The sequence below is a fragment of the Chenopodium quinoa genome, unplaced genomic scaffold, assembly GCF_001683475.1.
Source record: "Chenopodium quinoa cultivar QQ74 unplaced genomic scaffold, ASM168347v1, whole genome shotgun sequence".
NCBI lineage: Eukaryota > Viridiplantae > Streptophyta > Magnoliopsida > Caryophyllales > Amaranthaceae > Chenopodium > Chenopodium quinoa.
Genome location: NW_018743574.1, coordinates 693,693 through 754,339, shown reverse-complemented (window position 1 = coordinate 754,339; position 60,647 = coordinate 693,693). Strand labels below are relative to the sequence as shown.

The 60,647-nt window shown below is 37.5% G+C and overlaps 2 protein-coding genes across 2 annotated transcripts; both read left to right on the top strand.

The window, feature by feature from the left end:
* The first annotated feature begins 13,640 nt into the window (after positions 1 to 13,640).
* On the top strand, positions 13,641 to 29,439 carry LOC110681837 (DExH-box ATP-dependent RNA helicase DExH6-like). The gene is made up of 14 exons (XM_021857969.1): positions 13,641 to 14,239; positions 17,326 to 17,416; positions 17,566 to 17,878; positions 18,012 to 18,086; positions 18,659 to 18,703; positions 21,582 to 21,672; positions 21,787 to 21,845; positions 23,679 to 23,822; positions 25,450 to 25,502; positions 25,834 to 25,867; positions 25,994 to 26,083; positions 26,216 to 27,220; positions 27,517 to 28,608; positions 28,686 to 29,439. The coding sequence occupies exons 1-14, from the start codon at positions 14,107 to 14,109 to the stop codon at positions 29,010 to 29,012; spliced, it is 3,552 nt and encodes a 1,183-aa protein (XP_021713661.1). The 5' UTR covers positions 13,641 to 14,106; the 3' UTR covers positions 29,013 to 29,439.
* Positions 29,440 to 55,236: 25,797 nt separating this feature from the next.
* LOC110681836 (CBL-interacting protein kinase 2-like) lies at positions 55,237 to 58,697 on the top strand. Its single transcript, XM_021857968.1, has 2 exons — positions 55,237 to 55,444; positions 56,692 to 58,697. Exon 2 carries the CDS (start codon positions 57,040 to 57,042, stop codon positions 58,321 to 58,323), a length of 1,284 nt encoding a protein of 427 aa, XP_021713660.1. The 5' UTR covers positions 55,237 to 55,444; positions 56,692 to 57,039; the 3' UTR covers positions 58,324 to 58,697.
* The last annotated feature ends 1,950 nt before the right edge of the window (positions 58,698 to 60,647 follow it).

Below are 60,647 nucleotides of genomic sequence, written 5' to 3'. Positions count from 1 at the left end.
TTGCATTATAATTTTGAGTACATAGGAGGTTATGACTTATTACTCGGCTCGACTCTGCTTCAATTTGCTCTGCTCTGTTCAAAAGCTTAAAAGAATAGGGCCTAACTTTCTATTAATATAAGCTAATTATTATCGATCACACATTATTCTTGTTATATTAACAATCAAATCTAGCTTCGTTATCCCGTTCAAAAATAAAATAAAATAAAATAAATCTAAACTCTATACATAGTATTCCCTCGGGGTTTTTTTTTAAAAATTTTTTTTTTATTTTTTATTATTTGCATCATTTTGGAATTCATGGAGTTTTAGGAGAGTAATATAACATCGTGAGTGGTAAATAAATAATTATACTAAAAGTAAGATGGAGACAATGAAAGAGAAAATTTCTTTCTTCTTTTTTGGTGTTCCACTCGATTGATCCTTTGGGCTAATCCGGATTCAAGGATTAATTCTCGGTGGTTGGGTTCTAGTCCCCTTTCAATTGTTACTGCGGGGGATCGAACATGGGTCATCCTTACCAAGTATAATCTCAATCAACACTAACCAACAATCGATTGGTGAAGGAGAAAATATGTTAAAGGTGATAATATTTTTTATTATTAAAGTGGGGACCATGAAAAAGAGAAATGATGTGAGATCTATATTAGGAGAGAATAATAATAAAATATAAAGCTACCCACACTAGGTGAAAAAAGGCATTTGCCAGCGGTTCAAACCCGGTCTAAGGCACCGGTTTGAACCGCTGCCTATGTGAGGGGTGCCAAAAACTTGGTTTTTGGCACCGGTTCAAAACCGGTGCCATAGGGTGGAATAGGCACCGGTTAACCGGTGCCATAGGGTAAAATAGGCACCGGTTAACCGGTGCCTAAAACTGCTCTCCCGCCATTTTTTTTTTGTGGTAGATATTTTAGGCACCGATTGCTGCCTAACCGGTGCCTATTCACCAATTTTTTTTTTTCGTTTTTTTTTCCCATCGTGCAATAATATTTACAAAAAAAAACCTGTTTCCAGCAATAATAATAACCTGTAATTCCAGCAATTATATTAAATATAATAATTAATAATATTATTATTATAATAACTAATAATAATAATATTATTAATTATTACAATAAGATACAAAAATAATATTAAAAACAAGAATTCAATTATATATATAGATATAAATATTCCCAAACGCAATACAAAAAAAAAATTGCTTACATATACAAATAATAGTAAGTACATATATAATGAATAATAAGTTATATAATTCAAAAGTTAACATAAATAATTTACAATTACAATGCCATTTACATGTTGAAGGTGATAAAAGACACCAACATGTCACGAACTTCATTAAGCTCCTTGATTGTCAACGGACCATCCTTTTGGACCTTGCAAAACTTGAAATACAAAAACATTATTTTAAAAATAATTAATTAGGCAAACAATAATATGTATTTTATCAAATATTACCTATATGATTTCTATATAGCCCATTTCCTACATTACTTATCAAATGAACTATTTCTTTCTCATAACATGTCAATATTGGATAGTTGTATGTGTGTAAGCCCTAAAATTGTATAGGAGAGCCTTTTATTAAGGTTTATGACGCTTTTTACTCAAAATGGCCCAAATATGGCCTATATGACCTTACTTTGCCCATTTCCTACATTTCTTATTAAATGAACTTTATTTATCTCATAACATGTCAATATTATCTAGTTATAGGTGTATAAGGAAAGAAATCACATCAAAAGAGCATATTAACACAAAATGGCCCTAATATGGCCCATATGACTTCTATTCAGCCCATTTTCTACCTTTCTTGTGAAATAGCCTTTTTGTTTCTCATAACATGTCATTGTTGGATAATATTAGGTGTCTAAGGCTAGAAATCACATCAATATAGCATTTCAAGAAGTTTAACAACGCATTTTACTCAACATGGCCCAAATAGGGCTTATATGAATTCTATGTAGCCCATTTTATACGTTACTTATCAAATGAACTATTTCTTTCTCATAACATGTCAATGTTGGGTAGTTGTACGTGTGTAACCCTAAAATTGTATAGGAGAGCATTTTATTAAGGTTTATGACGCTTTTTACTCAAAATGGCCCGAATATGGCCTATATGACCTTACTTTGCCCATTTCCTACATTTCTTATTAAATGAACTTTATTTATCTCATAACATGTCAATATTATCTAGTTATATGTGTATAAGGAAAGAAATCACATCAAAAGAGCATATTAACACAAAATGGCCCTAATATGGCCCATATGACTTCTATTCAGCCCATTTTCTACATTTCTTGTGAAATAGCTTTTTTGTTTCTCATAACATGCCATTGTTGGGTAATATTAGGTGTCTAAGGCGTGAAATCACATCAATATAGCATTTCAATAAGTTTTAGGACTTACCTCATCAAGTTGTTGAGTGTCCGTACAATGAGTCACAATGTCAAGCATGAATCTCATCACATACAAAGCACAATCAAGTCCATTCTCTTGTTGTGCGCATTATCATATGACAAACAAATCACATCAGTGAAACATGCAAAGGAAATGAGCAAATATTTACTACCATAGATTTTCAAGATAATCACAATATCATGTAAATTACCAACGGTGTCTTCCATGTTGGACCCTTTGGAGCACGACAATGTAGCTTCTTCATAACACTGTAGTATAAAAAAGTACTTTCAAATTTGATTAGTCGTATGATTACTAAATTAGTTATTATTAGCAATAATCATCACTAGGTTGCTATATATATTTACTTTTGCAATATAGACTTCACGAGCCACTTCTTCGATGATCGAGCTGAATCAAGGTGATAAATTGTGTTAGTGGAATTACAAATCACCATGAGGCTCCAATGCTCCCTACATAAGTTCACAATAGACAAGGTAATTAATATTTAGGAGTCAACATATAATGAGCCCAAATCGATTGAATTTGACATGGTTAGACTTACTCTCTATAACATGGGGCGAATATGAACTTGTCTCCCGCACGCGCTGATTCCCTTATACTCTGTTCAACATAGTACAACACATCATAGGGGTTGCCTATGATTTTAGTAGTGGATAACTGCTCGGGGCATAACCACCCAACTTTACAAGGAGAATCAGTGTCAGTTAAGTGCTCCTGTAGTGCTCTGCGTGCATGAACATTGAATAATTTATCAGATGTAGGATAATCACCATCAATTTGAATAACTTGAAAAAAGTATAGATTATGTAGGCATTGAAGTACCTCATGAATGTTTGAATGAGGGAAATGTTAAGCTTTGCACCACGTAGAAATTCCTTCACATCTTCTTTGTTGATCCATGCAATTGCATCCTCATCATAGTGGAACATTGCCTTAGGAAGTGCAACTTCCATGGGATCGACCAAATGACAAGCACGGTTGTGAAGAAAGGTCATGTCAGTAGAGAGCGATTGAAGAACAATGTCTTCAACAAGTAGAGTAGGTGGCATGGGTGAACCTTTCGAGGAGTGCAACTTCGACGCTTGTTCACTCTTGGACCGTTGTTCACTTAGCTTCTTCTTAGGTTGATCAATTCTTTTAGGCTTCTCCACCCTCTTTCTCTTTGAAGTTTTTCTTCCATTGGAAATCTGAAATAGTTTGAGAAATAATAAGTTTCAACTCACAATCACTTATACATATGTAATTATGATATGAATTGAGAATGTATAAGTTTAGTAGTTGAGAAATGAATAAAATAGTCAAGTGATTATGAGTTTATAAGTTATAAATATGTGATTATGAGTTGTTTCAAATGAAAAACACTTATAAATATGTGATTATGAGTTGTTTTGAGATGCAAGGAGTTTATAAGTTGAGAAATGAATAAAATAGGCAAGTGAGTAGCGATTTTGGCTCAAAATGGCTTTATTTTGATGAATTGGACCCAAAAACTTAGAACTTAGCGATTTTTATGTAATTTCAAATGACAAACACTTATAAATATGTGATTATGAGTTGTTTTGAGATGCAAGGAGTTTATAAGTTGAGAAATGAATAAAATAGGCAAGTGAGTAGCCATTTCGGCTCAAAATGGCTTTATTTTGATGAATTGGACCCAAAAACTTAGAACTTAGCGATTTTTAGGTAATTTCAAATGACAAACACTTATAAATATGTGATTATGAGTTGTTTTGAGATGCAAGGAGTTTATAAGTTGAGAAATGAATAAAATAGGTAAGTGAGTAGCCATTTCGGCTCAAAATGGCTTTATTTTGATGAATTGGACCCAAAAACTTATAACTTGGCGATTTTTATGTAATTTCAAATGACAAACACTTATAAATATGTGATTATGAGTTGTTTTGAGATGCAAAGAGTTTATAAGTTGAAAAATGAAGAAAATAGGCAAGTGAGTAGCCATTTCGGCTCAAAATGGCTTTATTTTGATGAAATGATGAAAATTGCTTAATTTTTTTTTAAAAAAAAATATGCAACGGCAGCCGCACCAGGACACCCGATGGAGCCGCCCCCGCTGCCGGAACAGCAAAGGCAGCCCGTGCCGAGGCTATAGCAGCCCCGACAGGTGGCTGCCAAGGCTGTAGCAGCCACGGCAGGTGGCTGCCAGCAGCCTGCCTGGGCTGCTGCTGCCTCGACAGGTGGCTTCCATAGCTGTAGCAGCACAGGTAGGTGCTGCCGAGGCTGCAGCAGCCATGGCAGCCGCCTGTCGAGGCTGCAGCAGCCAGGTAGGCTGCTGCCGAGGCTGCAGCAGTCTGGCAGCCACTTGCCGTGGCTGCTACAGCCTTGGCAGCCACCTGTCAGGGCTGTTGTGGCCTCGGCGCGGGGTGCCTTCGCTGTTCCGGCAGCGGGGGCGGCTCCCTCGGGTGTCCCAGTGCGGCGGAAGTTGCATATTTTAAAAAAAAAAATTAGAACTTGGCGATTTTTATGTAATTTCAAATGACAAACACTTATAAATATGTGATTATGAGTTGTTTTGAGATGCAATGAGTTTATAAGTTGAGAAATGAAGAAAATAGGCAAGTAAGTAGCTATTTCGGCTCGAATTGGCTTTATTTTGATGAAATGCGCCAAAAACATTGAGAACTAAATAATTTACCTCCTTATTAATCAACTTCACCCATGCACGTGGCCAATCAACGAAGCTACCTACATCTTGCCAAAGCGTTGTTATCTCAACCTCCTCTATCGGTACGGGTAGTGGGATGTCTTCGAACCCCGCAACCACTGAATCGATCCCAACCGAGTAATGATGTGGCCCCGCCGTAGCACTCGTCGTCGGTTGGGCACTACCATACGCCACCAAACTCAACGCGGTACTATTTGCATGCCCCGGGGCTAGAAGTGCACACCGGGTGTCTTCCTACACAAGTATATATATAAAAAGAAGATAGTTAAATAGGACTTTTACAACAGCATAGATATAACAAAATTCATTAAGGTAGAGGGTTACAAATCACTTGTAACTCTGGAAATTCATGCGGTTTGGATTTTCAAGCTCCCTCGAGTCCGCATGTGTAGGAGTAGGAACCTGCAACAGTACATCAATCATTGCACCTCAAATCTCAATTAACTCGGTATTTTAAAACTTTTAATAACCCAATTGATTTTACCTCAGGTGGCACATCTTCACCACGTATCTCATCTCCTCCATGTCTGTCACCTTCTCCTTGTCCTTTTGGTTTAGAACATGAGTCGACCGGGGTACTAGTGAGGAACGGCAAAGTCGGTAAGTTCATCAGCTTCGCCCAAGCATTCAATTCACCAACTAACTCGTTGCGTACTTGTTCCTTAATTGATGCCACCTTGGCATCCAACTCCCCCGGTGAGTTAACACTGGCTCGAGATCTACCCGATTTTGTGTATTCAGGACCCATCACCTTATTCCATCCAAGCAATGACCCTCCCGAACCTACTACTCGTCCTGGATGGTATGGCCTTCCCAAAGCCATGGTGAAAGGGTCATTCTCCACACTTGGTTCAAATTTGCCCTCCACCATCTCTTGAGTGTGCTCAAGCTATAGCATAAGGAAAAATGAGGTCAGTAAAACAGTTAATGGTTTGTACAGTGATTAGATGCAAAAGTGACTTAATTTCAACAATTCATAGGTAACTTACAAGCTTATCCACCAGTTTTTTGGCTTCCGGACCCTTGATGGACCATTTTCCGGTTTTCTTATCAAACGAATGGAGAGGACAAAAGAAATCATCGGCACGACTCACCAATGTAGTGATCGTGGAACTAGAGGGTTCCTTCGATGCCACTAGAAGCGCTTTAGGGTATAAACCCGAAGCGGCCCACTCAGGTCTCTTTTCACCAAAAGTCTTAGGACCCATACGATGGACGTATTCCTTCTTTTCTGCATTCGCTTGATTTTGCTCTCGAAGTTCCTACAAAACAAAAAATGTTAGTCTCATTAATACAAAAAGTGTCAAGCTATTATTCAATTGAGATCAGATTTACACAAACTTACAATGGCTTTCTTTTGACTCTTCATTCTAACGAACTCTTCCCAATCATCTTTTGACACGGTCGGCCATATTTGCCACGGGAGACGGTCATCCTCTTTGGCATTCTTCTTCTTTGTTTGCACCTTCTTCTTCTTGTGGATCCACCGATTAGTCAACTTGGTCTTAAAGCCTCTGAATCTTTCCGCTAATAAAGAGACAAACACCCTTTTCTTCTCGGGATCATTAGGAATAGAAAACTGCCTCTGCAAGCACAAATTAAAACCGATTATTAGTTTCTATTTAGTAACAACCATAAGGTTAAGGTATCTTAAATTGTCTAAATGTGCCAAAAACACACTTACCCTTGTATCATCCCAAAATGCTTGAATCAAACTCGGAGGTACTTGCCGCATTACAAGTGTAATGGGGATTTTCCACGAACATATGCCAACTTGATTAGCAGTCGACGCCATTTGGGCCCGGGTTGGCCTTTGTTGTCATACTCCAAGACCATGGGACCGTCCGGTTTCTTAAAGCTTCTCGTCGGACCCCTTCTTTTTCTTTCAGTCGGTGCCTTTTCCCCCCCTCCACCACCTGTGTTGTTTTAATCTTGTCCTTAGCCTTGACTTTCAGTAGTCGGGTTCTCACCAACAATCTCACGTGTTGTATTTACAATGGCCGGTGCACGTTCAGCTAAAATTCATAATCGTCAAGCCTACGCTCGAACTCATCTTGAGCCTGATCCTCTGGCTCACCCAAGTCATCCTCCTTATTCACATCATAAGGCACATCACTATCATCGGAGTCGTCATCCTCGTACTAGTCCTCATACTCACCATCGTCAATGTCCTCTACCAAAGGAGGATCATGATCTTCCGCCATGAGATATAAGCACCTGTCAAAGCAATCATAAAACAATATTAGTGTATAGTAAAGTATATGCATGATAGTTATTATGGTTATGTAGAAGCTATTTAAGCCATTTTCACCTACTTATTATGGTCCTATAACCTTGTATATGCATGATAATGAGTACAAAATGCCAATTTCAATCTACATATGGAAAATAGGTTGTTAGAATGAATAAATGTTAGTTCATACACAAAACAAAGGAGTTGGGTTAAGTAGAAGCTATTTATGTCAGTTTCACCTACTTATGGTCCTATAACCTTGTATATGCATGATAATGAGTACACTTAGGCAATTTCAAACTACAAACATGTTAAATATATTGAATGTAGGTTGTTAGAATGAATAAATGTTAGTTCATACACAAAACAAAAGAATTGGGTTAAGTAGAAGCTATTTAAGCCAATTTCACCTACTTATGGTCCTATAACCTTGTATATGCATGATAATGAGTACACTTAGGCAATTTCAAACTACAAATAGATCATTTTCGCCTACTTATGCTCCTATATACATGATAACTAAACTATATTTGCAATGAAACCATTACTAACTTTTAATCAAACTACCCCATTCTAAAATTCCTTCGTTGTGGTCTGATCGCATATAACCTGCTTCGTTGTCTATGTCATTTAGTACAACAGGTCTAGGAACAGTGAAAGGTGCTGAATCATCAAACGCATCATATTCTTCCTCATCCTCAACATCTCCAATGCCTAGGATTCTTCTTTTGCCAGCTAGCACTATAGACCATTTTGAATCCATTGGGTCAGTTACGTAGAACACTTGCTTAGCTTGAGATGCAAGGATAAATGGTTCCGCACTATCATTCAAGTGGCCAAGATCTACAAGAGTAAAGTCCTCATGTTTGACGTTACGCCTGATATTATCAACCCACTTACACTTGAAAAGAGCAACCGTGAAGTCACAATAATCAAGCTCCCATATTTCTTGAATTCGACCATAGTATGACAACTCTGCATCGACAGGTGATTTATCCTTAGAACTTGCAAACTCCCTTGACGATGCCACAAGAGTTACACCACTGTTTTGGGTGGAGGAAGATTTCAAATCACGAGCCTCGGTCAAAAAAGTGTACCCATTGATGTCATATCCCTCAAATGAACGAACATCATCCCTAGGACCGTACGCAAGCCACCCGTACTGTATCGGTCACATTAGTATCATTCAATCCAATCATTACTCGTTCACGAAACCAATCAACAAATTTCTTATTATGCAACTGCATAAGTGCCCTTTCACCTTTGGATGGAAATTCGGCACGCAAACAAGCCATGTGCTTGTCTAAATATGGGTGCACATCTGAAACATGGTGCAACACATAAAGGTGTGCTTGTAAGAACTGATCTCGGTCTGGTGACATTCGTTTCGACCCAATTATTGTGCCATGACCATCAAGTCTACCTTCATGTCGAGAAGTAGGAAGACCAATAGGTTGAGCAAGGGCTATGTAGTCCGCCACAAAGTTACCTATCTCCTCACCCACTGTCCCTTGCATTATACTTCCTTCAGGGTGAGCTCGGTTCCGTACTTTATCTTGTAATGTACCCATGTGTCTTTCAAAAGGGTAGCACCACCTCATGAACACTGGACCGCACAACTTAATCTCACGCACCAAATGAAGAACCAGATGAACCATTATGTCAAAAAATGAGGGTGAGAAATACATCTCAAATTTGCACAAAGTCACAACCACATCTGCTTGCAAAGCATCTAGTGTACAAGGATCAAGAACTTTGCTACAAATTGTATTGAAAAACGAACAAAGGCTTGTAATCGCTTCCCTCACGTGTTTCGGTAGAATACCACGGATTGCAATCGGTAGGAATACTTGCATCATAATGTGACAATCATGGGATTTCATACTTGTCAGCTTCAATTCTCCATTTAAGGTTACAAATCTTTTCATGTTAGATGAGTACCCTGATGGAACCTTAATGCCGTACAAACATGCACAAAACATACGTTTCTCTACCCTTGACAATGTATAGCAAGCCGGGGGTAAATAATTCTTTTCATCCTTCCCTTTACCCTTAACTTTCTTCTTTGACGCATCTTTGGCCTTTCCCTTTCCCTTGCTCTTCTCCTTCCCTTTTTTCGAAACATTTTCATCTTCTATTCTCGGATCCTTCCCCTTTCTAACCTTTTCTTGAGGCCACAATTCTGGACGAATCCCCATCTCTTTCAAATCTAACCGTGCACCCTTTCCGTCCTTTGTTTTGCCTGGGATATTCATAAGCGTCCCCAAAAGAGCATCACACATTATTCTTTATATGAATCACATCAAGACAATGCCTAACGTCATGTTCTCTCCATTACGGAAGCTTCCAAAAGATTGATTCTTTCTTAAACAGAGCAGCTGAGACCATAGTTTTTTCTGATTTTCCAAAAACACCGTTCGTATCCCTTTCACCCGAGCACTAACCTCAGCACCAGTCAATGGTCAAGGCGCAGTATCCTCTTCCACGGTTCCATCGAGCCTTTTTCTACCTACGGTACGGGTGATCACGCCTAAGGAACCTTCGAGTCCGTAGGTAGACATCTTTGTGAGAATGAGTCAGGTATACGCTTGATGTGTCATCAATACATATGGGGCATGCTTTTTTCCCTTTGACCTTGTACCCACACAAGTTGCCATATGCAGGGAAGTCATTCATGGTCCACATAAGGGCTGCACGCAATGTGAACATCTCGTTCTGATGAGCATCGAAAACGGAAACCCCTTCGTCCCACATCTTTCTCAAGTCGTCAATAAGCGGCGCAAGGTAAACATCTATGTCGTTTCCAGGTTGATTAGGACCAGTTATTAGCAATGAAAGCATTACATACTTACATTTCATGCACAGCCAAGGAGGCAAATTATAAATCACTAAAAGTACCGGCCATGTGCTATGTTGGGTACTAAGAGTGCCAAATGGATTCATCCCGTCCGTGCACAACCCAAGCCTTAAATTTCTGACTTCATTACCAAATTCCTCAAACTTCAAATCAATGTTCTTCCACTGTGGAGAGTCAGCTGGATGCTTCAGCATTCTGTTTTTCTTTCTTCCCTCTGCATGCCACCTCAAGTTTTTAGCGTCTTTTGGTATTGAGAACAGACACTTAAACCTTGGAATAATGGGAAGATACCACAACACCTTAGCAGGAGGTCCCTCCGTGCCAGGATTGCAACTTATGCGCTTGTACCGCGACCGCTTGCATCGTGGACACTCCTGCAGTTTTTCATACTTATTTCGATACAAAATACAGTCATTAGGACATGCATGTATCTTCTTATACGCTAAACCAAAGGGACACATGAGCTTCTTTGCGTAATAATAAGACTTAGGAATTTCATTCCCATCAGGCAACATATCACTTAATGCGGTCAACAAAGAAGTAAAACTGATGTCCGTCCACCCATGCTTCGACTTAATGTTGAAAAGTGTTAGCACGGCCGATAGTTTGGAGTATTTTTTGCACCCGGGATACAAAGGCTTTTTGGAAGCCTCCGATAATAATTCAAACACTTCACCTTCAACACCTTGCAACATCTCATCCACTTGTTCATCCTCGACCTCATCCGCCTGATCTTCATTGGCTCCATCCTCACCATTATCAACAATATACTCATCATTCTCGTATTCCTCGTCCACATGAATCTCAGTGCTTCTAACACGCACATCATTCCGATCAAGATCCCCACTGTACTCTCCACTTTCTCCGTGCCAAATCCACACATGGTATAATTTCCTAAACCCACGACATAATACATGATCTCTAATGATTTCAACACTATCGACCACATTCACACAATTACAATCAACATAAGGACAATAAAGGCCTTTGCCTCCCAGTTTGCGTTGATAAGCTAAAGCCCTCTCGCAAAACTCTTGAACCCCATTCCAAAATTCCAATGTATCGCGTCTACCATACATCCAACCATGATCCTTCTCCATTTAGTAAATTGTCTATAAACATATATAGCAACATATAATTTATAATGTGTAAGTGCTACATATTTTATGTAAATCAAATTCAAGTACAAAACGTGAATATATCATTCATATAGTGAAAAAATGCATGTTTCCAAAGGGTTCTTATCACTCCAACCTAACCCATCCTTGAATGTCTACTCTCACTAGTGAATGTATGTCAACTTTCCAATTTTAAGGAAAATCCGGCAGCATTTCCCCTTAGTTCTCCAAGTACACGATGTAGATAATTAATTACCCACATATGAACCCAGAGAACATAGTGAGAAAATGGTAAGCCAAGATGTTCCTTAAAATCGAAAAGAAAACATACATTCACCACCTAAGTGAGAGTACACATTCAAGAATAGTCCCAACCGGGGACTATTCAAGACTTTCTCCTAATGAGAAAGCCTTGAACGGGTATCTAGGCATATGATGATGCAATTCAAGTATTCTATATATTGTTGTATTTATTTGCAATTAAACAATACACAAGTTGCAATTTCATGAATCACCTTTTATTAAATGGATAAATAGAAAGAAATATAGCTAATAAGTAAAGTTTATAAGTCATACCAGTATAGCAACTACCCACTTGAGCTCAATATGTAGTCCTCAAGCTAATTAAACTCGTGCTTCAATTCACATATGAATCTATATATTAAAAAAACAAAAATTAGCAACGTCACTAATTCTCTAATATATTCACAAATCTCTAATGTATTCACAATTCTCTAATTTATTCACAACTAATTAAGTGGCAATATCACTATTTCTCTAATTTATGCACAATTCTCTAATTTAATCACAATTCTCTAAATTATTCACAAATTTATAATGTAATCACAATTCTCTAATTTATTCACAATTTTCTAATTTATTCACAACTAATTAGAAGCAAGGTCACTAATATACACATTAAAACATACAAAAACTCAACTAAGGAACAAGGTAATGCAAAATTATTAATATATTCACAATTACCCATTAAAACAACCTAAAATTACACATTAAAACATACAAAAACTCAACTAATTAAGTAACATTTTTACTAATCTCTATTATATTCATAATTACTCATTAAATCAACCTCAAAATAACCCATTAAAACATACAAAATTTTAAACTAAGGAACAAGGTAATGCAAAATTAATCTATTGTATAATATGTATTCAAAATTTTCTTAACAATAATTGTTCAAAATGCTTGTTACCATCATATAGACTTCCCACATTGAATATCACACAAGTAAAGCAAATCTATTCAAGTTACAATGTAGCACAATTTTAATCTAAAATAAAATGAACCCATTAATTTTCTTCACATTTCATACAATCTAAGCAGATAGATAACAAATCTACCAATTTGCTCTACTTGAAAAGATGAACTTACCCTAAATTAGTTGGAGGTGGAAGAAGCTAAGGGGATGAGAGAATGAGGAAGACCCTCGCTGGTGGAGGTTGACAGGAGGTGGAGGCGGTGCGCGCTGGTGGAGGTGGAAGCGGTGCGCGCTGCTGCTGTTGTTATTTGTTTCGAACAGAGAAGGGCGGTGGAGGCCGACCGTGAAAGACAGAGAAGGGCAGGCAGGGAGAATGGAGGTGGAGGTGGAGGCGGTGCGCGCTGGTGAAGGTGGCGGCTGTGGTGGAGGGAAAAGGTGGAGGCACTTCAAATACTCTGAAAGAGAACGAAAGAAGGGATGAACGAATGAAGGGAAGGAAAGAGAAAGAGAGGAAGAAAAAGACGCGACATTTTTTTTTTTGAATTTGGCACCGGTTCAGGCTGAACCGATGCCTTTTCTCTTTTGGTAAAATCCCGCCCAATTCTAGACCGGTTTTGGGCACCGGTTTAGCCTGAACCGGTGCCATATGGGGGGTGCCTAATGCTTTTTCTCTACTAGTGCCAATGTAAAAGTGATGCATTTAAAAAAAAACATTTATAAAAAGAAAATAATGCAAATAAAAAAACGGAGGAATTATTATGTAATTTGTTGTACTTTCTCCGTTTTTAAATACTTGCTCCATTTCTCCATACACGGAGTTTTAGGAGAAATTGGAGAAAGTAATAAAATATGGAGGTAGTGGAGAGTTGAGAGAATAAAAAATTGTAAAAAGCAAAAGTAGTGGAACAATAGGAGGAGAGAGAGTATTATGTTGGGTCCATTAAGTGTGAAAAATGATTTAAATATTGTAAAAGCTTTCCAAAAAAGAAAATGAAGTAAGTACTACCTCCATTACAGGTTATTTGCAAAGATTAAACATTTCCCTCTCTACTTAATGTCAAATCGTTGCACGTAATCTGTAACGGAAGTAGTATTAAAAAACGACTAGAAAAGAAAAGTAGAGTAATTACTTAAAAATGGAGGAGTACAACTTAACTTGTAAGAAGATACGAAGTATATCATGACTTCAAGAGAATATACTATGGAGACATGGAGTACAACACTCAATTGCTTAACCTCTCTAGATTCTACGAAGAAAAAAACAAAACAAAGATAATGAAATAAAAAGCTTTTTTTTTTATAAAAAAAAAAAAAAATTAAAAAAAGAAAAGGTAAACTGAAAAATAAAAAGGGTTAGGGTTTACAAATTACAACAGCCAAAACCGGTGGGAGCATTGTATTTGTTCATCTTCAGCAACCCCGGTTTTAAAGAGCGCGCCACCACTCCCTCGTCCACCTCCGCCATTACCGCCGCCACCCCTGCACCTTCCCTACGCTGCTCAATCCTACTGCAACCGCCGTCAAATCTTCCGCAATTTTCTCTCTCATAAGATTCAAAGAGAAAAAAATGACGAAATCATCCAAAAAGAGGCAGAAGTACGGCTCATTATTCGCACCGGAGCATACTGCCGGCGTCGATGAAATCGTCCGCATTAAAATTCACAATATTCTCGAACAGTTTCGTTCTTCTCATGATCAAGGTCCTTTTTTTACCCTTTTAATTTTGGCATATTTTATCTATTTTGTTATACCCATTAATGTTAATTAGTTGCTTCATTATATCTGTTGTATATTATGTTGTTTTATATATTATGGTTTTATAAATGGATGCTGAAATGTAGATGTTGATTTGTCTGTTTAATTGTAGACTTTGAAGCTAGTGGTTGAAATGGGGTTGTTGTAATTAACGGTTTAATTAGCATGTTCATGTTGAAATGTTGTTAGCTAGGAGAAAATGAAATTGAGAACTGAGAAGTATGCTCATTTCTACATTTGATCCTAATAAGCGACTTTTTCGATTTTCATGCTTGATTTTGGTCGTTATGTTGATTAAGTATATACCTGGAGGTAGGGAAAATTTACAATTTATGAGTGTACAATGAATGCTACTATATTAATTTACAGTGTTTATTGACACATTTTGAGAGACTCTGATGTCCAGAACTTGTTCTCGAAAGGAAAAAGTGATGCTCTATTATTACCTATGCAATACAGGAATTGAATTAAGAGGTTGCCAGGCTATGGTAACTTTGAAACTTCTACATAAGAAAAAGAAAGCTAGCCTGATTTTTTCTTTCCTTGGAGTTTGTGGGTTATACAATTATTATTCTGTGTTTGCCATACTAGATTGTAGGGTTTTGTTACATCAACATTTTTTATCTTATTTGCTCTTTACCCTTGTTTAAAATCTGAGTGGAAGTACATATGAGTTGATTTGGGACGTGAGGTTTGAACCTCTGTTATGTCACTCTTGAAAGTAATGTTATCAGTTATTCATTCAAGTTTGATGAACACTTAAACAGAAAACACCACCGCAGCTTTACTTTCACCTCTATTTAGGGCTCTATGCTCATGCAAACCCAATTTCTACAATATCATTTTTTACTTTCTTCATCTAAGTCATCTTTGGCCTATATTGGACTCTTTATGATCTGCATAATCCTAAATTTTAGCTTCCTGATATTCATAAACTCCAACTTTCATCCGATTATCTGCATATTAAATTATTTCTTAAGGTGTTCTTACACATCCTTCTCACTAGACCTGGTTATTGGGTGGGTCGGGTCAGGGTCGGTTGCGAGTCAGGGTCAAAGAGGGTCACGTTTTATAGGGTCAATATAGGGTCGGGCCAATGCGGATCGCGGGTTGATAATGGGCGGGCCAACAAAATATCAATTAAAATAAATATTGGACAAAGCCATTATTAAATACATATGAATACAAATTAATCTGTACAATTATTTTTACATTATGTATTTTCTTTATCAACTAAATTGGAAAAACATGTTGGCCCTATATTGACCCTACCCAATAAGGGCCCTATCCATTAATAGCCCTGTCCATTAAAAGCCCTATAAGCTTGGCCCTGACCTTATTATCATTGGACTACCCTGTCTAATAACCACCTCTACTTCTCACAATACACATCTTTGCTAGAGATATGCTATAGCTGCACACTTTGGTCAATATTCCTTATCCTATGTTAAATCGGCTCCAGGTATTTACAACACTCACTTATGGGAAACTCCTTACCATTTAATTTCACTCATGCCAAGAGTAATGTAGTTAGTTGTTCTTCTAGTTAGCATTAAGTTAAGTCATTAACCCCTCTCTAAAACAAGATACAAAAACACCTAATTTGCATACTTGACGTTGACAATTCGAATGTGAAACAAAGAGTTAGAAAGGTGGGTAAGGTAAGGAAGAGGGAGTAAAAATTGGGTTTGTGTAAGAAAAAAATGGATAATATTTGGGGTAAAGGGGGGAAGATTATTAAAGGTACTTACTTAAATCAAAAGTAGTAGTGAGTAGAACACAAAAAAACTGATAAAAAAATTGGGTTAAAAAAAGGAAAGTGGGTAGGGGAAAAAAAAGTTAGTATAACTATCCCTCCCATTACTAACCCCATCTTTTTTCTTTCTCTTTTATCTTTACTTACCACACTCCACCACTATCACCATGGGGATTGGGGAATAAGGAAGAGGTAGCCAAAACGTACAGATGGAGGGAGAGTGAAGCCGTGAATGAGTGATAATATAGGAGGAGTAAAGTGGGTAGGGAATAAAATAGGAAATAAACTTTATTAAGCTACCTAAAATAGAAACATGTCAACTAAAAAAAATCCTCAAAAAGGAATATGTGTCAACTAATTTGGAGTGGAGGAAGTAAATTTTTTTATGAAGGATTTTGTTAATAGCTTGTGTATTTTTACAATTCCTTGAAGAGTTACAGTTTTGAAATTTAGATGCTACCTTTGATTCACAATAGACGCAACATTTTGATTTTTTTTATTTGTCAAAAGATAAATTTGACCTTTAACTTGTATATATATATCAATTATTAAAATGTTATGGAGAAATTACTAGTATATTTTGAAAATATACATTGGAACCAATCCAACGATGATTTACTTATCATTATTAAATTTTTATAAATATTAAAAAAGTAGTAAAAGTTAATTAGTGAATAGTGTAAAAGTCAAAATAATGGATATATTGTGAAACGGAGGTAGTAGTGTCAATTATAAATATTGGTGGTTGTAATTTTGTATTGGCATTAGCATATATGTTATACTAATATTTGTGGATTATTTACAAATAAAATAGTGTTTTACTTGCAAATGTTAATTGATCATGAACTTGTCAAATAATTGACTAGATTAGAATAATCCGGACTTGTTTGGACTCTGGACCAAAATTATTTAGATCTGTGTTTTGGCTCACCAAATTGGAAATTACAGTCTTACTGGTTTTGGTCCAATATTGGACAGGTTCTGAGCCCTAATTATCATTAGTCATTATTGTGAATAATGTTGTGGATCATCATGTACATAACATGATCATGGATGTTCGCTTTGTTTGACTTCTTTGAGGACTATGAGGAGTGACTGTCACTCTGATCGCTTGACTTAATTGTGGTTTGTGGTCACTAACTCACTACAAAGAAAACTGTAGTTTAGTTTATCTTGCTTTTACCATAAAATTTCCATACACTTGCTTTTCCCTGTGATATGATATCTCGAGGCATTTCATAGACTAATGATAATTTTTTTGTTATCGTTATGCAGTATATACTTTTGAACCTAACATGACTAACCATGAACGTGCTGTGGTTCATCAAGAGTCCAAAAAAATGGGCATGATTTCAAAAAGTTCTGGGTGAGTTCTTTTTGAACTCTGGAACTTGTTAAATCTGAGAGGAAAAATGCTCTTTACTATGAGGATAGTCTGAATGTTTCTTAAATGCATTTTTCGCACTTATGGCTTTTGCCACTGCTCTTTTCTTATATGGTTATGATTCTTCACAGGAAAGGGAAACAGCGGCGTGTTGCAGTATTCAAAAGCAAGCCAAAGTTAGAAAGCTCGGAGCAAAGGGAAAATCCTGTGATCACATTCTCAGATGAATCTAAAAGGGTTTTGAATGACCTTTTTATTCGTTATCCACCCGGTGAGGATGAAGTTGGAAAAGAATATTCTAATGGGCCTACTGATAATAATAATCCTAGGCCACGGGGTAAAAGAGAGAATATATTCTGTAAGCCTTTAATGAACAAGGATGAAATAGAAAAGCAGGCGGAGTTGCTCACGAGCAAGATACAGCAAAAACATCACTTGCAAGAGGTTCTTACATCTTGAAATTGGAGTTCTTACTTTTTGTTTATTAATCTCATGAAATAATATTGGTTCTTCACACGTTTGAACTCTTTGTGTGTTGCATAAGTGATTTTTTTGTTTTGTTGTTTGATGAATGCAGATATCTAAGAAAAGGTCTAAGCTTCCTATTGCAACTTTCCAGGATGTTATTACGTCAACAATCTTAACTCATCAGGTTTGTTGCTGTACAATAGGCAAATTAATACGTGAATGTGGTACATATTTGCATAGTATAATAATACTAGGTAGCAGATTGCATACGTCTACCCAACCTCGTACTGGGGAAGTGGGGAATTTAGTAACATTTACAGTCTATTACATATTCTTACTGAGTGCCAAAGTTTCCTTTTGTATATCTGATGAGACAAAAGTGTAGTAAATTAGTGTTTGTGGTTTTTAATTATGTAGTCTGTTCTTGTGGTGAAAATTAAATTTGAACTTGTAAAAGTAATCTCTAGCCTTAACACTTTGTATTCTCGAGTCATAGGTGCCATGAGTATGTTGTGTAAATTTGGTTGCAGAAAGTTGATCATTTTTACTTATTAGCAGTCATGTTTGCTATCAAATTGCTGATCACTGGCTTTCTATGGGAATTTGTTCTGGCATGACTGTTTTAATTTATATTCTATTATAATTTTATTATTTTTACTTTTTCAGCTATGCCAGTTCTTGGTTTATCATTAAAATGTCTAGCTTCCAGCTTGCAAATTGATTGGAAGTCTTACTAATGTCAATTTCTTAGAGCAGGTTGTGCTCATATCTGGAGAGACTGGTTGTGGGAAGACTACACAGGTAGCTAATTTTGCTTATTCTCACTGTGATTGTCTAAATTCAGTTATGTCCTCTCTACATTACTAGGTTGTTGTCTGCACAAATTGACACTTCGAGCTCGCTTGATTTAAGTTTATGTCAAATCTGTTATTACTAATGTTACTTGGACTCAGCTAGAAGTAGTGTTTGACACGGCTATGTGCCTTTATTTCAGACACAGCCTGTTGATGAATGTTTTGCATGATTTTTGTATAAAATAAAATGTCTTAATATTTGCTATGGGTACTTAATATCCACCTATGTCTGAGTGTTGAGTATTTGCTATGGGTACTTAATATCTACCCATGTCTGAGTGTTGAGTATTTGCTATGGGTACTTGTGGTGAAATGAAGAGTTGGAGTAGAGTAACGCAAGTTATTGTTGATCTACAAATTTCATATTTGTGCTGTAGAGATTTTGTTCTTGTGTATCATGAGAGGAAATGAGGAATACATGCTTTTCCTTTTTCTAATTTGTAACTTAACTCTAGGCTTGTTTTCCTTTTCTTTATTACTATTACTTTCCTTGGCTAATATGCGATGTGTATAGATGGGATTTTAGTTAAGTGATTTTGTCCTTGATCAACAAATCAACTAACTCTACTTTTTAGGGAAGCTAATTAATTTATAAGATATGATAGATGCTTTAGGTATATGTAAATATAGCTGATCTTTGCAGAATGCATGGAAATATAGAAGATTTATAGGAGCAAGTGCATAATGCACCCAAAAAGAGAAGATTGATCGTCTTGACTACTATTGAGACACAAACCACTAGTTTAATTTTACATTCTACATGGTAGCCCTTAGTTTTTTCCTACCAAACTAATTATGGTTGGAATTAAGGAAAAAAAAAAAAGGGGGGGGGTATCAAATCCAGGTAGCAAAAAACTATTTCTAAATGTAATGAACAATTGGAAATTTACACCTAACTAAGATAACTTTGAATGCAATTGTAATTATCCTTAATGGTTTTACAATGACTCTCTTTTAGAATGTAGTTTGAACATAAGACCATCTCTAATGGTGAGACTCAAATTTGAGTATTGAAATACAAAATGGGTTGTTTTTTACCTCCAATGGTGATACTATACTCAATTCTCAATTTAGCAACTCATGTGTAGCCTAATTTCCCAATGGTGAGAATTTCTAAAATATACAAATGTCACTTTCAATATATTGCTCACTAAATCCATTTCTTTTTTAATATCAAATATTGTAAAATAAAAAAAAAGGTAAAACTTAAATAAATTACAAAATATATTAAAATATTGACAAGGGGTCCACACTTTTTGTCAAATGAGACTCAAAGTTGAGTATCTAAACTTAGTAACTTTCTTTTGGAGTTGCTATGTTTAGATACCAACTTATTGGTATACATTTGCAAAAAATACTCTCTTTCTTCTAAAAATACTCACTTGAGTCTCACCATTGGAGAGGGTCTTATACCCTAAAAACTTACCTTATCACATAATTCAATGAGAAAGTAATCCGTTTCTCCACTAGGGGATAATGCTATTATAGTTTAAATGAGAAAGTGGATGCCAACTATTTCGATTTTATTCTCTTTTTGACGAACTTTTTTTTTTTTAATTTTATTTTTAACACGTTTTTATTCACAATATTTACATCTTAACACCACTCACAGTCTCCAATCATTAATAAGAATGATAATAAAAAGTTTAAATTTGAAATATATACATTGAGACAAATCTAATAAGATTCCACATGTGACATGACTATATTATTTCTCAAGTATAAAATACAAAAGGAAGTCAAAATAAATTATGTGAATAGTTACCAAAGGGTCCAAAGTCAAAACTTCTCAAATAATGTGAAACAAAGGAAGTACTTTATACCTTTTTCTTACCCCCACTCACCTTTTTACACATCTCTTTTTTTGTATCCACCTTTTTCTCATATCCATTCACTTATTTAAATTTTATTAGCACACACATTGGAGGCGAACTACTCAAGTCTTATTTAGTCAAATCGCATTATCTCCATTATTCAATACTCCTTCTGTTACGTAATAATCGCAACACTTTTTTTTTTAATGCTTGTTTCATAATAATTGCAAACAATTTCTTATTTGGCAAGGACCCACTAACAATTAAATATGTCCCCACTAACTATACTTCATATTACGAAGTATAAATTTCCCCCTATGATCCTTATTCTCTACTTTATAAATATTCTAAATCTTTGTGTAGTGCCTAGTGTTGCGATTATTATGAAACACAAGGAATATTAATATACTTATAGTTATCATGGATCTATCAATCATGTGTTAAAAGGTTATTATATTACCCATTACATAATTTTAGGCATTTTCAGGTAGACTAAAATTACACGAATATGATGAAAAATCTCAAGACCTTGTAGTTCTCTCCCTTTTTTAATTTGTAATAAATTAAGTCCCAATAAGGCTAGAAGACTAGGAATGAATGCTACTATTTTTGAAAATGTCAGCAATTTTTCTCTGGATGGACAGGAAAATACTTTTGAAAAGCAAGCACTGTTCAGCAGCTGAATAGTGGATCAGCTATTCAGCTGGATAAGTAATTGGTGGATCTTTCAATCTTGTCTATCGTATGGTGTGAAGAATTTGAATTGGGACTGTGAAGTTAATATGGGTATGTCATGGGCTTAGAAGTTGTTATTGGGGTTCCAGATCTATGTTGCATCTTTAAAATATAAATTATGGTGACAAATGTATTGACTGGTTGTGTTTCAGACAATACTTGCATTAACTGATGTGCTGTGTCTGCTTCCTGATGTTATGCTAAAAGTTGATACAACATTGATCCTCTTTCTCAAGCTGATATTTGATGGTTATGGCATCTGTTTCTATACCTCAGGTCCCTCAATATCTTTTAGATTCCATGTGGGCTAGGGGTGAGGCTTGTAAAATAATCTGTACACAACCACGACGTATTTCAGCTATGTCAGGTCAGATTATCCTTTTATTCTTTGGTTGATTCACAAAGCTTTGGCTGACAATATCTTTTTAGCACATTTTGACTGATTGATTTCCTTGCTTGGTATCACGCATATTTTTATTAGTTGCGGACAGAATTTCTCATGAAAGAGGAGAAAATATTGGAGAAAGTGTTGGATACAAGGTAAAACCTTAGAAGCTGTGCTATACATTCTCTCTCTCTCTCTTATATATATATAATATATATATATATATATATATTTTTTTTTTTTGAGGGGGAATATATATATATATATATATATATATATATATAAGGAAAAAAAGGTTATCATGAATATCAGTTTTGTTGCCATCTTATGTTCTAATCTATTAATAAAGCCTTCCTACGCAAGGTTGTTTGTCACATAGAAATATAGAATCCCTCTCACGCACTCGCAATTTTTCATGAGAGAATACAAAGTTAATCTTTATGATTGACAAATTTTGTCAATCTAGTGGCAATATTGTAAATAAGTGCACTTTGTTTTTACTCGTTGTCTTTTCCTTTTTGTTTTTGATGAGGCTAAAATTTAAAGAGTGACATGGTAGATGAAGGGGTTGGGCTGGACATCGTTTTGGCAAATGTTTGAAAGTTGAAATTGCAGAACCCATGTGATTTTAAACAACTCTCTCTCCCTCACTATATTTCCCCTTTGAATATTCTTTTGCAATTATTCATTTATATTCTTAACATGTGTATAAAGTAGGAAATTGGTTAATTATGTGTATTTTAAATTTTTAATGAAACGTTTTAATTAGCATATTGTATGATAAAAATTCAGTTTGTAAACTGATTATATGCCAATGATGAATTATGTCTCCATATGCTGCACCTAACAAAAATTTCCAGTGAATTGAAATCCCGTCAAGTAGGTATTAAAAAAAATAATAAAAAAAATCCACCAACTAGTATATTACGATCTCTTACCTGTTTAACCAAAGTGAACCACAAATTATGTAACACTGCAATTATGGTTGATTGTAAGCAAATCAAAGGAATAGACAAAAATGGAAACCTCATATGTTTGACTATATGCTGGATTTTTTTTTTTTATCTATATTCATTTTCGTGCTTAGTTTTTCATTTAAAAGGGTCATTACCTTATAATTGGCATTATGTTGTATGTTCATGCTAGTTTACTACTTAAATTTGCTTCTTTCTATCCATATTAGTTTCTCTACTTACGGAAAACCTCAGCCCTGGGATTGTGTTGTTGAATGGTTTCATAAAATTTTTGAATACCTCATTATTAATGTATGGATGAACACATTCCCGAATCTGTATGTAGCAATTTATGTGAAACTTCCATATTAAAAAATTTAGCAATTGATATAGAACAGAGGAAGTATATGTTACGAAAGTGGCTTCTTTTTCACTATGTTAGAGATTGTCATTTTGGTGTCGTTTCATAGTTGATGGTGGAAAGGATTCATGTCAACCTTTTTCTTTGAAGTAGTGTGCAGCCTTTTGTTATCTGTATGTATGCACTGTGTAATGTACTTCCTCAATTTTCTTTTAAATGCAACACTTTGACTTTTACACTATTCATGTACTCCACTTTGACTAGATTTGTTGATTTATACTTTATTAATATCATTTTTTTTTAATAATTCTTATATATCTAGTAATAAAAAGTGTAAATGATTGAAATAACACATTGACAACTATGACAAGCCTGTAATGAGAAGTATTGCATAAGTATTGCATTTAAAAGAAAACAGAGGAAGTTTAATTTTGTCAAACAGTGAAGTGACTTTTGCCTGATAACAGATTTTGTGCAAGTTTAATGGGGATTAATTATCATTTTATTGTAGCAGGAATCAATATACTGTTTGAAGTGAGTGCGGAACACATTCTTAGTTGGAATATTTGGCTTTGATGGGGACTTTAGATCTATTATGATGATTTTATCGTTTAAAAATTCTGTAATAAGAATTTGCTACTGCATATAACTGACTCATTTATCTGCATTGGTAGATAAGGATGGATACCAAAGGTGGAAGAAATTCATCTATTGTATTTTGCACAAACGGAATCATGCTGAGGGTGCTTGTTTCTGGTGGCTCTAATGGATCCCAACCAGGATCTGTAGATCTTTCTCAGATCTCCCACATTATTGTGGTAACATCTTCTTTTTCTTTTCCATTCTGGCAAACTTTGAAGCATTTCCTTGACTTGTTTTAATTTCATGGGTTTTCCATTGTGTAGGTGGTAAATGTAAATGTTATGCTGATAGCTAAGTTATGTGTCTTGTGTTGGTCCCCCGTCATACAATGTTATAAGCAGTGCTAAAAATATGCAGTTGAGTTGTGACTAAGGCACTGAGGTGTGCTCAAAGGATGGGTGCCTTGAGGCACTTTAACACAAGGGGCATAACCCTGATTCTGTACTTGAGTAATTATAAATGACAATATAGTTAAAGCACTGTTTTATTTCTATTTCTTTAGTCTGACTTCTGCTTCTGGAAGCGCTGTTAATTAAGTCAGCAAATGGCCCTTAGCTCTATTCTTACTTCAACATTTTGTTTGAAATCTACCTGTTTGTTTATGGTGAGTGTTGAAATGTAGTTTCTACAAATGCTGATGTGGAAATTGGTGGTTTACCAATTGATTCGTATTCGTTTCTGGTTCCTAAACAGAATTAAAACTATGTGAAAACAATTCAGAATAAACCCAGCTGAAGAGTATATAATCCATTTTTTCTAAGTTCTACCAAAGGTTTTTTTTTTCATCCATCTACCTTTTCTCTCTCCGTCTTTCTATTGGTCTCTCTCAAATTTCACTTTGCCTTGATGATTTGTTAAACATATACCCTCAATCCCTCATGAAGATGCTAATAGAAATAACTTTGCGAAATATCATTAGTGTGGCCCATTGAACCTCATTTCATTTATGAGACTACTAAACTACGGAGACTTATATTCATTGTCCCATTAAAGGATTGAACTTAAGGGATTTAAAGAGCCAAGTAAAGACAATTGGTTAAGAATTTGATGCTAAACTACTAAATTATGCTTAATCAAAAAGCAAACAAGCCATATAAGAGTCAAAGTCTAGGGCAAGGGCTAAACCACTCAAATTGATCATGAAAATGATTAAACATGAGAAAATAGAGGACTGGGGATAATATTAGGGGAAGTCCACGGTAGAACCTAATTACTCTTTCAAGCTGGATGGGAAAAGTTAAATTTTAAACTCTTATGATCAACAACACAATTCAAGCAATTAAATCGATATGCATGAGGACAAAAACTAAATCCCTTGACTAGAAAAATCGGGACTAAACATGCTTTCAGAAAGTGTTAACTGAACTGATTATCTCCTTGCTACTACAGTTCTGGTTAATTTATGATGAGTTAGTCTTGGATTATAGATACTCTTCCAGCTATGTCCTTCACTATCAATGGATAAAAGGATTCTCCGACTTTATTAAGCTTGATACTAGTGTGCACTTTTGAGTTGTTTTGCTGCTGTGTTCACCTGTATTTGATTTCTCTGTTGCTCTAATCTGGTTAGATGTAAGACTTTAGAAATACAGGATATCTAATCATGTGTAATTGTACCTGATATATTAAAGAATCATGCAACTGATTAAGTGCGCTAGTTTTGATGCTAGCTAATCAACTCTTAGTATTTACTTTTATGTTTTCAGCTGATGATCTTTTTTTAGCATTTCAGTTTGGCTACTAAATCTGATTTTCCCACTTTTAATATATTTTCCTTGTTTTGCTGCTTGTTTTCACACATAGGATGAGATTCATGAAAGGGATCGATACTCTGACTTTATGCTTGCAATCCTCAGGTATTATGCAATTTGAATCTTCAACCTTTTTTTTTTTTTGGTTGTCATGGAGAAGTTATTCTAGTTCTATCACAACTCACAACTGGAGGTAAATAACCAGTGTGTGCATCCATATCCCACGCCCATGGCCCCTTATCCTTTTGCTCTCTATCTAAAAACAATTCAAGTTAGTGGATAATTATTATTTTTATTATTATTATTTTGAAGGATTTAAGTTTGGGAGTTTGTTAACCATTGGTTTAATTGCACCGTTTTCTTTGTATTTCATGCATCTCTCTCCCTGTATATTAATTTGTTTGATCAATCTGCCTATGTTTGCCCTTGCATGCAGAGACTTGCTTCCAACCTATCCACATCTACGCATGGTAAGTAATTTTAGATGATGCTTCTAGTCTATATTAATCTCTCTCTTTCCTTTTTCTTTTTTTTATTTATATTTATTTATTTATTTATTTATTTCTATGTTCATATACTTTATCTGAAACTTTCAGGTACTTATGAGTGCTACACTTGATGCTGAAAGGTTTTCTAATTATTTTGGAGGCTGTCCAGTTATCCGTGTGCCGGGATTCACTCATCCTGTATGAGTTTGTTTATATATATTTCTACTGTTTTTATGTTATATTTTCCTTCACTAACGCTGTACTATTGCTGCTTCTTTGCTTCTAAATGCCCTTTTTAACCCCTTGTCACCCTGTGTATCCTTGTTTCAGGTCAAAACTTTTTACTTGGAGGAAATTCTGTCCATATTGAGAACTCCAGACAAGAATCATCTTAACTCTAGTTTGTCTAGTCAAGTGAATGAAGAGGGCAGCTTAAGTGAGCAGTCTCGTATGGCACTAGATGAGGCGATTGAGATGAGTAGTTCAAATGAAGAATTTGATACTCTCCTAGAATTGATTTCTTCAGAAGGAACATCTAAAGTTCTGAATTACCAGCATTCTTTAACTGGAGTGTCCCCGTTAATGGTATTTGCTGGTAAGGGAAGAGTTGGTGATATTTGTACACTTCTTTCCTTAGGTGCAGATTGCCATCTGCAGGCCCATGATGGGAGCACTGCTTTAGATTGGGCTAAGCGTGAAGATCAGTCTGAAGCTGTAGAAATCATTATGAAACACATGGTTGATAGCTCTTCGAGCTCAGTGGAAGAACAGCAGTTGCTTGAAAAATACATGTCAACTACTAATCCTGATTTTATTGATGTTGTCTTAATTGAGAAGTTGTTGAGGAAGATATGCATGGAGTCCGAGAATGGAGCTATTCTTGTTTTTCTTCCAGGATGGGAAGATATAAATAGGACTCGGGAAACTTTATTGGCTAATCCATTTTTCAAGGACTCCCATAAGTTTGCAATTTTCTCTCTTCACTCTATGGTTCCATCAGCTGAGCAAAAGAAAGTTTTTAATCGGCCACCTGTAGGTTGTCGTAAAATTATCCTTTCGACTAATATAGCCGAGACTGCCATCACCATTGATGATGTTGTCTATGTCCTTGATAGTGGTCGAATGAAGGAGAAAAGTTACGATCCATACAGTAATGTGTCAACCCTGCAATCTTCTTGGACTTCAAAGGCAAGTGCAAAACAACGAGAGGGGCGTGCAGGCCGTTGCCAGCCTGGCGTCTGTTATCATCTCTATTCAAAACTTCGAGCAGTCTCCTTTCTGGATTTCCAGGTGCCTGAAATAAGGAGAATGCCAATAGAGGAACTATGTTTGCAGGTACATCTTTCTTTGGATAATGTGTATGATTTTTAAGAGACTCTTTTGAATTATTTGAGTCCTTCTAGCTTGCTGATAAGATGAGCAGTTAAACTGTTAAAGTATTCAAGTTTGCATTTTTTTAATACGTGTGTGTGTTTGGGGGGGGGGGGGGGGAAGGAGGGTTGTTAACATGTGTTACCTACTATATTTTATTTACTTTTGACTGTAAATTCTAGACATTTTAGTATTTTGGTCACCTTGTGTATTATTGTAAAAGTAGTAGAGTGAACCCTATCATGTGATATTTGTAACAGGTCAAGTTGCTTGATCCGAATTGCAAAGTAGAGGATTTTTTGAAGAAAACACTAGATCCTCCAGTATCTGAGACAATAAAAAATGCTATTACTGTTCTACAAGAAATTGGCGCGTTGTCACATGATGAGGGATTGACAGAATTAGGAAGGAAACTGGGTTCTTTGCCTGTGCATCCATTAACCAGCAAGATGCTATTCTTTGCTATATTGTTGAATTGCCTGGATCCTGCCTTGACGCTTGCTTGTGCAGCTGATTATAGAGACCCCTTCACTTTACCTATGTTACCCAATGAAAAGAAAAGAGCAGTTGCAGCAAAAGCAGAGCTTGCGTCATTGTACGGAGGAAATAGTGATCAATTGGCGATTGTTGCAGCATTTGACTGCTGGAGGAATGCAAGGAAAATGGGTCAAGAATCACGGTTTTGTTCTGAATATTTTGTGTCGTCGAGCATTATGCATATGCTGTCTGGTATGCGTAATCAACTTGCAAATGAGTTAAGCAGGACTGGGTGTATACCAGATGACATATCAAGCTGTAGTATGAATGCCAGGGAGCCGGGCATAATTCGTGCAGTTATTGTGGCTGGCATGTACCCGATGGTGGGAAGGTTGCATCCACCTATTAGGAGGGGTAAAAGGCTGACTGTGGAGACGGCTAATAGTGGTTATGATAGAGTTCTATTACACCCACAATCAATGAACTCAAAGTTATTTATGAAGAATACTGATGAGCTAGCTCTACTCGTATATGATGAGGTAACTAGAGTGGATGGGTCTTTGCACACAAGGAACACTACTATTATCAGTCCAATTCCTTTATTATTACTTGCAACAGAAATTGTTGTGGCACCTGCAAGGGACACTGGTGATGATGATAGTGGAAGTGATGCTGCTGGTGATGAAGATAGTGATGAAGGTGAGATGGAATGCCTTGAAAAGAAAAATGAAAAACCGGAAGACAAGGTCATGTCGTCACCTGAAAATTCTGTTACATTAATTGTTGATCGCTGGCTGCCCTTCGTATCAACAGCTCTTGAAGTTGCTCAGATTTACTGTTTGAGAGAGCGGTTGTCTGCGGCTATCCTTTTCAAAGTAAGTTGTATTACTTTTCGATTGCATCCTCGTTTATTTCTTGTGAAATTTTATTGACCACCTCACATATGCTTCAGGTAACATACCCCAAAAAGGTTCTTCCGCCAGCTCTGGGAACATCCATTTATGCAATTGCTTGTGTTCTTGCATATGATGGGATGACGGGAGTTTCAATACTCAAGGAATCTGTGGACACTTTGACTTCAATGGTACATAATACTGGAATTGGTAATTCATCTGCAGAACAGAATAAGGCAAATCCTGCTGCAAAAAGTTTCCTCATATCTCTATTCAGCTATAGTGCTCAATACCATGAATCTTCATCGCAGCCTGTGCAAGTGCAAACTAAGAAACACTCATCAAAACGACGACGTGGCAATAAGTCCGGCCAAGGAGGGCCGTAAGGATGATGTTGTACAATTTTTGAAGTGTAATGTTGTAATACTGATACCGCTCCTGAAGCGGGTTTTGAGGAGCTGTCGGCCTGTGGTAGAATTGATGAATATATCTTCTGCCTGTTTTGGTGTAGTGGCTATTGTGCTGCATTTGTTGAGCCTTATCTTACGCCTGATTGGAAGCTTATGATGGGAAGGTATAATGAGCTAGACCTTTGAATTTACAGAGGAATCTGCGCGGCCCCCTATACTAGGTTTTAACACACCAAAAGTTCTGTAAATAGTTCGTTGTAGTACTGCAGGTCTGCAGTGACCCCGAATATCTTGTTATTTTTTCCTGATGTAAAGTATTGGCTTACCACAAATTAATGCGAAGGAGCTAGTGCATTTTTGAGTTTATGCAATGGCAATTAATCTCCATATTTTTCTTGCTTTATGATTATGTTTTTAGAACTTTTTTTATTTGAGGACATTTTTAGTACTTGTATTAACTAGAGCTGTCAATTCGGGTAAACGGGTCAGGTTTGGGTCGGGTCGATTCGATTCGGATTAATTCCATAACCTATGCAGGTCGAGTTTGGTTGGGTCATGCTTGAGTTGGGGTCATAGTTCTTATCGGGTTTGGGTTGGGTTTAGGTCGGGTTAATAACAGGTCGGGTGAACAATAGGTCGGGTTCACGCGTTAAAACGGGTTAGGGTAATTCTCGGGTTCGAGTCGGGTTCGGTTCAAGTCAATAATTTGCGGGTTAGAATCAGGTCGGGTCATTATCGAGTTTGAGTCGGGTTCGGTTCAGGTCAATAATTTGCGGATTATAATCATGTCGGGTCATTTTCAAGTCGGGTCACTCTCGGGTTCATGTCGGGTTCGATTCAAGTCAATAATCAAGTTGGGTTATTTCCAAGTCGGGTCATTCTCGGATTCAAGTCGGGTTATGTTCAATTCAATAATTTGTAGGTTACAATCAGGTCGGGTCATTTCCAAGTCAGGTCATATTCAGGTTCAACTAACTATAAATAGATAATTATCATTTTTATCAAGCTAATTATTTCCTTTGACTATAATGTATATGTCAAATTGCAATATACTAGGGAACTATAGTCTATAATTCAGGAAGATAATTATCTTCTTTGACCATACAACAAATATATACTATATTTAACTCTTAAATTTGAGGATGATGCTCCTTTCTTTTGCTGGCCTGGACCGACTTGGTCTCCCCAGACAAAATGCTTTGATCAACAATAATTAGGTGGTATAAATTGCATTTAAGGTGATTTGCAATCGGGTCAAAAACAATTTGGGTTGAATTTAGGTTGGGACAATAACAAGTCGTGTTGATATCCAGTCGGGTTAGTAACAGATCGGGTTGAATTTTTTGGTCGGGTAAGTAATAGGTCTGGTAAAATTCGGTTCAGGTCAATAACAAGTCGGGTTGAATTTGGGTCAGGTTAATTACAAGTCCAGTTGATTTTGGGTCGGGTTTGTAACAGGTTGGGTTAAATTCGGTTCGGGTTAGGAACGGGTCGGGTTGAATTCAAGTCAAGTTGGTAACAAGTCGGGTTAAATACGATTTTGACATGGGTTTTGTTCAATTTCAATTCAAGTCGGGTTCGGTGCAAGTTAACTAAATTGACCGTTGTAATTAAACTGGTAAATCGAAGCAAGTAGTAAACCGGTAAATTGGCCGTTTAAAGGAAAATTGGATGGTCCCACCCACCCAATTGGACTCTCGGAGGGTATTATGCACAATGATAAAAATTTCGGCAATTTTAATTCTGGGCGAAAAAAAGTCGAAAATTTCCAAAATTGAAGGCTAATTTTCCACGCTTTTTGAGAATTTTACAGGTTTCGAGTCCCGGTGTCGCAAAGTCTTTAGATTTTAGGGAATACATCTGGGGGGTCATATAATACCGATTGGAAACATATTTGATCATTATATGTTGCCATAGATGTTCGTGGTAGGCTTGAGTTAATGAAATCGGTGAAAGTTGTAAACCGGTAAAGTTGTCGTTTAAAGGAAAACTGGATGGTTCCACCCACCCAATTGGACTCCCGGCGGGGGTTAGAAAACATGATAAACATTTCGGCAATTTTTATTTTCGGGCGATAAAAAGTAAAAAAATTCCAAAATTGGAGGCTAATATCCACGTTTTTTGAGAAATTTTGGAGGTTTCAGGAGCTGGTGTCGAAAGCACTAGAGATTTTAGGGAATATATATCGGGGTCATATAATGCCTTTTGGAACCATATATGATAATTATCTGTTGTCATAAATGTTCGTGGTAGGCTTGAGTTAATGAAATCGATGAAGTTATAAACCGGTAATTGGTCGTTTAAAGGCAAATTAAATGGTTCCACCCACCCAATTGGACTCTCGGAGGGTATTGGGGAAATGGGGACCATGGTAACATTTTGGCTATTGTTATTTCCGAGCGAAAAAAGTCAAAAAATTCCGAAATTAAAGATTAATATCCACGCATTTTGCGAAATTTTAAGGTTTCGAGACTCGGTGTCGAAAAGTATTTAAATTCTATGGAATACATCTCATGATCATATAATGCCGTTTGGAACCATATCTTATCAATTTATATTGTCATAAATGTTCGTGGTAGGCTTGAGTTAATGAAATCGGTGCAAGTTGTAAACCGGTAAATTGGTCGTTTAAAGACAAATTGTTTGGTTCCACCCAACCAATTGGACTCCTGGAAGGTATTAAAGACCACTGTAAACATTTCGGCAGTTTTTATTTTCAGGCAAAAAAAAAGTCAAAAAATTCCAAAATTTAAGGCTTTATCCACGTTTTTCGAGAAATTTTAGAGGTTTCGGGACCCAATGTCGAAAAGACTTGAGATTTTATGGAATACATCTCAGGGTCATATAATGCCGTTTGGAACCATATATGATAATTATTTGTTGTCATAAATGTTCGTGGCAGGCTTGACTTAATGAACTTGATAAAGTTGTAAACCGGTAAATTGGTCGTTTAAAGGCAAATTGGACGGTTCCATTCACCCAATTGGACTCCCGGAGGATATTAGGGACCATGTTAAACATTTTGGCAATTTTTATTTTCGAGCGAAAAAAATCAAAAAATTCCATAATTGAAGACTAATATCCACGCATTTTGCGAAATTTTGAAGGTTTCGAGCTCGGTATCAAAAAGTATTGAAATTCTAGGGAATACATCTCGGGGTAATATAATGTCGTTTGGAACCATATATGATCATTATATGTTGTCATAAATGTTCGTGGTATGCTTGAGATAATGAAATCGGTGCAAGTTGTAAATCGGTAAATTTGCCGTTTAAAGGCAAGTTGGATAGTTCCACCGACCCAATTGGACTACCGGAAGGTATTAGGATCGTGGTTAACTTTTCGGAAATTTTTATTTTCGGGCGAAAAAAAGTCAAAAAATTCCAAAATTGAAGGCCAATATCCACGATTTTCGAGAATTATTGGAGGTTTCGGGGCCCGTTGTCGAAAAGACTTGAGATTTTAGGAGATACATCTCAGGGTCATATAATTCCGTTTAAAACTATATATGATCATTATATGTTGTTACAAATGTTCGTGGTAGGTTTGAGTTAATGAAATCGTTGAAGTTGTAAACCGGTAAATTGGTCGTTTAAAGGCAAATTGGATGGTTCCACCCACCCAATTGGAATCACGGAGGGTATTAGGGACCATGGTAAACATTTTAGTAATTTCTATTTCCGAGAGAAAAAAAGTCAAAAAATTCAAAAATTCAAGACTAATATCCACGCATTTTGCGAAATTTTGAAGGTTTCAGGGCTCGGTGTCGAAAATTATTGAAATTATAGGGAATATATCTCGGGGTCATATAATGCCGTTTGGAACCATATATGATCATTGTATTTTGTCATAAATTTCGTGGTAGGCTTGAATTAATGAAATTAGTGCAAGTTGTATATCGGTAAATTTTCGTTAAAAAGAAAATTGGATGGTTCCATCCAATGGGACTCTCGGAGGGTATTAGGGACCATGGTAAAAATTTCGGCAATTGTTTTTTTACGGGCGAAAAAAAGTCAAAAAATTCCAAAATTAAAGGCAAATATCCATGCTTTTTGAGAAATTTTGGAGGTTTCGGGGCCCGTTGCCGAAAAGCCTAGAGATTTTAGGGGATACATCTCAGGGTCATATAATGCCGTTTGAAAACATATATGATCATTATATGTTTTCAGAAATGTTCGTGGTAAGCTTGAATTAATGAAATCGGTGAGAGTTGTAAATCAGTAAATTGGTCGTTTAAAGGCAAATTTGATGGTTCTACCTACCCAATTGGACTCTCGAGGGTATTAGGGACCTTGGTAAACATTTCGGCAATTTTTATTTCTGGGCGAAAAAAGTCAAAAAATTCAAAAAATATAAGGCTAATATCCACGGTTTTTGAGAAATTTTAGAGTTTTCGGGTCTGGTGTTTAAAATTCTTGAAATTCTACGGAATACGTCCCGGGGTCATATAATGTCGTTTGGAACCAGATATAGTCATTATTTGTTGTCATAAATGTTCGTGGTAGGCTTGAGTTAATGAAGTCGGTGCAAGTTGTAAACAAGTAAATTGGTCGTTTAAAGGCAAATTGGATGATTCCACCCACTCAATCGGACTCCATGGGGGTATTATGGAACATGGTAAACATTTCGGCAATTTATATTTCCATGCGAAAAAGAGCCAAAAAAATTCCAAAAGTATCCATGCTTTTTGAGAAAATTTTGAGGTTTCGAGGCTCGGTGTCGAAAAGGTTTGAGATTTTATGGGATACAACTTAGGGTCATATAAAGTCGTTTGGAACCATATATGATCATTATATGTTTTCATAAATGTTCGTGATAGGCTTGAATTAATGAAATCGATGCAAGTTGTAAATCAATAAATTGGCTGTTTAAAGGAAAATTGGGTGGTTTCACCCACCTTAGACTCCCAGAGAATTTAGGGACCATGGTAAACATTTGGACAATTTTTATTTTAAGGCGAAAAAAAGTCAAATAAATCCAAAATTGAAGCCTAATATCCACACTTTTTGAGTAATTTTGGAGGTTTCTAAGCCCGGTATCGAAAAGTACTGAAATTCTAGGGAATATATCTTGGGGTCATATAATGGTATTTAGAAACATATACGATCATTATTTGTTGTCATAAATGTTCGTGCTAGGCTTTAGTTAATGAAATCGGTGCAAGTTGTAAATTGGTAAATTGGTCGTTTAAAGGCAAATTGGATGGTTCCACCCACCTAATAGGACTTCCGGAGAGTATTAGGAACCATGGTAATCATTTCGGCATTTTTTATTTTCAAGCGAAAAAAAGTCAAAAAATTCCAAAATTGCATACTAATTTCCCTGAATTTTGCGAAATTTTGAAGGTTTCAGGGATCGGTGTCGAAAAGTATTGAAATTCCGGGGAATACATCTCGGGGTCATATAACGCCATTTGGAACCATATATGATCATTATATGTTGTCATACATGTTCGTGGTAGGCTTGTGTTAATAATGAAATCGGTGCAAGTTGTAAATCTTTAAATTTACCGTTTAAAGGCAAATTGGATGGTTCCACCAACCAAATGGGACTCCCGGAGGATATTAGGGGATATGGTAAATATTTCGACAATTTTTATTTACGGGCGAAAAAAAGTCAAAAAATTCCAAAATTGAAGGCTAATATCCATGCTTTTTGAGAAATTTTGGAGGTTTCTGGGCCCGTTCACGAAAAGCCTAGAGATTTTAGGGGATACATCTCGGAGTCATATAATTCCGTTTGGAACCATATATGATCATTATATATTTTAATAAAATTTTCCTGGTAGGCTTGAATTATTCAAATCGGTGAGAGTTGTAAATCGGTAAATTGGTCGTTTAAAGGCAAATTGGATGGTTCCACCTACCCAATTGGACTTCTGGAGGGTATTAGGGACGACCATGGTAAACATTTCGGCAATTGTTAATTCTGGGAGAAAAAAAGTCAAAAAATTCAAAAATTGAAGGCTAATATCCACGGTTTTGAGAAATTTTGGAGTTGTCGGGGCCCGTTGTTTAAAAGTCCTTAAATTCTAGGGAATACATCTCGGGGTAATACAATGTTGTTTGGAACCATATATGATCATTATTTGTTGTCGTAAATGTTCGTGGTAGGCTTGAGACGTTAATGAAATCGGTGCAAGTTGTAAACCGGTAAATTAATCGTTTAAAGACAAATTGGATTGTTCCACCCACCCTATGGGAATCTTTGGGGGTATTAGAGAATATGGTAAACATTTCGGCAATTTTTATTTCCGTGCGAAAAATAATAAAAAAAAAATTCCAAAAATGAAGACTAATATCAATGCTTTTTGAGAAATTTCGAAGATTTTGGAGCCCGGTGTGGACAAGAAACGAGATTTTAAGGGATACATCATGGTTTCATATAATGCCGTTAGGAACCATAAATGATCATTATATGTTGTCATAAATGTTCGTGGTAGGCTTGAGTTAATGAAATCGCTGCAAGTTGTAAATCGGTAAATTGGTCGTTTAAAGGCAAATAGAATGGTTCCCACCCACCCAATTGGAATCCCGGAGGGTATTAGGGACCATGGTAAAAATTTCGGCAATTTTTTTTTTCCGGGCAAAAAAAAGTCAAAAAATTCCAAAATTGAAGGCTAATGTAGGGAATAATTTCAAGCGTTAATCCCACTAGCTTGAACCCCACTGTGATCATACACTAAAGTACGGTGGCGTCCAAAAGGGAAGAAGATAGAGCAAAAGAGTCGCCAACAAGTTTTTTAGGAACTTGTAAACCATTCACAGGGTAAAAGTTACACCCCTTAACGATCCAAGAGATCGTCAACTCCATAAATTCATGAACCAAATAAGGGTTCGGGGATGAAGGTACAAATCCAACCTAAAAGAGATTGAACCTGCCCTAATAATAGGCCTCTACTTTTTTCTGATCGTATTCATGTGCGCTTTCTGATTAACATGCAATCAATAGGTTAACCCTAAACCTGTTTAATCTATGTTGGTTGAATATTAATGCACAAATAAACTATTATTGGAGATCACTTGAATTATAATCACATTAACCCTAAACAAGATTATTAATTATCTTATTAAGTGTGATTACAAGTACCAATTCCCTTTAAACATGCATAAAAGTGTGATCAAGCAATAACAATGTAGCATCAAGCAACATAATAATCATAATAAATATCATGATCATGAAATTATAATTGAAATAATAAAATAATCATCATCAAAATAATAATAATAATAATAATCACAATCATCATAAATTATAACAATTATAATCATAATCATGTTAATATTAAAGCATAATAATAATAGCAAGATCCTAGGCATGATACTAACAAGATTAATAACAAACCCTAGCATGTCACTAAGCAATAAAAATCAAATCTTTAACCCTAACATGATACTAACAATCATAAATATTAGGAAGAACGTAGGAAGCATCGTAACAATCATATTTAATATTAAAGTTACCCTAGACATGATACTAGGAATATCACAATTGATTAGGGGATTTTTATCCACCAATCACCGTCTGACAAGTGGACCAACCAGGTTCCGCCACGTGTTTTTCACGTAGGCCAATAGGAGCCTGCCACGTGTCAATTACAGATTCGTCCTCTGCGGACCAATTGAGACACGCCACGTGTCCACCCATGCCAAATGGGAAAACCGGCCACCAAGGCCCAATCCTGTTTAGAGGCCCGGTCAGCCCTAGGTTTACCCTAAACCTAGAGAGTGGCACGCTTCTCAAGACTATAAATACTCCTCTTAATCCTCATTAAGAGGGGGAGAACTCTAATAACACACGGATTATACATTAAACACTCTCACCTAGAGAGACTAAACCACTTTAATTTCCGTATTAATTACTCCTTAATCAGGTACTAACTTGACCGTTGGAGGCGGAGCTCTCAGGAGTCTCCGTTATTTTGCAGGTACAGGCGGCCGGTTCCAGTCTCGGTGTTGTAACTCTCCCGCAGGACATCAGAAAACCCCGAAACATTTGGCGCCGTCTGTGGGGAGAGTACTTCTGAGATGGCATCCAAGTCTGTACCGACTCCTGAAGAGAGGCGTCCCCTAAACGACCCTCAAGTTCAGTCGGACCATGACACCGAAAGTGAATTTGAAGTGGAAACTCATACAGCTCCAGACGGGACCCTAAGGGCCCGACGTACCCGTCATACCGAAAGGAGGGAACGGGAGCATCTTCAAACAGGAAGCGAGCCAGCAGGCGCACCGCCTGCTCGGCAACAGCCGACTGATGGGTCTGCTCCCATCACAAGGAACGAACTCATGACCTTCATGAGGGACTTCAAGGGAGAGATTCAAGAGTTGATCAACAAAAAGCCGCCTGCTTCAGTCAAAGAGCAGTCGGCCAAAAAACCTTCCACTTCACTGAAGAGGAAGCCAGTTCAAGGGCGAAAGGCGACTCCTCATCCTAAATCCAAGAAGCGGGAGCCACCTGCTCTTGATTTCACAAAATTCCGTTATCCTACGGGAAATAGGAAACCTGTTCGTCACATTCAGGCGGACGGGTCGAAGAAAACATACACAGACGCTCGTCTGCTGTTAGAACAGAAGAAGAGTGACCGACTGTCAGAGTCGGCCTCTACTTCAAATTTTCAAGAAAGTTTACAAAATACCTCGATGAGGCATACCAAGTCGTATCATGAGAGTCAGTCAGGCGGCACCTCCCGTCAGTCAGGCTTTCATAGCGACCAGGCGGTACCAAACCTACCGTTTGTACCGCAACAACAGTATTTTATGCATCCACCTCCATTTGGCGGACCTGCAGCAAAAAACGTCCAACCTATGGACTGGCAGCTACGGTTGCTTAGACTTGGTGAACAGCCGTCGGCCTTCTCCAAGGAAATTACTGAAGCCACTCAGCCGGCCAAAGTAAAAAATGTACTAGTAGGCGCCTATGACGGCACTACTAACCCAGAAGACCATCTGATGGCATTCACCAACCTGATGTACCTTCAAGGGTTGGATGATCCCACTTGGTGCAAGTGTTTCCCAGCGACTCTCAAGGGAATCGCACAGCAATGGTTCGGCAACCTGCCGACTGGTTGTGTAAACAGCTTCAGGACGCTTGCTTACTTGTTTGCCTCCAACTTCGCCATGAACATCCCTGCGAAGAAAACGACCCTTGATTTGGGAACAATTCAGCAGGGCGAGAAGGAGGGGCTTCGTTCTTACATCAGGCGGTTCAACCTGATGAGAATACAGATTCAAGGGTTACCGGATGAGGTAGCTTATACTGACTTTTTTAGAGGTCTCAAAGACGGGTCTACCTTCAAATTTGATTTAGTTCGAAAAAGGGTGGCGACTCTTCAAGAGGCCTTGATTGAAGCAGAAGCATATATACAGGCGACTGATCTGTGTACGATAAAACAGTCGGGCGGGAAAAGGTTCGACAGAAGAGAAGGACGACAGAAACAGTCGTCTAACAAAGATGAGAAAAGAAAAGAGGTCTGGGCGGCTGATTCCTCTAAACAGCCGGCCCAGAAAAAGAAAAAAGAATTCAAACCATACTCCCCAAAGTATGTGTTTAACAAGGATAACCAGTTTATCCTAAAAGAAATAAAGGGACGGTTCTCAATTGAGAAGCCGGTCCCCATGAAGGGTTCTGCAAACAACCGGAACCAAGACAATCTGTGCTTATCATGATGACGTTGGTCATCACACCAATGACTGCATCAGTGTCATGCGGTACCTAGACCGCTTGGCTGAGCAAGGTGATCTTGACACTTATGTCAAGAAATCTACGGGGAACACTTCCTCCAAAAAGCAGTCGGCCAAAAAGAATCAACAGGCCGACAGTTCCGATACTGATGAAGCAGTCGTCTACACCATTGCAGGCGGCTTCTCAGGAGGCGGCCCCACTATTAGGGGCAACAAAGATAATATAAGGCGGTTAGATGTAAATTCCGTTCACCAAGAACGGCCGTCCAAATATACATTTCCTGAGATTGTCATCACTGAAGAGGATCTAGGAGGGGTAAGGGGGCCGCATGACGACCCTCTCGTTATTGAATGTAAAGTGGCCAACCAGAGAGTTGGCCGAATCCTCATAGATACCGGGAGCTCCTCAGATCTCATCAGCAGCAAATGTCTGTCAAAACTGAAATATCAGACGGACTGCATACATCCGGCCTCTCACCCTTTAATAGGGTTTGGAGAAGGAGTCGTCCACCCACTGGGACGAGTAGATTTACCCATTCGCCTGGGCGAAAAAGGGGAAGGACGACACATGGTAGTACGGTTCCTAGTAGTAGAGGAACTCTCGGCCTACAACATGATTCTGGGTCGACCAACCCTGAATAATTCCAAGGCTGTTATAATCCCGTCTCTTATGCTGCTTAAGTTTGAGAGGGATAATGGAACAGTCGGCTCCCTAAGGGGAGATCAGAGGATGGCCCGAGAGTGCTATCTCTCGGATGTCAAGCCCACTGTTATGGCCACTGGGTCAAGTGGAGAAAAAACAGACCTTGACAATGTCAAGGAGAGTGCGCCTGTTCAAGAAACAGGCGACAAAAAGAGAAAGGCGTCCCAGACAGAGTCCGCAAGAAAAGCAAGAAAATAGCAATCATTGGCAGAGGAGCGTCCGGATGAGTTCCGCCCTCAGCCGGCTGGTGAGCATGCGGACCTGATCTTAGACGACTCACGTCCTGACCGAACAGTCAAAGTTGGGACGACCGCTCTGAGAAACCTTGGTGACGACTTTCACAACCTATTGAAAGAATACAAGGACATCTTTGCATTTGAAGTCCATGAAATGCCAGGCATTAGTCCTGATCTGGCAGTACATAAACTCGCTGTGGATCCGAAAAAGAAGCCGGTACGGCAAAAGAAGCGGAACCATGGCGAAGAAAGAAGTCAGGCGGCAGCCGCCGAAGTTAAAAAATTACTTGATGCAGGGTTCATTCGGCAATGTTACTTCCCAGACTGGGTTGCAAATGTGGTTCTTGTTAAAAAGCCGAATGGTACCTGGCGAATGTGTGTAGACTACACAGACTTGAATAAGGCGTGCCCCAAAGACAGTTACCCTCTGCCTAAAATTGATAGCCTGGTCGACTCAACAGCCGGCCATGCTTTGATGAGCTTTATGGACGCCTACTCTGGTTTCCATCAAATTCCTTTGTGGAAGAAAGATCAGGAGAAGACGGCCTTCGTCACTGATCAGGGGTTATACTGTTACACGGTCATGCCGTTTGGTCTTAAGAATGCCCCGGCCACCTTCCAACGTATGATAAACACTGTGTTCTTTGATCAACTTGGGAGAAATGTCGAGGCATATATTGATGATATGATTGTCAAGTCTAAACTTCAGACAGATCATCTGTCGGACCTCCGAGAAACTTTCGCCACACTCAGGCGGCACCATGTCATGCTCAATCCCAAGAAATGTGTCTTTGGAGTTGAGTCTGGGAAATTTCTCGGATTTCTCATTAATCAGAGAGGAATAGAGGCGAACCCTGAGAAGGTGCAGGCGGTCATCGACATGCAGTCGCCACGTACCGTCCGAGAGGTTCAGAAGTTAACAGGTTGTCTGGCGGCCTTGGGAAGATTTCTAAGCCGATCAGGCGACAAATGCCTATACTTTTTCCAGGCAATTAAGAAAAAGGCAAGGTTTGAATGGGGGCCGGATGCTGAGGCCGCCTTCCAGAAATTAAAAGTTCACTTGCATTCCTTGCCGAGGCTGGTCAGCCCTTTGCCCAAAGAGGATCTCTACATGTACCTGGCCGTCTCTGATCATGCGTTAAGCGCTGTGCTCCTTGCTGAAAGGGACGGCTGTCAGCTCCCGGTCTACTTTGTCAGTCACGTACTGAAAAATGCCGAGTTGAGGTATCCCCTAGTGGAGAAATTTGGTCTTGCACTCTTCATGGCTGTTAAAAAAATTGAAGCCCTACTTTTTGGCACATGCAGTCGTCGTGTATACCGACCAACCAATCAAGCGGCCCCTTACCATCATGGAGTCGTCAGGACGAATGATCAAATGGGCCATAGAAGTTCAGAGCCTCGAAGTTACTTTCGAGCCTAGAAAAGCAGTGAAGGGGCAAGCCTTTGCTGACTTTATTGCAGAGATGACTCGTCCTCCTGACTCTCAAGTTCCAGACCAAGTCTGGAAGGTATATGTGGACGGAAGCTCTACTTCAAATGGTTGTGGAGCAGGCGTCGTATGTCAATCTCCAGAGGGCGACAAGTTCGAGTATGCTCTACGCTTCAGTTTTCAGGCTTCAAACAATGAGGCAGAATATGAAGCTTTACTAGCCGGGATCCGCATGTGCAAGGCGGCAGGGGCAAGAAAAATAGACGCCTGTTCTGATTCACAATTGATAGTGAGTCAGTACAATGGCGAATACGAAGCAACCCATCCGGCCATGATCAAGTATTTACAGGCGGTCCGACAAGCAGTCGGCTCCCTTGAGGATTTCCATCTGATCCAAGTGTCGAGATCAGAAAACAACCAGGCAGATGCACTGTCAAAATTAGCATCATCCGCCTCCTCCGATACTCCCCGAGCTGTTTTTTTGGGAAGTAATGGAGAAGAGAAGCATCGAGGAAAACCCTATTGGAATCCTAGACAGAAGCTCAACCTGGATGGATTCAATCAGGGCATATCTGACAAACGGTACACTGCCGGATGATCCTCAACAGGCGGCAGTTCTGAAAAGACGAGCCACCAATTTTGAAATGATAAAGGGAGAACTTCACAAAAGGGGGTACCTACAACCCTTCTTAAAGTGCGTTACTCCAGAAAAGGGACGAGAGATACTAGACGATCTCCACTCTGGTTACTGTGCTTCACATATAGGTGGAAGGACGCTTGCTCAAAGGGCAAGGCGCCAGGGCTACTTCTGGCCTACCTTAGAAGCTGATGCTATGGAGATGGTGAAAAAATGTGACAAGTGCCAAAGGTTTGGCAAATTAATTCACCGTCCGGCTACTGACCTCACTACCATTCATAGCCCACTACCGTTTGCTAAGTGGGGCATGGACATTCTGGGTCCATATACGCCTGCTACAGGCGGCAGAAGGTATATACTTGTTGCCGTTGACTACTTCACTAAATGGGTAGAGGCGGAGGCTGTAAAGGGAATTAAGACGAAAGATGTAATTTCATTCATTTGGAAAAAACGTCATCACTCGGTTTGGGGTTCCCATGTCTATGGTTTTTGATAATGGTCCCCAATTTGAGACGCCTGTTCTCAAAAGCTGGTTGGGTGACCAAAGAATTGCAAACTACTTTGCATCTGTCGGCCGTCCACAAGCAAACGGCCAGGTAGAAGCCTTTAATAAAAATCATCTCAGACGGTCCTCAAGAAAAAGATTGAACGAGCAGGCGGCCTATGGGCGGATGAACTACCACATGTTCTCTGGGCCATTAGGACGACTGAAAAAGGGGCGACTGGAGAAACTCCATTCCTCCTAACTTACGGTGCGGAAGCTGTCCTTCCAATAGAACACTACGAGCCGACTCTTCGAGTAATGCTATATGACGAAGAGGCAAACTGGGAAGCCATGCGCCTGGCATTAGACTCACTTCCTGAAAAGAGAGGCAATGCTGTTTTGCGCCATGAGATTTACGCCTGAGAATGACTAGATCATACAACAAAAAAGTACACAGGCGTCCACTCAAAGTAGGGGACTTTGTACTTAGAAAAATGGAAGCAGTTGGTAGGGCTAATGAGTCTGGCAAACTAACTCCCAACTGGGAAGGACCTTACCGAATCTATGAGGAAGTCAGGGACGGTACCTACCGTCTGGAAACACCAGACGGACAACCGTTGCCTCGAACTTGGAATGTAGATAACCTTAAAAAATATTTCTTCTGAATGATGTAAAGTAAAGAGCTACTTAATAAAGTTTGCACTTACTATTCAATTTTGTATTACGAGGGGCATGCCGTCTGTACCTTTACAGTCGGCTACTCTTCATTGAGTATTTTACTCACAATACTTAGCTAAAAAGATTAGGGCCTGGCCGACCCTGTGCCTAACAGGCGGCTACCTTTCTTTTACTTAGCACCTACGTTCACCAAGAACTTACCAAGGCCAACGGCCGAATGATCAGACCAGGCGCCAAGCCAACTGATCAAATCTACAAAACTAATACGACCTGTCCCAACATCATAGCAGGCGTCCGACGGCATCCCTCCGGATGAAATTCGTCGCAGAGAGCAGCTCCCTTTTGGGTGGAACATTGTTCTATAAACTAATTACACGGCACCTATACGACTGCCCCCAAGGGCAACCACGTAGCCGTTTTTGAGACAAGGATAACTCTATCACTAACCAAACCAGTGGTAGCAGTTGACATCTGAGTCAGATGACCGCCTGTATTACTTGGGATAAGTGCAGGGGGTACCTATTGAGTTAATAGCCAACAAACATTGGCGAATCAAGGGGACTAGCCGGCCTACGCTGCCTGGTACCTCTACTTTTCAAACATAAGTGGCGGCGACTGAGTAACTCCAACGTTAACTCATAGTCACCCTTCAAACTTGGCATGGAACCTAAATAGTTTGAGTCGTCCGCCTGTTTTAAACAAACAAGGGCACTCAAACCCCTATTCCTACTAGGTAACCTATTGAGTTAATGGCCAACAAACATTGGCAAATCAAGAGGATCAGCCGGCCCCCATCGCCTGGTACCTCTACTACTCAATCTAGATTGTGACGAAGACTAAGTAACTCTTATGTTAACTTAATAGTCACTCAAACTTAGTATGGAGCCTAAAAGGTATGAGTCGTCCGCCTGCTTTTAACAAACAGGGGCTCTCAACCACTACTCTTGCTAGGTTAACAAATTACGATTAAACAAATTACGAGTTATCATACTTAATTCCTTGGCGACTAGGTAATACTATTTACTTGGTCAGACCGATTGAATAAATGGCCGACTGAACGCCCTGCTTGGAAGCAGACAACCAGTCGTCCAGGGGCATAGGCGGACCATCCGTACCTGTCTACAATCGGCCATGCAAAACAGTCGATATAGTGTACAATGCAATATCAAATATTCAACACTTAGACAAATTTCAAGCAAAAAAATGATTTCATTAATGAAGATAAAATATTCAGAACCCCGGCCCCCTGGCCGGGTAAATACAAAGCAAACGGCACGCAGGCCGTGGAAAGAATACTTTAAGCTTAAGAAGGGGCAGTTCGGTATTAGCAGCTGCCGCCTGGTCAGCACTCTTCTTGCTGGACTCGGCTTCAGCTGCACCCTCTTTTGATGCCTTACCCCCAAGTGGCACAAGCGCCACAACCGGCTCATCCTCAACCAAGGCTTCCTCCAACGCCTCGTCCTCAGCAGCCGCCAGGATCTCTTGATTATATATTTCAGAACACTGACGGTACGTTTTTTCCCACGAGGCAAAGTCGGCACTGGGGAAGAGGCGGCTCCAGGTCATGCGCTGGATCTGGGAAGAGTCTTCAATCATCTCTCGGACGAGCTCTCTCTTCTCTTGCTCAGCCTTCTCCGTGAGCTCTCTCTTCTCTTGCTCAGCCTTCTCCGAGAGCTCCTTGGTTAGACTCCTCTCCTGGGTCACCAGGCGTTCTTTTACGTTAGCCAAGGATTTTTCCATGGCATCGTATGAGAGCATCTTTTGGCGGAGAGGTTTAAGCTCGGCCTTGAGGTTGGAGACGGTCGCCTCCAGCTCGCTGTTCCGCTTCTGGGCCGCCTCTAACTGGGCCCGGATAGCTGCGGTAGCCTGCGCCTGATAATAAAGAATATCAATTGTCAGAACTTCATTTTGGGCAATTTGAAACATTGCCTTGTCACAGTTAGAGGCGGCCATAGCTTTTGCAGCCTTTACCTCTTTGTTTTTCCGATCAAGCGGCTTGCGAAGGCCGTTCACTCGGAGCAGGGCCTAAGTAAAAAGGGAACAGACGTCAGTTTCCAAACAAGATAACAGGCGTCCTGGAACTCAAATACAAAAAGTGCTAAGTATACCTCAGCAAGGACCCCTGCAATCCCATCAAGGTCAAGGGTGCCGACACCTCTGACCGCCTCCCTATCAGATGGAGGAACTGCTTTGATCATGGACTTGGCTACCTCTACCAAGTCAGGTTCCTGAGGGCCGGCTGCATCAAGCGTAAAAAAGCAAGTTAGACCTAGTCAAGAAGGAAGCAAGTGAAGGTTTTTTACAAGTAATTGTCCATACTTCTAGGCGGCCCCGCCGGAGTTTTAGAAGAAGTGGCCGGCTGCTTTTCAGCCGCCACTGTTTTCCTGGAAGACCCAGGAGAGCTTGCAACAGTCGTCCTCCGGGCCTTGGGGTCCGGCTGTTGCGAGGAAGAAGCTCTTGGAGTGCCCGACTGAAAAAAAAAAAAAAAAAAAAAAAGTTAGTATATGCATAAGACAACAACTCCTAAAAGAGGAAGAGTTTCAAGGCCTACCAAGGGTGCCCCTTGTTGGGGGAGTCGGTACAGGACTGTTTCATGAGAGAGGCCCGCAACATGGCCGCCCGATCTTGGATGCTGTTATTTTACTCATGGCGTCAGCTGCAAAAAATAAACAGCAAAGTTAGTAAAAATCTCAAGTAAACAAGGCGTGAAAAACAGAGTATTTGTCAGGCCGGCTACCTCTAGAGCACCGACTGCTGAGGCCACAGGCGGCCAAAAAGTACTCGTCATAGAGCCACTTGAAGCTCGGGACGCAGTTTAGGGGTACTTGCTCTCGTACCCCTGAAGTAGAGTTCACCCTAGTCTCTACTTTGAAGAGTCCTTTGTCTAGGATCTCTTTTTTAGCCTTTGGGGGAACAGGCGGCATGCTGCAGCCGCCTGCGAGAAGAGGCGGATCCCTATTCCACTTGTTAAAGCGTTTGTTCAGCTCCGTGTCTGAACCCTCGATGATGAGGAAGGTGTTCCGCCAATCCTTCCATTTGTTCGCCTTGCCTCTCGTCATGAGGTAACCCCTATGGCTTGTTAATTGATACCAGCCGGTACCGCCCGATTTAGGGGTCCGACTGAGATAGTTCATGTGGGCGAAAGCCTCGAAGCTTGGCTCCACCCCGTACATTTCGCACCCGGCCACATAGCCGAGTACGTTTACCCAAGAGTTGGGGGCTAACTGCCATAACCCCAAATCATACCCATCTAAAATCCGCTGAACAACCGGATGTAATGGGAAGCGCAGTCCAGCTTTGATGGCCGCCACATAGCAGCCAAAGCAGCCGTCATCATAGCTGGTACCAGCCGGCCAGACGACAGTGTCTTCTGGATCCGGCACAAACAGTAAATATTCCGGGCCCATTCTGTGGTTAGCAATAAAGCTCTCCACTTTGTCTTGCATGGTTGCGATCCGGCCCCGGGGTACCGTGCAGTAGTAGGGGGTGTTCTCCTCTCTGTGAGAGGCGGACGGCTCCGCCCAATTGTCCCCTTTCTCAACTGCATGAGAAAGCCTCGCCTCTTGTAGGCGACTGTTTCTTTCTTCTGAGCCTGGAGAACTGTGGCCAGAAGAGCTGGACTCGGACTCGTCCTCTGACGAGTCCGAAGAGGACGACTCCTTCCCTCTCCCAGAGGGGCCCGCCTCCTCTCCCTTAGAAGGAGCAGGAGGAAAATTAGACATATCAACGGTAAGATGGGAAGGGACCACCTCGGCCCCTCTCTCAGAACTGTCGGCTTGGCAGCCGCCTCGTTTCAATTCTACATCTGGCGCCTGGTCAGATGTTTCACTAAGGAGCACCCTTTGGGAGGAGCCGTCTGAGTTTGATATCATGGCAGTCTTTTTTGTTCTGGCCATCACGTTCTGCATAGACACAGATACAGTCGGACTTTGTATAAAGGGCAAAGATGGGTCCAGAAAAGGGCAGGCGGCACTCCTAGTCCTAGATTCAGCCGTCCCCGGTGACCGGCTGATCACTAACTTAGGTCGTGTCGTGTGCTTCCGTGGTGCCATTTCAAAAAATAAAAAGAAAATTAAGAGTAAGAGAACTGAGTTACCTGAACGAGTGACGGTTGATGAAGTTCTGGAAATCCGGGTCAGTCGGCTTGTCAGAACAGGCGGTAGGCAGAAAAGGTCCGAAAATGTCAGAGCAAGTTCAGGGGTCCGAATGTTCTCGCAAAATTCTCAAATGTGAAAATGACCGAAGTCAGCACTTCCTTATATAGGCAAAGTGAGAAGGCGAATGGTCGCTTTCAAATTCAAAATATGGGCGGGAAAATCTCTCGGCCGTTTGCAAGGTGACACCTGTAGCAGGCCGTCGCCTGTCACCATGCGACACCTGTCACAGGCGACACGTGACCAGTCACGTGCCACCTGTGAGGGGCAAATGATTAGGGGATTTTTATCCTCCAATCACCGTCTGACAAGTGGACCAACCAGGTTCCGCCACGTGTCCTTCACGTAGGCCAATAGGAGCCTGCCACGTGTCAGTCACATATACGTCCTCTGCGGACCAATTGAGACACGCCATGTGTCCACCCATGCCAAATGGGAAAACCGGCCACCAAGGCCCAATCCTGTTTAGAGGCCCGGTCAGCCCTAGGTTTACCCTAAACCTAGAGAGTGGCACGCTTCTCAAGACTATAAATACTCCTCTTAATCCTCATTAAGAGGAGAGAGAAAAAAAGACAGAGAACTCTAATAACACACGGATTATACATTAAACACTCTCACCTAGAGAGACTAAACCACTTTAATTTCCGCACTCATTACTCCTTAATCAGGTACTAACTTGACCGTTGGAGGCGGAGCTCTCAGGAGTCTCCGTTATTTTGCAGGTGCAGGCGGCCGGTTCCAGTCTCGGTGTTGTAACTCTCCCGCAGGACATCAGAAAACCCCGAAACAGCACGGGCTTCTATCTAGTTTTAAATGAAGATAGTACTACTACGTGTATGATAAGCTCATATTACGTACTTAATTTTTGTTAAAAAAAAAAGTACGTACTTAATTACGGAGTAGTATATTAGTCCAAGATAGAGCTCATTGCAGCCTCACAATGTGCCAAGTGTTTGCTATTTTTTTTTTTTTTTTTTTATATTATACTTAATAAGAGTTCTAGGAATACTGTACAAGTTACTACGAATACATACTACTCGTAATTTAATTACTAGAATACACCATAAACAGTGTTAGGTGATCTAATTCTTTTGATTTAGGTAGCACATATTCACATGTTGAAGATGTAAGATTATTCTCTTTTTATTATTTAATCTGTATTATTTGGATTTATAATGAATTTTGAAATTATTTCTATTACTTTTATTGATTAAATCAATTTACATGATGGAAAATTAACTGATTTACACTTGTAGATTTTTTTTTTTTATTTTATATATATATATATATATTTTTAGAATTGATTAATTTGTAAAGTTAGTTATCGATTTTTCATAATTAAACTCAATTGAAACTGATATTCAATAATTAATTAAACATAAAATATTGACTAAAGGTTCTTTTAGACATTTCTAAACTTATTTCAATGAATATTATTGTAATATGATATATGTTTACAATAAGTATTCGGTATTCCAGACAACTTAAGTTCAAATTCATTCATTTAATTAAGTTAAATAAAAGGAAAACATACCCTCATAAATTGAATTTATTCATCATAATATATTACATACAAGTACATTGTTTTAAAAATTTTACAACATACACATTCATGCAGTTTGAATGACCTACACATGTTAATAGGAAAATGATATACATGACCTTTAGGGCTACATATAAGGAGATTAAAATTTCGAAAAAACAAATGAAAGTATAACATTGATTAAACTGGTTTGCGTTTTGTCATGTTTTTCTAAATTAATACTTGGCATCAAATTAGGAAAGAAATTAAATGTTTATTTATTTGTAACACTAATAGTTACATATAGCATTACACTAATAAATGTATGTCCCAAAATTATAATAATAATAACTTTTACCATAGGACACTAAAATATACTATTGTAGAAGTAAAAAGGAGACCATTATATACATCTTTTAACTATTACTAAAACAAAACATGTTAATGTCATCAATTTCCTAAAATGTCTTATGTGTCAAACTCTCATTAAAAAATTTCCCTCCAAACTTAAATATGATGTCATTAATTTTTTTTTTCCCGTTTTTATTTTACTTGCTAGAAATTAAGACCAAGTAGGTATGAAACTAAAAATCCAAAACTTGAATTTTACATCAATATCGTTGTATACTTTGTACTACTTTTGGATATTCCCAATGCAACAATATGATATAGATGTTATTTCTTTAGCTTTCCCTCTAAACATATAAGCTTAATAGATAATGCAACATTAAATATATATTTTTTTTTCTAAATATCATTTTAATATATCTTCAATAACATATTGAATATTATGATGTAGCAATAAAAAATACCATTTTAAAAAAAGGATTATGTACATGTTATATATATATATATATATATATATATATATATATATATATATATATATATCAAACATTTTTTGTTAAAAAAAAACTTAAAAAATTATCGGCAATAAAAAAAAGAAATATGGATTAATTATTTATCACCACTGTACAATGCACGGGTAGTAATCTAGTTGTTTCAAATGTAAAAGAACCAAAAAACATGAACAAAAACAGGAAGCATGCATGGTATATATATTTGGCCAAGTTTGACCTAACCTTAGATATAATTTAAATGTATTTCATTGGTGCAAATATAGGAATAAATTATTCCCATTATTTGGAGAGATTATACATTATTGCTTAGATTGATAAGGTAAGTGGGTTGTCACTTATCATGCTATTTACAACTTTTGTGGTGTGACAATAATTCCTATGTATAAATTATAAGATAATCAAAATCTCTTTATTGAGTATACAATTTCCAATCTTTAAAATTTTCCATTAATATAAAGTAATTTCTAAAACAAAACAATTTTGACGTCTTAATCAAATTCTAAAAATTTGAAGCTCTTGTGAAAAATAAGTAAATGTTCCAACAAAAAAGACATGAAATAAAATAATAAAATATATTGGATTATTGCATGCAAAATTGCAAACTCCTAAGACCATGTGACACATATCAAAATGGAATAACAACCAAAACTTACAAAATCAAACAATATCACATAATATACTTATAAAATACAAACTTTTTAGCCACATATTGAAAGATGATTATGTTTAGGTACTAATACCCAATTATAGATGAACAACAAAATATGTTTAGTGTTAAAGTAGTATTAGTCTTCAAATTCAAGGAAAAGTTGATTGGCCTATTCTTTGTGCCAAAGGCAAAGGAGACCAACCCATTGAACCCACAAACCAAAAAAATACAAACATAATATTATTTTCCTATTACAAATGATAATGATATATTTTTATAAAATAATTAAACAAATAAAATAATTGAATTTTGGATGGTGAGTAATAAAGCTTGGCCAACTCTTTATATTTGTCTTTGTTCGGCGGACCACACCTCATACCTCATAACAAAACGTTACACCCAGGGGTGGGACTTTTCAAACCGAACCGTGAAACCGCCCGTTACCGAACCGAACCATCACGGACCGATCTGTTTATAAACCGATAAATGTAAACCGAAAACCGAACTGAACCGTTCAATATCAAACCGAAACCGAATTGAACCGCTCAATGTCAACCCGTTACGGACCGTAAACCGATAACAAACCAAACTGCGCAAATCCGAACCGAAACGAAACCGAACCGAATGGTTTATAAACCCGTTAATGACCCGAACCGTTTATAAACCGAAACCGTTTAAACCGAAAAAAAAAACCGTTTAAAACGAACCATTTGTAACCCGCTAACCGTTTAAACCGACCCGTTTATGAACCAAAACCGTTTAAACCGCACGTATAAACCGAACCGTTATAATCCGCTAACCGTCTAAACTAAACTGCCATAACCCGTTAAACCGTTAAAATCGAACTGTTTTCGAATCGCAACCTGTTTAAACTTATCCGATTACAAACTGCTTAATTCAAATTGAATTATTTACAACCTAAATGGCTAAGTAGTAAATACAATAAAATAATTAATGTTAATAAGATCTAATCAAACGGCTTAGGTTTATACAAAGGTTTATATCACCTAGATCTAGGCCAACGGCATTATTAATATCATTTTAGATTACTTATTTATTTTAATTACAAGATATATCATTTGTATCTTTTCATTCCAGTAATAAAGTCCACCCAAATTATCTTCATTGTTCCTTGATATTCATGATCATCCAATAAGATAACATAAGATTGGAGATAAATAACATTAAAATTAGAGTAATATCAACAAGCAATTAAAAAAAGTCACCATTTTCATTGATTAAAATTCACAATACATATACCAATACGGCAATACATAATGAAACTACTATCACTACTACCAAGATTAGATTTCAGATTTATCAACTGAAAAAATGATACATGATAAGATGAAGGGAGGAGTGAGAATGTGAGTGATTTGGGAGCAGAATCTTGAAACAGAATCTTGAAGCAGCAGCACAGCAACCAAGAGCAGAGGAAATAGCAGCAACAAGCAGGAACCCGCACAGATTTGGGAGGAACTTATTTTTGTTTTTCAAAATTGCTCTCAGATTTACGTTTATCGTATCATCACTGAGCAATGGCTGTTTTAACTTAAAACTTGAAAAATGCTGCCAGCAAGTACATATACATTGAAGTCTCAACATAAATGACAAGGGCAACGATGATTCAAGAAAAATTAAAACAGCAAGCATAAGAAACGGCAGCAACAAAACTTATCATAAATTCATAACACAAAAGGCAGCAACACAGCACCTCAAGCTGGCAGGAGGCAGGAACCAGCTCATGCAGGCAACAATATAGGCAATAACAACTCAGCAGAGACAACAACCAAAAGGCAAAAGCACTACCAGCAGGCAGCAGCTCATAACAAGTTCAAGCAACTTCAAAATTATAGCTTTTGTTTTTTAAAATTGCTCTCAGATTTACATCACCGAGCAATGGTTATTTTAACAAAAACTTAAGAAATGCTGCCAGCAAGTCTGAAAATAAATGACAAGGGCAACGATTTTAAAAGTCTAGAAAAATGCTGCCAGCAAGTCTGAAAATAAATGACAAGGGCAACGATTTTTCAAGATAAAATAAACCACAATGAGACACAAATACCAGTTATGCAGATGAAGCACTTTCGGCTTTAATCTCTTTACCAATAAGGAGGACGTCTTCCTCAACATCCGCTTGATAACAGAATTTCATTTGCACTAGTCAATGTTTCAAAATTCAGAATTATACAACAAACGTGATTACTCATTTTAGGCACAAATCTACCATTTTCCCGTAAAAAACAAAAATACAATCAACAACAGATTTTACTCATTTTAGGCATATTTCGACTATATTCAAGCAAGAACAACAACAATAATCAAATTATTCAAATACAAAAACAGAAAAACTGTATTAAAAAAAAACGAAAAGGAAAAAGTAATTACCTTTGACGGCTTGAAGGAGATTTGAAGATGGAGAACTTACCTGAACTGGAGATCAAAAGAAAAAATCAAGAATTTATCAGAACTTGAAATTAAAAAAAAAACCGAAACGAAAACGAAAAAAACGAATAAATTAACAAAAAAATTACCTTAGGGTTTGACGGCTTGAAGGAGAGGAAGATTTGAAATCAGAAATCAGAACTTAGATCCAAAACAAAAATGAAACGAAAACAAAAACCCTAAATAAACAAACCGAAACAAAAACGAAAAAAATCAAAACGAAAACAACAAAAATTAACAAAAAAACGAGAATGTAAAGCGAGAAATCAGAAATATAGATCCAAAACACAAATGAAACGAAAACAAAAACCCTATATTAACAAATCGGAACAAAAACGAAAAAAATCAAAACGAAAACAACAAAAATTAACAAAAAAACGAGAATGTAAAGCTAGAAATCAGAAATGTAGATCTAAAACACAAATGAAACGAAATTGAGCTTGAGAATTTCAGAACGAAAGAGTGAGAAACTGAGAAGTTAGAGAGAGAAACTATGACAGAGAGAGAAACGGCTGAATGAGTGAATGAGAATGGCAGAGAGAGTGAGAGTGAGAAATGGCTGAATGAGTGAATGAGGTTTAGGTTTTACTTCAGTTGATCTAACCGTCCATATTCAATCTCAACATCTAAGTTAGATCTAACCGTTCATTTTTTTTTTTGTAGATTCTAGAATATTCATCTAGATCTAACGGTCTAGATTTTCTTTGTGTTTTTCTAGGTCTTTTTGACCGTTTTTTTTAATTATTTATTATTATTATTGTTATTATTATTATTGTTAGTATAATTATTTGTTAATATTATTATTATTACTAGTTTACTACTACTATTATATTATTATTATTATTATTATTATTATTAGTTTATTACTTATAAGTTATAAATTGTAAGAAACGCAAATGTTTCAAAATTGAAATTGATTCAATACGACATAGTTAATGACTTAATGAGTTAATGGCTTAATGCTCATCAATGTGACAATATCTGACTTCTGTGAGTCTGTGATTGTATATCAGTATATATAATAAACTATAAAACTAATAATAACTTAATAAGTAATAATACTAATAACTAATAAAGTAATGAAAATCTAACCATTGTTTTTCATGGGCATTCAATCTAACCGTTGTATATTTGACTATTCGTACATTACTAACATTAGTATTGCATAATGCTTTCATCACCACTTTAATTAGTGATTTCGTGATTTCGTCCATTTAACTTATTAAGTTATTTGAGTTAGTAATCTAAATAAAGTAACAAACTAAATAACGAATCCATTTAATCTCGTGTAAGTTATAATTTATAAGAAATGCAATGTTTGGAAATGGAAATTGATTCAATAAGATATTGTTAATGTATATGTAATTATATTATTATGTATATGATGTATATCATATCGTACGAATGTACGGTTGGTATCATTATCATACTATCATAAGTATCATTGCCTCATTGAATTATTGGTATGTACTAATCGATAAACATATTTAGTTATTTACATATCTGATCATTAAAACTTAAAAGTTTAAAACACTTGTTGATCAATCTAATTGAATACTTGTACATTCTTAATTATCGATTTATCGTATTATAAGTATCAACTCATTAAATCATGGTCATGATTTCGTGATTTCGTCCATTTAACTTATTAAGTTGTTTGAGTTAGTAATCTAAATAAAGTAACAAACTAAATAACGAATCCATTTAATCTCGTGTAAGTTATAATTTATAAGAAATGCAATGTTTGGAAATGGAAATTGATTCAATAAGATATTGTTAATGTATATGTAATTATATTATTATGTATATGATGTATATCATATCGTACGAATGTACGGTTGGTATCATTATCATACTATCATAAGTATCATTGCCTCATTGAATTATTGGTATGTACTATAATCGATAAACATATTTAGTTATTTACATATCTGATCATTAAAACTTAAAAGTTTAAAACACTTGTTGATCAATCTAATTGAATACTTGTACATTCTTAATTATCGATTTATCGTATTATAAGTATCAACTCATTAAATCATGGTCATGACGCGATCTTTAAAACAATCATGAATTCAATTCATGACCCAAACCGCTTATAAACCGAACCGACATGATCCAAACCGTTCATAAACCGAACCAATTGAACTGTGTAAACCCTCTACTAAACCGGCCCATTTCAAACTGAACCGACATGATTCGCACCGTTTATAAACCGAACCGATATTGACCCGGGTAAATCCGCCCCTAAACCGACCCATTTCAAACCAAACCGGCTTGATCCAAACCGTTTGTAAACCGAACTGACATTGACCCGGGTAAACCCGCCCCTTAAACCGACCCGTATCAAACCGAACCGACATAATCCGAATCGTTTATAAACCGACCCGCTTATGACCCAAACCGAATTTAAACCGCAAAGAAATAAACCGAAACCAAACCGAGCCGTGACTAACCCAAACCGAACCAAACCGACCCGCCTGCTAAACTAAACCGTTTCAATCCGAACCGCTCCAAACCGAAACCGACTCAAACCGAGGTCAAACCGAACTGCCAGACCGAAGTCCCACCCCTAGTTACACCCCGTTAATTGGCTTTTGAGGGATCTTTTAATTTGGTCCATTCACTGGATTTTCCTTGGTTGGTTATTATTTTCTACCGATACTTAAGACTCGGGATTTAATTTTATCTACATCATTGTATTTATTTGGCCGAAATACAACTAATTAAAGAAATAGGATATTCCCTTTCAATTCATGTATCCTTCACCCTCATAAATAGCATACCTCGTTGCGTTACTTTTCTTGAAAAAATTCTTGAATACCTCTCTTTTTCCTTAGTCTTTTTTTCTCTCTCCTCGAATTTTTATATTCTCTCTACCACAAAGGTTTCACTTCAAGGTTCAAAGAGATTCATATTCTTCTTGCTGAGGTACCTTCATGTTTTTTTTTTTTTTTTTTTCTTTCTTATGATTTGATTGGTTTAATTTTCTGGGCGTGTTGATTTTATCACAGTATGCACATTTTTTTTTTTTTATGTTTTATGCTGTTTAATTTCTTATATGCTACAAAGATTTGATTTTTATGTGTTATACTAAAAAAAAATTGAATCTTTCATATTTTATACCGTGTGTATATATAAAGAGTTTATTAGGGCTTGTTTTATGTAATTTTTAATTATAAAATTTTAAAAAAATGCTTTTGAAAATTAATTAAAATCAATAATTTTTGTAACAAGAAAAGGTTTTTTTTTTTCTTCCAGATTTACAAATTAGCATAGGTATGATTAACTTTAAAATCATTGTTATTTCATATTCTTATGAACATCATTAATAATTAAAATTGAATAATGGCAATGATGAAAGTAGAAGCATAAGGTCACTCAGAAATTGTAAGAAATTTTTAATATTAAGACTTTTTTTTTTGTAAGTATTTGATTAGACTTAGTTTAGAAAGTTTAGATTTTTATATGTTGTATAATGGACATTCGTATTGAATTGGAAATTTGATTGAGTACAAGCTTTATGTTAGTTATGTTTTGTATGTTAAGAAAACTGAAATTAAAACATAATTAAGTTCTTAATTAGTTTTTAACTATAAATAAATTGGTTTTTCCTTGTTGGTCTATATACTGTTTGACCATTTATGACCAAGATCTTGATTTAGCTACCTCAAGAAGGTTAAGATCTACTTTATTATAGTAATTATATATTGGGTTTGGTTTGCATAATATAAAAATGGCTTAAATTGGTATAAAACAAGTTTCTAATCAATCTTAGATGAAGAAATAATTGTAATTTCCTGCAGTCGTCATTTTGTTTTATATTATTTGTTGGTTTATTTAGAGGGTTTCGGGGTGGTTTCGTGGGAGCGGGGGCTGTGGCGGGGTTGCCGGGGTCGGTGGGAGCGGAGATCGGGGGCATGTGGTGTGACTTTGCTATCTTGTTTGCATCTCTATATATTGTGACCTTTAAGTGTTGCTCATTGCATGAATTTGGTCCATATACTGTGATGCCAATTTTGTCATTCAGACCTGTAATTGATTGTGATGGTATGAAGTCTGTTTGTGTTTTATTTGTATGATTGATTTTGTGCATTTGTTTAGAGTTTAGAGTTTAGATTAATCTTATGTATTGTTCTTGAATTGGTTCTGATGAAGTTTGGTTTATCATTTTTCAGGGATTTTGTGATCCTTTATTGCTGAACCTTGAGTGAAATCTTCGATATTAGGGAATGCAGAAAGATGTGTGTGCATGCCGGAAATTCAATCTGTGAAGATTCTTCAATCGTTTTTCCCTTTAGACATCCTTTGTCGGCCCTTGACGAGGTTCAATATGCCGCTTGCAGATTCATGCTATCCCCTCAAATCCATTACAAATCTACAAGCAGTAGAATATTTGCTATGCTAAAGCACGAAACTGTGGACGACGGTTGAATATTGTCTGGTAATTTAGATACCTGTACGGCTGTACCATTGAAGTAGCACAGTTTTTTTCAAGTATTTTGGGCCAATTTTATTAAGTAGATATGGAAAGGAAGGGAAGTATATTGTTGGAGAGGTACGAGTTGGGCAAATTATTAGGGCAAGGAAACTTTGCCAAAGTTTACTACGCTAGGGACATCAAAACCGGGCAGAATGTGGCTATTAAGGTTATTGACAAGGACAAAACTTTGAAGGCCGGGCTGAATGAGCAGATCAAGAGAGAAATTTCGGTCATGAAGTTGGTGAAGCACCAAAATGTCTTACAGCTATATGAGGTCATGGCTACAAAGAGCAAGATTTATATTGTTTTGGAATACGCTAAAGGCGGTGAGCTCTTTAACAAGGTGGCCAGAGGCAGGCTGAAAGAGGACATTGCTAGGTGGATTTTCCAACAGCTGATCAGTGCAATGGATGTCTGCCACCGTGGGGGTGTTTATCACCGTGATCTGAAGCTTGAGAACTTGTTGATTGACGAGGATGGGGGTCTGAAGGTTTCAGATTTCGGGTTGAGTGCTCTTGCTGATTCTAGACAGCAAGATGGGTTGCTGCACACGATGTGTGGCACCCCTGCCTATGTAGCTCCAGAGGTGATTAATCGAAGAGGTTATGACGGAGCTAAAGCTGATATCTGGTCTTGTGGAGTTATCTTGTATGTTCTGCTTGCTGGTCATCTCCCCTTCCAAGATACAAATTTGATTGAGATGTACAAGAAGATAACCCGGGCTGATTACAGATGCCCGAATTGGTTCCCACCTGAGGTCCGGAGACTTCTGTTGAAGATTCTAGACCCAAATCCTAACACAAGGATAACCATTAGTAAAATAATGGAGAATTCTTGGTTTAAGAAGGGGTTAGGTACTAGGCCTGCTAAACTACCAAAATTGGAAATTAAAGAAACCAAGCTGCCGGAGGTCAAGACATTCTCCGAATTCTCAAGACCGTCTAATCTAAATGCTTTTGATATCATCTCCTTGTCATCTGGACTGGATTTGTCGGGTTTATTTGTAGGGGATGACCGCAGGGATGATGTTCGTTTCACATCCCTTCAACCTGCATCTGCTATTGTGTCCAAGCTCGAGGAAGTTGCTGCCAACATGAAACTCAAAGTAACAAAGAAAGATGGAGGATTCTTAAAACTAGTCGGCTCTAAAGGTAGAAAAGAGGAAGTAGGCATTGACATGGACATATTCGAGGTAACTCCATCCTTTCACGTGGTAGAGATGAAGAGGTCTAACGGTAATGCCATTGATTATCAGAAACTGAAAGATGACATGCAGCCTGCTCTGAAGGACATTGTTTGGGCTTGGCAAGGCGATAGCCAGCAGTAACTTCAAAGACAAGCGATGCGTGCTCACTGCAATCCTCTGCAACCCAATATTAATGTATCTTAGTTGTTGATTTAGCATTAGTCCTAGTTGATGATCTGTGTGCTGCTTACATATATAAGCAGTCCTGATGTCTGTTATTTAGTATTGCTAAACAATCGAGGTTCCGATTTCTATCCTCATTTGTTTAGGTTAGTTTAATGGGAAAATTTACACAATTTTTCTACATTATTGCTTTTAATTCTTAATTATGTGCATGAAATTAAGTAAATCTATTGTGTGGCTGCTGTACCTGATCTAAATATTGTTTGGTCCACATAAAATCTTATTGTAAATCTTGTTCATATGAATGGTGAATATTGACCAAATTTAATTGATGTAAGTGGTGGTACCGCCAACCAGAACTACAATTTGCTTACATCTAACTGTTGACCTAGAATCCCTTTGAGAAGATGATATTACAGTACAATGAATACAATCTATGGTGTATAAATTTTAAGATACTCTGACTCAACAAGTCAATTTAGAGGTTTTGGATTTCTCCGATGTCACATAATTCTTTACATAAATTTTTTTTGAGGCTGCTATCTATAATTTTGTTGATAACGAGTGACATAACTAGTTACAGAAGCGACAACTTAGTCATTATTATTTATTATTATAAATTTTTAGTTTCCGGAAAGACTATTTAGCCCTATATTTAATACTCCGTAGTATGGATTAGCATTAAGCCAAGTTGAAAAGATGTTAAGTTTTGATTGGTAACAGTCAGTTTCGACTCATGGAAAGATATACGGAGTACTCACTACTCTTTTACTATTCTAGCAAACTTGGCATCTAAATTCATACACTCCTCTACCAAAAGTTACCTTATTGAGTTCCATTTTTACTACTTGGTTAAAAAACAGCTAGGAACTTACTGTTGTAAAGTATGCAATTGGTTATACAGTGCATAATAATCTTACCATTCCACGTTTTCTAGGTTGGCTTCTTTTTTGTCCAAACGTTTTATTCTAACATATTTCGTGGTTACTTCTTCCAATAAGTAGTGCTAGCAAAGATGAACACGAAAGAAGACTTATTAATGGTTTTTACCTATGTCATCAGTATACTCTTGTATGCACTCAATAAAATCAATATGATCTTGTAATATGTCGTTTTCTAAAATGACAACAATTTTATGACAAAAAAGTCTCTTTATATTAAATATTGTGATATAGGTAGATTCAGGTGTGTAAATGAGCCGAACCGAGCTGAGTACTACCTTATTTATGTTCAAGTTCATTTAACTTAGGCGAGTTCGAGCACGATCCCGAGCTTTCAAGCGAGCCCAAAAATCTGTTCAAACTCGACTCATTTAGTACACTATATGTTCGCGAACGGTTTGTGAACAACTCGTTTATTAAATGAGTTGATAAACGAGCGATTCATGATTCATGAACGAGCTTCTCTAATAAACGAGCTTTGTACTTTTGACATTTGAAAATCTCAAAATTAGCATAATAATTAAATCTTAATTAGAAACCTAAGAATTAAATCTTTATTGTTAAAAAACTTAAATATTAAATTAACAATTGTGAATAAATCAATAATTCATGAATATAAATAAACGAGTAGTTCGCAAACATAAACAAACGAGTTGTTCCTGAACTTATCTAAACGAGCATATCTATGTTCGTGTTCAAGCTCGTTTATTAAACGAGATTCAAGATTTGTTCAAGCTCGGCTCATTTATCAAATCAACGAACATGAACGAGCTTCAACCAAGCTCGAACCCGAGTAGTTTATTGATCAGTTTGGTTCATTTACACCCGTAGGTAGATTTTATTAAACTTTAATTTTTTTTGCGTTTTAAAAGTAGCTCCACGGATAAAATTTGTCAAATTTTGATTACTTTCTTAAAAATATGTATTGAAAACTGTAAAAACGCAATCCCAAACATGTTTTAGAAAAAAAAAGGGAGTAATATTGGTCATCAACCCACAAATTTTTTGCGTAATTTTATTTACGTAACCCTACTAATAAAGTATATAAAACAATATTGGACTTGAACTACCAGCTTAATCTTCTGGTTGAAGTGATCTTGTAACACCTAATCATCATTTTTGGAAAATATTAATGATACTTTCATGTCAAGTATTGATAATTGTGTAATTCTCCTTTTATATAAATCTCACATGAAAAAAATGGTTGAATATGAAATGGACTATACTAAATGGCAAGATTATGGACGAAAAGATGCTTTAATTTCAATAATATAACAAGGACAAAATAACAATATTATTGGCCCTTCTCTAGACCTGCCAGGCTGCCACTATGCAATAATT

Bases quoted from the DNA above. Each gene is read 5' to 3' on its own strand.
- LOC110681837 (XM_021857969.1), top strand. From the start codon at position 14,107: ATGACGAAATCATCCAAAAAGAGGCAGAAGTACGGCTCATTATTCGCA. The intron at 17,417-17,565 runs GTGAGTTCTTTT...GATTCTTCACAG, and splicing joins ATGATTTCAAAAAGTTCTGG to GAAAGGGAAACAGCGGCGTG. The intron at 25,868-25,993 runs GTAAGTAATTTT...TGAAACTTTCAG, and splicing joins CCTATCCACATCTACGCATG to GTACTTATGAGTGCTACACT.
- LOC110681836 (XM_021857968.1), top strand. From the start codon at position 57,040: ATGGAAAGGAAGGGAAGTATATTGTTGGAGAGGTACGAGTTGGGCAAA.